The following is a 72,089-nucleotide window of genomic DNA, read 5'->3' on the forward strand; positions in this document are numbered from 1 at the left end:
GATTAGTTCTTGAAATTCTTTTTAGGATCTTTAAGACTCCCACTATCCTCTTGACATATAAGACTATCTTGCCAAATATTCAAGAGATAGTGCGGATTCTTTATCAAGACAAACACTTCACACAATTGGCCTTAGTTGGTCTTTGTTTTATCCAAAACATCACAACTTACCAATTTCAAATGTACAAGAGTAGGACACTTTTACTCTTACATTTGACAAGTGTTTTAAACCTTTCTTTAAGATATGTCACTCAAGTTACAATCTTGGAGTATGACTCTAAGAATTGTTTTGGAACGAAGTATGACTCATCTTCCTGATCTAACCATTTCGACAATTCATGACTCCTCTTCTTAGTCATAAGAATGCACTAAGATGACCTTTAGAGGACTAATTGTGATATGATTTCTAAATCATTAAGATGATCACAAACATGATACTAAAGTACTCTCCCATCTTTTCAGATTTGAGAAACTTTTATCTTTCTGCCTAATTTGATTCTTCCCATTCGTTCTGCCATACATTGAGACTTTTCCAATGTTTCAGAATTATACTTAAACTTGTAAGTATAACCATATTTACTAAACTTTAGTAAATCAAATAGTCTTAACAAGCTTTGTGGTGGACATGACCAGTGCACAAGAATGTGTACTTGATCCCTTTAGTCTTTCACTTGACTCACACATCCATGTGAACAAGTAATTAGTCTTGATTTTCCAATGCTTGAAAGTTCTCATTCATCATATTATTCAACTTGCATGATTCCAAGTTTCGGTCCAATTGAAACTTGGGCGATGAGGAACTTTCCTGATTTGGTAAATTTAGACACTGCCACAAATGAAAGAATCAAATCCATTTTCCAATATTGCTGTCAGTGGAATCATATAAGCAACAATTTTCCACAAATGCCATTGTAAGGATACTTCAAATAAATAAAATCAAAAATTTCCTTTTATTTTAAAAACTTTGCGGAAAAACTTATCCTTACAATCCATATGAAAACCTTGTTGTTATATATTCCTAAGCAATGTGTCATAACTCCTAAGTAACAGCTTCAAAATTCGGATGCGATCGAAGTCCATCTTCGCGATCAGAAGCAGCATATACTTCCTTTAAGCTTTCTCTCTTATCTTTGATTCTTATAACATCACCATGTGACTCAGTCACATTATGTAATAAGAATCTCCAAATAGGAGCTTAACAGAGTTAGACAATGGACTTTACCTGAAGTAGAGTCAAACTTATTGACTTTAACATCCTTAGGTAAATTTGGCAGCTTCGCAAATAGTGCCCCTTCCTTTGGCAATTTTAACAAATGGACCCTTTGGTAATGGTACTATCTCAGACTTAGCCTTTTTCTTTACCATTTGGTCAACCAGGTTGACTATGGCCAATCCCTTTCCATTGGGAAGAGAATGCTTTTTCTGGATTTCCAGTGTCACCATTGTCACTGTCCATAAAGTTTTTGGAAAGTCGATCTTCTAATCAAATTTGCTTTACTATCGTTCCAAATCATTGCTGATTCAGCAGCACCAAGCAAATAGATATGATCATTAAGGTTCATGTCATAGTCTGTTTCATAGTAGTCCCAAAGGAACTCACTATGTGACTTAGAAAGTGATTGAACATCCAACTTTCTCAAGACTTTGACACCCAACTCTCCCGGCTTGTCAATATGTGAGTTCATCTCTAAGATGTGATCACACATAGACCTTGCTTGCCATTAGGGCTTGAGTGACCTTGAACTTGTGGGTTAGGGAGAATAATTGGAGGTGGTGGAGGAAGAGAAGTATGACTTCCATGAGCCAAACTCGGGAAGTCATATTCATTAGGAAAGCTTGGTTTGGGAGGATCATTGTTGTCTAAACCAGACATCAACAATGGGAGAAATTCACGTAAAGTTGATTTAAGTCCTTAATATAACACCCAATATGATATATTAAGGTTAGGACCCAACAAACTATTTTATAACTTGGAAGAGGGATGTCGTAATCCAAGCTATAAAATATTTGAAGGTAGGTGAATGACGATTAACCAATTTCCACCAAGATAAACGAAATGTATTATTAGGTTTTAATTGGTTTTTGAAACTCCTAGATTCTTTTGAGATTCATTGAACTTTTCAATGGCATGTTTCAATCTCGAGTGTGCCCTTCAGGTTTTGTGACTGGGATGCCGAGGATCACAAAACAAGGTGTGAAGTAACCATGCAAATATACTTGGTACCCTTAATATTTACCCCTCAATCGATGTGCCGGTTAACCACACACGCTCCACCGATGCTATGATAAACATTAAGTTACCCTTTGCCTACCTTGTTAAATCAAGCTAGTGTGCCGGTTAACCACACATGCTCCACTAACTGACTTAAGAAAGTGCAAAGTGTAATTTCATGGGTTAGCACCAAATTCACATTTTCCTAAGTAACTAAGATTGGGAATTTATAAATGTTTAGTTACTTAGTATTTGTCATTAATACTTTTAATGAAGGGAGAATTATAGTCATTGTCCTACCCGTTCGGCTAACGACCCTCCAACGGTCAAGGAAGCGGTGGGTGAGAGTGGACACCCATTAAACTGCCATTTTATAGGCAGTAACCTTATACCCCCCTTATAGACCGGCTTCGTGAATGAGGCCTACTAACGGTAAGACTGACTTGCTCTTATACATATATTTATTATTAACTTATAATACTATAAAGTATAAGGGTTGAATTTTAACTTTTAAAATTCTAAGGGCTAACTTGGAATTAAAGTATTCATGGGGAAAACTTTACAAATTCCAAAACTTGAGGGCAAGTTTTGAAAATATTCAAAACTAATTAATTCCATAACTTATGTGTTTAAAGTAGTTTTAATTAAAAAAAACTCTTCAAGTTCCATAACTTGAGGACAAGTTATGGAAGACTTTAAACTAATAAAAGAATGTAACTTTTTCTTTATTTTTGTAACTTATGGAAGTAATTAAGGTTACACATTTTATCATTTAATGAAGTGACTCTTGAACCTCCATAACTTGAGGACAAGTTATGGAGTCATAAAACCATTTAATGAGGACAAGACTCTTCATTTTTGTAACCATTGCCAACTTTTTATGAGTTTTATGAAACTTAAATGTGACTTTTCATATAACTTGAGAACAAGTTACAAAAACACATTTTAGAATCAACTCTTAGATTAAAATGGATTGAAAACACATAATCAATTAATTTTTCTGTTAATCTAATAAACTCATATGAACAAAGATAATTCACATCAAAAAAAATTTCAAGTAATTAGCATAACTTTTAAACTAATACAATTCGATTTTTCAGCTAATTTTGCAAGTATAACAAGAAAACAAAACCTGGCTCTGATACCACTGATGAGTTTTGAGCATTCTAACACTCCTAAGTGTACATGCAACCCTAAATACCTTGGATCTATGTTTTCTCTATTATACATGCAATTATGAACTTTCTAAGGTATTACCCTATCTAGCATACAATACTTGATACTTGGGTAATCAAATGGATAGAATACATACCTTTGTTTGATGTAGCTTGTCTCCATGAAGCTTGAGTGCCTAGTGCCCCAAGTGTGACACCTCAAATGGTTCACACAACACCAAATGCACATGGAATGACTTGAGAGAAATGGAACACTCCTTGAAATCGTCTAGCCCTCATATTCACACATTAGTGCACGATTTCTTGAGCCATGAGATTCTTTTATATGGTGGCTATTAGGGTTATACCATGTAACTCATAACTTTACCCATTCCTTATGCTCCATGGATTTTAACCTCCATGGAGTATCCATGGGTCACCCCATGGACTTAGTCTAACATAAGGAATCTTGGATCACAAGCCCACATATATAAGAATGAATGATTTACACAATCAACCCATATATTTAATTAGTCTCCTTTTGATCACTTAATTAATTCCAAATTAATTCTTGATCAATACTAATTAAATAACCTTATTAATATATTAGAACTTATAATATATTAACCAACCTTAAGTGTTATTTCTCTCATTATAGTCTATCCAAATGCATGATGCCATGCAACCCAAATGGACCATGCCGGGTCGGGTCAAGTCTTACCAATTATAGTTATGGACTTAGACATTAATCCAACATTAAGGACCTAATCCATTAAGTCTATCAGTCTATTAGGTCAATCATATAATGTGACCGGGCTTTATACATAATTCCAATTTAGTAATCTAAAAATGCGGGTCCTGACAGTCGAAAGCCCATATATCCAAAATTAGGGTTTTCTAAACCCTAATTATGGTTTCCAACCCATCACAATCCACTTAGGCCCAAAAGCTAAGTCCTTAGGCCCATTAGGGTTTCATTAGGTCAATTAGGGTTTTCCTAAGTCGGGCACCACCCACTACCACCTCGGGTAGTGGTGGTTAACGGCGGCTCACAGCGGCGGCCACCACCTCACGGTGGTGGTTATGGTTCTAGTCCCATTATGTCCAAGCATCCAAAAGCAAGCTAAACACAAGTAAAAGCACACCTCCACCGAACACGGCGGCTGGTGGTGGCGGAAAGGCAGCAGCCACCACCTCACGGTGGTGGTTATGAGTTTTCTTGATTATACTAGTCACTAATTACATTTTACAACGCCAAAATCCGAAATAACACACACACGCTAAGATAAACACACACACACATACACAGCCACCCTTGTGGTGGCCGGCGGTGGTACAAGGTGGCAGCCACCACCTCTCGGTGGTGGTGATTATAATCTTCGGCCAATACAACACCAAAGGTACTCCAAATATCAATCCAAACGCACCCAAAAGCCCATAGACACCCAAGATGGTGGCTAACAGTGGCGGAGCGGCGGCAGCAGGCGGCAGAACGGAGGCAGTAGGTGGTGGTGATGAGTTTCCTTTTGTTTCCGGGAGGTTCTGGTCGTTCGCAACCCATTCTTTTTCGTTCACAGCTCGAACTCCGGTCTTGGCGATCTCCCAGCTGTCCTCAACGTCACTAGCGGTAGCGGGGGATGTAACGGTGCCGTTCATCGACGAGGCAGTAAGCAGAAACGGTGGTTGTCGGACTCGGTGATGCAAACGGCGGCTGAGGAGGGCTCCTATGGTGGTGGCGGCGACCGGAGGTGAAGAAGGAGGTGGCGGTTGTTTAAGACTCCTAGGGTTAGGGTTTCGGGAGGGTTATATACCCCGAGCCCCCCATAAGCATTATCCCATAATGACATAACTAGTCCCTCCGCCTCCCTTTTCTTTCAAGACAAATCCACAATTTACCTTTTTAACCCCAGTCATCTAAATCCGACGCTAAATCCGACGCAAAAAGGTGAATGCTACCAGAATAACTGTAGTCTTACCTCATACCTGGTCTCATTCGACCTACCGTTACCTGATTCCAATTATTTTGTGACCTACTCACAACCTTGCGAACTGGCCCACACTGGCCTAAGTCACCCGAACGAATCCGTGAATGCCACAGTTACCCTGCAATCTTTCTACACTTCTGTTGAATCATGAAAAGTGACCCTCTTAAACTTCAGCTACCGCAGTCAAGCTCCCTCTTCAGCATCCGAAGTCATCAAATCCAACCGCAGTCACTCTTTACTTAGTTTATTTTGTCTTTCTGTAATACTCTCTATTGTCCAGTATGCCTTGCATGGCTACTCTTAGAGAGTGAATCTAATGTAACTCCTTGAGTCTCTATAAATAGAGCTCATTCTCTTGTATTCATAACGGATCTATCATTCTGAATACACATCTCTGAAGTTATCTTTTCTATCTCTAATTACTCATCTCTTCTTACTCACAAATCTTACTAGAATATAACTGATTATAATCTCTCTTTGGAGCAAGTCTTGTGTGACTTAATCACTAATTTTGATCTCACTTATTAACTTGGCTTGAATGCATTCCTCGTTATGAATCAACTTATGTGTATACTTGATATAACAATTGTTGTCATTTCCATTTCTTTTCTATTCCGCAACTAACTCTCTAACTCTCTAATTCTAACTTATTAATATTATTGTTGAACTTTTAGATCCTTCGAGATTAACTATTCCGCAACTATACTTGTTCTAACGTTTGTTCAAGTGTGTCTCAAAGTTTTTCTCTCAACAACTTCCTGCACTATCTGACCACTTGTGAATGCTACGAGTCCCCCACAGTCTTACAACACTATCCACACTATCTGACTACTAGTGAATGCTACGGCTCCCCCGTAGTCTTACAACACTTTCACCCTACTGACCATGAGTAAATGTTACGGCTCCCCTGTAGTCTTACAACACTTTCATCCTAACTGACCATTATTGAATGCTACGGCTCCCCCGTAGTGTTACAACACTTTCAGCATACTGACCATGAGTGAATGCTACGGCTCCCCCGTAGTCTTACAACACTTTCATCCTAACTGACCATTAGTGAATGCTACGGCTCCCTCGTTGTCTTATAACACTTTCACCCCAACTGACCATTAGTGAATGCTACGGCTCCCCCGTAGTCTTACAACACTTTCATCCTAACACAACCACAGCCCAATGCCTTACCCCTAATCTATCAATTCGAAACGCATACAAAGTCGAGCACGCACTCGACCGAACACCCGAACTGAACTCAATTCATGACTGGAGCCCACACCTTTTTCCCCAAATTATGCTATCAAGCCCCAAGAGGACGCAATCCACACGCTGGGGAGTTTTACTGAAATCCAAACTCAAATAACCCTCAAACCAAATAGCCACTTGGGCCGCCATTTTCCTCGATGAGGACGAGAAACCCATCCCGGTCTCATACCTGCCCCTGTCCTGAATACCTGCGCGATTCTCCCCCACTTACATTCGACTAAGTCTTCGCAATACATGAGATTTGAAGTATTCCCAATCCTTTTTACTCTTTAATAATCAAACTGCTGACAATCTGTTGCTTACCCGTGGTAGTGCTCTATTACTGGCCCAAACCCCAAAAGGTCACACAACTCCTAAAGATCAGACGGACACTTCCCGAATCCTAGCGAAACTAATAATCTCAGACGCCTTAAAATGATGCCACCCTCATATCTTGAAGTCCAAATAACCGATGCCCAGACCAAAGCCTCTGCAGTAAACCACTTCTTCTGGCGCTTCCAAAAGCTGACCCAAGCATAATGGCTGAGTCACCAATCATGACCGTAGACCTTCCGCATCACGTCTCTGAACGATCTCGACCATAGACCCAGATAACATTGGATGCTCCAAACCATCAAAGAGGGATACGACTTTTCACTAACCACCCCGTAACTCACGATATGCAAATGAAATGTGACAATGTTTGAAGGTATAACCCAAACACAAGCAGGGAAACAAACCAAGAGATACACTTACTAAAACCCTTGAAACGAAAAAATCCCTCGTGCAGTTTCCCGTAAGTACTGCACTGAATCCGACCCTGCTGGCCTCTCAAAAGTTGACCCGAACTCTTGGGTCTCTTACCGAGATCCTCTACTAAATTTGCATGACCTGAACCTCTCTACTCGAGGTACTCCAAATCAATCTTCCGCCCTCGGGCTCTGGGACCCATATCATTCAGGGTCTCGCACCCTGACCCACTCACCAGCTCAATCGTCAACGGCTGAACTGCAATAGCTGGAGCAACCTCTGCTCTAAACCGGGCTACTAACTACCCCCAAGACATAGTCTCCAATCCCAAAAGTGTAATAGATCGCACCTTCGTTATTTTTCAAAGCTATTGGAGGTAAAAAGCTTGCATCTTTCCACTTAAATCTCTAGATCTAGCTAGGGTTTCCTACTTTGTCCCTTTTGGTTGATTTTGGACCTCCATTCGTAAGTTAAGCAACTCCAGAAGATGGGAATGATAGATCTGAGGTCCCTTGGTCCTTTAGTAACATAAAAATGGAGTCTTGGTGGAAGTTTTGGCCTCATGCATGGGTTAAAGACCTTGAAAAGGTCTTAATGGAGGTGTTGGGTGTATATGAGCCACGCAAAGGAATAAAGTTGCCAACTTTATGCCTTAGGACGTCTTAACAAACTTAGATCTGGCTTTTGGACGTAAATGAATCGGGTATTAAGCACGTAATGGAGAGAGTGCTTAGCCTGGTAGTACGATGGGCGTACCCAGTGTACGATGCGCGTAGTCCCAAGACCCCAGCTCGATGCGCGTACCAGGATGGTACGCCGAGCGTACACATCACGGTTGGCCTGAATCTGTTTTGGGCCTTTGAGCCATTGGGCCTCATTTGGTTATTGGACTCGGTTGCATTCTGTGAATTATGGGCCATTTCATCTGTTATGGGCCATGGTTATTGGTTGGGCCTTATTGGGCTAAGAGGCCCATTAATGATTTAGGACTTGGACTTTGGGTCCATTAGCAAGGGAAGGATAATTGGGCCTCATGGAGGGGTTTGGAGTTTGGGTTTCTTTTGATTAAGTAAGATCCTGACATTAATTAATATTATTATTCAGCACGGGAGGTTACAAACTGTTAGGAGAGCAGCTTTTGTATTCAGCAGACAGAGGTGAGTCTTCTCACCATACCCATGGATCTAAGGCACCAAGGCCGGCCCATTATGTGACTATGAAATATGTGTTAGTCATTCTGTGATTTGATATGCTATGTGATTGTATGATTTGCATGGAAGTTCCCAGGGGAGCCCGTGGCATTGGATGTAAGACCATGTGGGGTAGCCCATGGCATTCCTAGGTAAAGACCATGTGGGGTAGCCCATGGCATTGGATGTAATACCATGTGGGGTAGCCCATGGCAGTCCTAGGTAAAGACCATGTGGGGTAGCCCATGGCATTCTTACAGGTTTTATGGCTTATGTGATATGTATAGCTGTTATACCTAGTATGATATGTTGTATGTGGCTTGTGTGTGGTATGCTCTGGGGAACTCACTAAGCATTATCTTACAGTTTGTGGATTTGTTTCAGGTAACTCTGAGCCCAAGGGCAAGGACAAGGCTTGATGGCGCGACGTGCACTCTCACTTAGATATTTTATGGGACACTCTGATAGTTTTGGAAATAAAGTTGTAATTGATATATTTTTGGAAAGAGAAATTAAATATCCTCCTACTTTTGTTCCTACAAATCTTCCTACCAAATTAAATGATGACATGTGTCATATTAATGTATTAAAATATAATTAAATGAGCATTAAATGTTACACATGTTATTATTTAATTGGGTAGGATGATTTGTAGGAACAAAAAGTAGGAGGATATTTAATATCTCTTTTGGAAAACAATTGTAACTGGTTTTGTGGATGGTAAACATGCATTTTGGATAATTAAAAATGAAAATCTGTTTTGAAAAATTAGGTCGTTACAAGTTGGTATCGGAGCCTTGGTTTGAGGGATTCAGGCACACTCTCGGGTGTGTCAGGACTCAAACTAAGGAAATGATAAATTGTTTTCAAATAAGAGTTAAAAACTTTTAAGAAATGAAAAGAAGAGAGTGCAACGCGCGCGATCGGCCGAGCCAAGTAAGTAGTTCCCAATGTGTTAGCCACGTTATACTAATATTTGATTTTAATGATCGTACGAGACTTGCTATGTGAATGCTTTTAAAATTGTGTACAGTTAGGAGCTTATAGCCTCAGAATGATTGATTTGGCCTTATTTCATGTTCCTTTTCTGGTTGTGGTCCTAGGGTAGAATCTTTTATTCGAAAGTCTGTTTGATCCTTTTCTGTGTATAATTTGCATGCATAAAGGCAACCTGTCATGATTGGTTTGATTAATATGAGTAGAGTAAATCTTAGGACAACCTAAGATTTATGTATGCGGTAGTTGGGGAATATGGTTCAGTTTTGGGACGAATTGGAGTTATCAGGTAGAGCATTGGGGAAAGGTACATGTGACATCCCCAATTTCACGGCCAGAAAATACCGATTTCGTTTATGCTTTTTAAAATAAAATCAGAGTAATCATTTGATTAAAAGTGTTGCGGAATTGGTCCCCAAAACAAAACATGATAAAAGTTTGTTAAAACCTTTCTTTAAGAAATATATAATTTCCATTTATATCAAAACCTCGGGATGTCATGTTCTGATACAGATCAAAAGCATAAACAAGACATTATAAGCCTTACATCAGTTATTTACAACTACTGGCCTATAATCCAAAAATCACTCATTGTCATCATTCGACTATGCTCGGGGTCCACTACCTGTAATATAAAAAGTTGAGTGGGTCAGGCTTGGAAGCCTGGTGAGCATATAGGGTTTTCAACCCACAATAAATAATAAACTCTTTAAGTTTATCAATCAACAAATAATTTATTAATTTCATCAACCTAAAAACAACCCTAATTACCCGTTCCCGTTATCCTCACCTTACGTCCCTAAAACAACTATCACAAGGGACCTAGCCTAAGGATTTTCATTAGGGGTGACAACATTGTTTTCCTCAACAATTTATGTCAAACAAGACAACCAATAAGGTGACAACTTTGCTTTCCACAGCAAATTATGTCAAACAAGACAAACATCAGGGTGACAACATTGCTTTCCCTCAGCAATTTATGTCAAACAAAACAACCTAACATAAAACAACCAATAAGGTGACAACATTGCTTTCCTTCAGCAATTTATGTCAAATAAGACAACTAAAATGGTGACAACATTGCTTTCCTCAACAATTTATGTCAAACAAACATCGAAGTGACAACATTGTTGTTCTCTCAGCAATTTATGTCAAAAGGGTGACAACATTGCTTTTCCTCGGCAATTTATGTCAAATAAAACAACCACCAGGGTGACAACATTGCTTTCCCTCAACAATTTATGTCAAATAGGCACGAAGTCACATCGTCGCCAAGGTTTATACAACAGGCACTACATCACATAGTCGCCAGGGTTTATACAATAGGCACTACGTCTCATAGTCACCAGGGTTTATCTAATAGGCACGAAGTCACATCGTCGCCAAGGTTTATCTAATAGGCACGAAGTCACATCGTCGCCAAGGTTTATATAATAGGCACTAAGTCCATAGCTGTCAACATACTAAATCCGTAGCTACCAACGTACATCTATACTGTACTAAATTCATAGCTACCAACGTACATCTATACTGTACTAAATTCATAGCTACCAACGTACATCTATACTGTACTTCTATCCCTCATACTTTATCTACCCATGTTTTACCCAACATATTTGAAGATAAAATATATATACATTTTAAATCATTTTAAACATGTTTAAAACATTCATTCAACATCCATCTCAAATAAACAAACAACATATATACACATATCACGTATTTTATATAAAATAATATATACACATATCATGTATTTTATATAAAATACTTCATATCTATGTGTAAGATGAAAGTGACTACACACTCACCTGATTTAATGAAAATCGGGCAGCAATTCGTTTCCTAAAACGATCGTTTCTAATAAAACTGGGAGTTTTATTGAGAAACCGGGCTCTGCGAAAGGTCGGGCTTCGAAACCGAAAAGATAAATTTTCCGGGCTTCTCGGGCACTTCGGGGAGTATTCCGGGGGTTATAATTGATATCGGGGCTTCGAGGGAAGTTGAAATGAAAGAAATATTGAAAAAAGTTCTAAAAATGACAAATTTTCAAAGTATACCCGGGAGGTCTCGCACCCTCCTATTTATAGGCTGCGAGACCGAAGATCAATGGCTGAGGAAGCTCCACGCGGCAGTAGATGCGAGCCTCGGATCCGGAGGGAAGGCTGCTGGCTGCGAGGTTCGGACCAGGTGGCAGCTTTGGCGAGGCTCGGATGCGAGGAGGCTACGTGCAGGCTTCGGATTGGGCCAGCACCTCGGACACGGAGCATCAGCAGCGATGCGCGTCGGAAGCCTATTGGACCGCACCCTCGGTCGAATCAGCATGCGACACGCGAGTCGGGCACGAGCCAAGCATGCGAGGATCACGTGGCCTATGCGAATTTTCTCGGATTTTAAAATAATTTCTCGATTTTCGCGCCAAAACTTCTAAAATCCATAACTTTTGCATACAAGCTCCGTTTTTTACGTTCTTTATATGAATGCGTAGGTAAAATTACGCTCTACAACTTTCGTTTAGACTTCATCGGCTAATTTTGATTTTAAGTTTTATATTATTATTTTCTTTCGTTTAGACTTCATCCGACGTCCGTTTTCGTCAGACTTTTTACCATTGTGCTACTAATGACGAGACCTTCGATTCTCGTTTAGGTAGTGTTGGCTAAAAATCACTCGATCTAAAATTTGAGTTTTTAGCTGTCTACTACTAAGCTGAAACTTCGAAAAATCATAACTTCCTCATACGAAGTCAGATTTGGGCGTTCTTTTTATCGAACTTCTCGGTTTAACGAATACTACGAGTTTCGTTTAGATTACTAAGGCTAAAAAGTAGTTTATCAAAAACTCACTTTTTACGACATTCGGCACCGTGCCGGTTTGTCGCGAAACTCCGACATGTCATAACTTCTTCGTTATAACTCGGATTTCGGCATTCTTTATATATCCGGAAACCTTGAGACATATACTACACTTGGTTAAGATTAATCCTTCTAAATAATCTTCCATCAAAAAGTCATTTTTGATGCTTATCGTCTCTAAATTGACTAGCCCGGATCTACGGGCGTTACAGTACAGGTAGGTGTGGAAGGTAGTATTGGGCCCGTACTACTGAAAGCACAGGACCTGTACCCGAACCAAGGTTAGATCTGACAGATCTAAGGAGGACCGGTGTGAGAAGATCCCCTATATATATGTCCTGATTATTATGGTTTGTGATATTTTAGTTCAGCATGGTGATGAAACGATTTGGGACAGGGGGATCAGGATTAGGCTCAGGATCGGGATCGGGAAGTGGTACGGAGCCTATTGATGAGAGGTTGCGCGACATTATCGCAGCCAAGGTTACGAAGGGCATCCTTGACGCTACCCCCTTCATTTTTGGGATGGTCAAGGAGGGCATTATGGAGATCATGGAGGAGAGACTCAGATCATTCAGGGCCGAGATTTCTGCGGGCCAGATTGGGTACCGAAGTCCCTCGTTCTGGGAGTTCAAGGCGTGTGGGGAGCCAGAGTTTTTCGGGGTCAGGGACCCCGTTGTCAGCCGACGGTGGGTGGCGGATATCGAAAACGCCCAGCGCCCGAGTTCTTGCCCGGATGTGGCAAAGGTTGCGTTTGCTTCTTGCATGCTGAGAGACAGAGCCCGGGATTAGTGGGGCAAGGTTATTAGACAGGTGGGGCCAGTCGGGGTGGCTAAGATGACATGGGCTGAGTTTGTCCGGCGATTTGATTTGAAGTTTGCACCACCCATTGAGGTGCAACGACTAGTGCGAGAGTTTCATGATTTGCAGCAGACCATCGAGACTGTGGCGGAGATCACCGCCAAGTTTCGGGAACGAGCTTTGTTGATCCCACAGTATGCTACTGATGAGGAGATGAGACAGACCCGATATCATTCCATGCTGAGGGATGATATCCGAAAGTTTGTGAGCTTTACGGGGTACAAAACCCTGAATGAGGTGGTGGAGAAGGCCCGTGAAAGGGAGATGGAGTTGGATTCCCGCACGAAGCGGAAGACTGAGTAGGTGCAGGCAGCAGGGGGTCAGGCTAAGAAGCCTAAGACCTCTGATTCTTCGGGTAGAGGCCAGCAGGGCCGGGGTCGGTGTGCCAAGTGCGGGAGGTTTCATAGTGGGGCTTGTCGGACAGCTGGGATATCTGGATGTTACTCTTGTGGTCAGCAGGGCCACGTGAGCAGGGATTGCTCCAAGAAGGGCTTGATATGTTTCCACTGCAACCAGACTGGCCATAAAAAGGCCGATTGTCCGAGGTTGCAGGGAGGGGGAGGAGCAGTGGTGGCGCCCGCGCCCGCCACAATGAGGATCACAGATGGCCGCCCTGCTAAGGCGGATGTTCCAGCGGTGAGGAGCCGCGCCTTCCAGCTGACTACCGAGGAGGCTCGGGTAGAGCCAGATGTTGTGGATGGTATGTATTTATTCTCACTGCTCTCTATGGATTTGTATTGCTTATATGTGCATTGTGATTATGTATAGGGACCTTTTTGGTCAATGGTGTGTCAGCTCATGTTTTGTTTGATTCGGGAGCTACTCGATCATTTGTGTCTCTTGCGCTTAGCAAGAAGTTTCGGGACGCGTCGGGAACCTTGGATTCCCCGCTTGAGGTAGAGATTGCTGACGATCGCACCGTTAGTGTTGCGAGGGTATATCAGGGTTGTGTCCTGAACGTGTTGGGCGAGAGGTTCCGCTTTAATCTAGTTACGATACCGTTGCGAGGGTTGAAAGTAATTGTCGGTATGGAGTGGTTGGGGGCCAATGGGGCCATGATTGATTGTGAGCGCCAGTTGGTCATGGTTCGAACCCCAAGTGGTGGAGAACTCGTTATTCATGGTGAGAGGGCCTCACAGGGACCGACCCTCTGTTCGGCTGCGAGGGCTAGGAGGTTTTTACAGCAGGGTTGCATGGATTTCTGGCTTATGTCTCGGATACGAGAATAGAGACCGTGACGAATGTGGGCAGGATGCCAGTGGTACATGATTTTCGGGACATCTTCCCTGAGGGGTTACCAGGAGTGCCTCCGGAGAGGCAGGTGGAGTTTCGCATTGACTTGGTGCCGGGTGCCACTCCGATAGCAAAGGCACCATACCGGTTGGCACCACCGGAGATGCAGGAACTATCTACGCAGCTTCAAGAGCTACTAGACCGAGGGTTCATTCGTCCGAGCAGTTCCTCGTGGAGGGCACCGATCCTTTTCGTGAAAAAGAAGGACGGATCCCACAGGATGTGCATCAATTACAGGGAACTGAACAAATTAACGGTGAAGAACTGTTATCCGTTGCTGAGGATCGATCATTTGTTTGATCAACTTTAGGGTGCGTCTTGGTTTTCCAAGATTGATCTTCGGTCGGGGTATCATCAGATGAGGATTCGTGATGAGGATATATCGAAGACGGATTTCAGGACCCGGTATGGGCACTATGAGTTTGTGGTGATGTTGTTTGGGCTCACCAATGCCCCAGCAGCGTTCATGGTCCTCATGAATAGAGTGTGTAGACCGATGCTGGATAGGTCGGTAATCATTTTTATTGATGATATCCTGGTCTATTCTAAGACCAGGGAGCAGCATGAGCAGCATTTGAGGGAGGTACTGGAGACTCTGAGGGCAGAGAATTTTTATGCAAAGTTCTCCAAGTGTGATTTCTGGCTGCGGGAGGTGCAGTTTTTGGGGCATATCATCAATCAGGAGGGCATTTCGGTTGATCTAGCCAAGGTTGAGGCTGTAATGCAATGGGAAGTACCGAAAAACGCATCAGTTATTCGTAGCTTCTTGGGTTTAGCGGGCTATTATCGGATATTTATCCAGGATTTCTCCAATATTGTTGTGCCATTGACCCGCTTGACCAAGAAGAATGTGACCTTTCGATGGGGCACGTATCAGCAGATGGATTTTGAGACCCCGAGACGGAAGTTATGCGGGGCTCCGATTCTAGTACTACCTGAGGGGTTGGATGATCTGATGGTGTATTGTGACGTATCGAATTCAGGGTTGGGTGCGATACTGATGCAGAGGGGGCACGTGATAGCGTACGCCTCGAGGCAGTTGAAGCCTCACGAGGAGAATTACCCCACACATGACCTGGAGCTGGGGGGTGGTAGTGTTTTCCCTCCAGATTTGGAGGCACTATTTGTATGGAGTGCGGTTCACTTTCTATACCGATCACAAGAGTCTGAAGTATTTGATGGATCAGCAGAACCTGAACATGCGACAGAGGAGGTGGTTGGATGCGCTGAAGGATTATGATTGCGAGATCATATACCACCTAGGGAAGGCCAACGTGGTGGCCAATGCGCTGAGCCACAAGACGGCGGGGTCCCCGATTGGGAACATTTGTATGAGGATGACGATGATTTCTCCTTTGTTGGATATGATCAAGAAGGCTCAGGTCGAGGGGGTGAAGAAGGAGAATTATAAGATAGAGCGGATTCGGGGGCAGTATCCTTTGTTTGTTAAGGATAGCCACGGCCTTTTGACACAGTGTGGCCGAGTATGGGTACCAGTGACAGGTGGAGTAAGGCAGAGGCTACTAGAGGAGGCGCACAAGTCTAAGCACTCTATACACCCAGGGGCTACGAAAATGTATAGGGACTTGAGGATGAATTAATGGTGGCCCTGCATGAAGCGGGAGATCGCCTGGTTCATGGAGCGCTGCCTGACCTGCAGGAAGGTTAAGGCCGAGCATCAGCGGCCCCATGGAAAGGTACAGCCACTTCCCATTCCCATATGGAAGTGGGAAGAGATCAATATGGACTTCATCACGAAGTTACCTAGGACGGAGAGGGGTGTGGATTCCATATGGGTGATTGTAGACAGACTGACGAAGAGTGCCCACTTCATCCCGATTTCCGAGAGTATATCCACAGAAAAGTTAGCGGACATTTATGTACGAGAGGTGGTGGCTAGGCACGGAGTGCCAGTGTCGGTAGTCTCCGACAGGGATGTCCGGTTTACATCCAGGTTCTGGAAGAAGTTCCACGAGGAACTGGGTACTCAGCTACATTTTAGTACGGCGTATCACCCCCAGACTGACGGTCAGAGTGAGAGGACGATCCAGACGCTGGAGGACATGCTTATAGCATGCGTGTTGGACTTTGGAGGGAGTTGGGATACATACCTCCCACCGGCAGAGTTATCGTACAATAATAGTTATCATGCCAGTATTGACCAAGCTCCATTTGAGATGTTATATGGTCGGAGGTGCAGAACTCCGGTATGCTGGGACGAGGTCGGGCACCGAGTCATGGGGAGCACTGAAGTAGTGTTCAAGACTACCAGACTGATTCAGCAGGTGCGTGACCGGCTGCGAGTCGCGTAGAGCCGCCAGAAGAGTTATGTTGACCGACGGCGATCAGATCTTGAGTTCCAGGTGGGAGATTTCGTGTTGCTGAAGGTGTCACCTTGGAAAGGGATTATCAGGTTTCGAAAGAGGGGAAAGTTGGGGCCTCAGTATATAGGCTCGTTCAGGATCACGGCCCGGGTGTGCAAGGTGGCATATCGCTTGGATCTGCCAGAGGAGCTTAGCCAAATTCACAACAGCTCAACTTCGGAACTGTGTCACTGACGAGTCCGCAGTCGTTTCGTTGGACGAAATTCAGGTGGATGAGGGCCAGAACTACATCGAGAGGCCGGTTGTCATCTTAGATAGGAAGACGAAGGGTCTTCGGAACAAGGAGGTGAAACTGGTAAAGGTGCAATGGCCGCACCGAAGAGGCTTCGAATGGACTTGGGAGCCGGAGGAGGAGATGCGGGAGCATTATCCCGATCCATTCACAACTACGAACTTCGAGGATGAAGTCTAGTTCAAGTGGGGGAGAGTTGTAACACTCCAAATCAGGTAAACCTTAAAACCCTTGAAAATAGATTAATTGGAAAAAATGGTCCCTCTCGTACGTTGGGCGTACCTAAGGGTACGCTTAGCGTACTATGGGAGAATGATCGCAAAGAAGCCTTGCGTACGCGGGGTGTACGTAAGGATACGTCGGGCGTACGCAACAGAGGGCCAAAATCCTAAAACCCAGACTTGTGACCTATATAAACAGCTTTAACTCTTTTGAGCCACACCTTTAACAGCCTCCTTCACCTTCAAACGTTCCTAGAAGCCCCAATAACCTTTGTGAGTGCCTTTGAGCCTTAAGAGTGCATTGTGGTCCTTTTTAGTGTTCATTCCAAGAAGAGGAAGTGGTCAAGCAAGCTTGGGACGAGTTGGTGCTTCAAGGATCTGCACCTTGGTCATCTTTCAAAGCTTCTGGAGGTAAAAAGCTTGCATCTTTCCACTTAAATCTCTAGATCTAGCTAGGGTTTCCTACTTTGTCCCTTTTGGTTGATTTTGGACCTCCATTAGTGAGTTAAGCAACTCCAGAAGATGGGAATGACAGATCTGAGGTCCCTTGGTCCTTTAGTAACATAAAAATTGAGTCTTGGTGGAAGTTTTGGCCTCATGCATGGGTTAAAGACCTTGAAAAGGTCTTAATGTAGGTGTGGGGTGTATATGAGCCACGCAAAGGAATAAAGTTGCCAACTTTATGCCTTAGGACGTCTTAACAAACTTAGATCTGGCTTCTGGACGTAAATGAATCGGGTATTAAGCACGTAATGGAGAAAGTGCTTAGCCTGGTAGTACGATGGGCGTACCCAGTGTACGATGCGCGTAGTCCCAAGACCCCAGCTCGATGCGCGTACCAGGATGGTACGCCGAGCGTACACATCACGGTTGGGCCGAATCTGTTTTGGGCCTTTGAGCCATTGTGCCTCATTTGGTTATTGGACGCAGTTGCATTCTGTGAATTATGGGCCATTTCATCTGTTATGGGTCATGGTTATTGGTTGGGCCTTATTGGGCCAAGAGGCCCATTAATGATTTTGGACTTTGACTTTGGGTCCATTAGCAAGGGAAGGATAATTGGGCCTCATGGAGGGGTTTGGAGTTTGGGTTTCTTTTGATTAAGTTAGGTCCTGACATTAATTAATATTATTTTTTAGCACGGGAGGTTACGGACTGTTAGGAGAGCAGCTTTTGTATTCAGCAGACAGAGGTGAGTCTTCTCACCATACCCATGGGTCTAAGGCACCTAGGTCGGCCCATTATGTGAGTCTGATATATGTGTTAGTCATTCTGTGATTTGATATGCTATGTGATTGTATGATTTGCATGGAAGACCCCGGGGGGAACCCGTGGCTTTGGATGTAAGACCATGTGGGGTAGCCCATATGTCACACCCCGATCCTTGTCGGAATCGATCGAGGCGTGATATATTGTTCAAAGTCTCATGACAACTATGTTATAATATGATTAGATTCAATTAAGTACTAAGTATGCAAACAAGATCCACAACATACAAATACAAATCCAAATACGAACAACATTTATTACATCAAATTTAAATAGTCTTGTGGATTTCTAAGGCACAACCTATTTTTCATCAACTTCATTCTTCAAATCTGCATCATGAGTAAAAACAGGTCAACTACGAGAGTTGGTGAGTAATCTAATTTTAGTAGAGAAAATTGTGAAGTTGAAACCTTTATAATTGGAAATTTGTTTTCTTTTGAAGTCGGCAAACAATTGTATTTGAGATAACGGTTTATAAATCAAAAATTGATTAACAAATGATAATAACAACAATAAGTCCTCACCCTATATATACATATGTATATATATATATATATATATATATATATATATATATATAAATATATATAGGATGGAGCATCTAATCATCATACACACTCAACCACGTGCGATCAATCACCTTAGCGTCCCAAGGCGGGTTGACCCAATAGCGCTATTATTGTCCATAACGTACCTCAAGAATACGGGCATAGTCATGGAGATTAGACTAAAAATGATAATGCACTACAAGTACATGTAGCGTAAACGAACAATAGTTATACAATTAATGACTCACGTATAAATGTCCCAACAATGTCTCAATTGTGATAAAACAATAAAATGAAGTTGGAACATATTAGAACCACATGATACACCCCAAAATTATTGAAAATTATAAAATATGGGGTAGATTACTCACATTAGTCCCAAAACGAAATGCGTGTGTCGTACGATAGACGGTTCGGGTCAAAATGGCGTAGAACCTAATATAATTAATAGTTTTTGTTTAGGAACTGCTAAACGAGAATAGAGTACTAATACAAATAATTAGACACATATTCTTATATTAGATGAATTAACAATAATTCATTTTGATTATAATATTAAGGTATTCATTTGTTAAATGAATTTTAAATTGAATTAATTACTTTGCATAATTAATTTATATTTTCAATTTAGGCCAGATTTTAATAATTTCTTATTAAAATAATAATTTGCCCAATTATAATTATTTACAGATTTTAACAATTATTTATATGAAATAATCATTAAAATGCATTTTTACATGCTTAAATACTTAGGAAAATGGTTTTAAATAGTACACAGTATTGAAAAATTATGAAATTATTAGGAAATCATTATTTCATACAATATTAATTACTGTAAAATTTTTATATTTTTCTGAACTGTTTTAGTATTTATTTAATACTTTAATGATTAAACAACAATAAAATTCAGGAAAAATAATAAATGGTTCCCAAAAATTCTGTAAAATTAACCATAGTTTTATAACATGATATAGAGCTCAGTGTATAAGTTTCGGATATTTGTGACTATGGGAAGTATTTTGTATATATTTCATTATTAATTAATCAATAAAATCATAAATAATATTAAACAGTAATATAAATGCATGAAACTTCATAAATTATGTTTAATCAATATATTGGTCATCCCAGAATTTTCTCAGAATTTATTGAATGCAAAAAGTATTTTATGTGAATTATTGCCCTACTTTATTGCAATAATTATAGTAATTCAATAAAAATAAGTTATTTTCTGAAAATTTCCAGAACTTCTTATTTTATTGATGGGATTCTGAGAAAAATCAGGTTTATGCATAAAATGAGTTTTAGATATTTTGGTGGATTTAATTTGTTTCTTGTATGAATTTGAAACTTTTAACAACATACCTTGATGAATGCTTCAAGAGGGATGAAGATTTGAGTATAATAGATTGTTCTTGGCTGGAATATGAGTATTTCTTGGATGAATTTCGAGATTGAGAGTGAGAGAAAGAATAGAGAAGGTTTAAGTGGTGAAGAGAATAATGTGTTGGGAGAAAAAGGAAAGGAAAGTGGATGGGAGGTGTGAGTGGGAGACCATGGGAATAATCTTTTTGCTTTTGGTGATCTTCATAATTTCCCACTAACACAAGCATCTTTTACATAACTAATATAAGGGTTTTATAAAATTTAATGTAAAGTTTATAAAAATAGAGTTTTATAAAATTTAATGTAAAGTTTATAAAAATGGAGTTTTATAAAAGATGAGTTATTATTTGATTATAACAATCTACTTTGATTTGAAGTTTAATTATAGCATTCAAGTTTGATTCTTTTAAATTTAATTAGAGCATTATACTTTGATTTGATTTTAATATGGTATCATAATTTAATTTGATTATAGTTATAACGTTGTACTATACTATGTTGCTATTAACGTCAATTTATAGCGCAGTGTATGAGTTTTGATCCTATTAGCGTCAAGTAATCTTGAGTAGGGTTTGAATGAGATTGAGAGAGGTTTCGTTTGTGATCTTTTTGAGTGTCCGGCTTCGCAATGCAAGGTCCATAGACCCCGTTAAGCCATGATTTAGTGTCCTACACAATCCCGATGATTGTGCAATAGTGTTTTATCGCTTTGGTTCATTGTTTAGCACTGTTAAGGCTAAGGAAAATCAAACACATGAACTTTCCAAATGATGTTTTCTCATTAAAATAGCGAATTGTACAGTGATTACATAACGTAAACCCTATCATACAAGGGTTAATGGAGTTGACCGGTTTGACTAGTTGACTTTGTTTGACTTTGACTTGACCGAAATTTGATGGTTGTCACACCATATATCAAAAAATGCGGGTCCTGACAGTTTTCTAAACCCTAATTAGGGTTTCCAACCCATCACAATCCAATTAGGCCCAAAAGATAAGTCCTTAGGTCCATTAGGGTTTCATTAGGTCAATTAGGGTTTTCCTAAGTCGGGCACCACCCACTACCACCTCGGGTAGTGGTGGTCAACGGCGGCTCACAGTGGTGGTTATGGTTCTAGTCCCATTATGTCCAAGCATCCAAAAGCAAGCTAAACACAAGTAAAAGCACACCGCCACCCAACACGGCGGTTGGTGGTGGTGGAAAGGCGGCAGCCACCACCTCATGGTGGTGGTTATGAGTTTTCTTGATTATACTAGTCACTAATTACAATTTACAATGCCAAAATCCCAAATAACACACACACGCTAAGATAAACACGCACACACAGCCACCCTTGTGGTGTCTGGCGGTGGTACAAGGTGGCAGCCACCACCTCACGGTGGTGGTAATTATGATCTTCGGCCAATACAACACCAAAGGTACTCCAAAGCTCTTGTTCCATCTTCTGAATTTCGCCCCTTGGATAGTATTCAGCCAACATCATTTCCTTAAGCTCTTCCCATGGCATCGCGTTCGCCACTGGGAGTGTCATGGTCTCTACGTGGCCATTCCACCAGGAGAGAGCTTGATCAATGAATGTGCGGGCCGCAAACTTGACCTTGCACCCATCCAGACACCCGCAGATTTCGAAAACTGATTCCACCTTCTCAATCCATCGCTTTAGGGCTATTACGCCTCTTGTTCCATTGAAGGTTCGAGGTTTGGCGTTGGTGAAGTCCTTGTAGGTGCAGGTTCGTGTGGTTCCGTGGTTTGTTCCTTGATTTGTGCTTCCGGTTCCCTGTCTGTTGCCTTCTCCGTTGTTCCCGTTGCGAATTTACGGAAGTGCTGCAGTAACCGCAGCGGACACTGCTGCTTGGAATGCCACTGAGTTTATTTCAGGTGGGGTTGGTGTTGTGTTGTTTCCATGATTGGGTCTTTGAGGCATCTTCTGTCAAAGAATGGAAAGATGTTGAGTACGTATCGTATTCCGAGTTTAGAATTCCAAAGACTCGGCGAATCGATTTGTGCATCTAAGTGATTCCATGTATTAACATAAACAGGGAAATACAACACATAGTAGATAACAACATTACGATAAAACATAGAACATTTCCATTAATAACAATCGTTTTTAATACATGAAAATTTTCCAAAAGGCATACAGTACACGGGGAAACATATAATCCGGCAGCATGACAACCCTATGAGTAGTATAATCACTTAAACATATGGTCGATAGTACATAGAGAAAAACATAAAAAGAATATCATAAGGATAGTACAGAAATAGGTGCTAGTCGCGACGGGGTGGGTCTGGTGGTACTGATGATGAGGTGGATACGCCCCGAAGTTTAGCCAGGTGGCGCTCGGCATCCCGAAGTCGGACTTCCAAAGCTGCCTGACGCATCTGGTAGTCCCTGACTACCTCATGCGTAATCCTCTCTGTGCGCTTCATTGCGGCTCTCATGGCCACCATTTGGCCAGCGGTCGCCTGCACCTGCTCGCCGATGTCGCGAGTCCTACTCACTATCACCGGCAAGGCTCGATCGACGGGTCCCCCGTGACTCAGATCGTAGTAGATTCGGTCCATACCAAATGGGGGCCGCACCCCCTACTGACGACTCCATCTCCAGATTTCATGTGCCCATGAGGGTGTAGGTCCATTGGTACCCATCCGGTATGGGGGCACCCTGGCCATGTACGGAGGATTGATGACTTCGGTCCCCATGTCCGAGTCATCTGTGTCGCTGCCCTCTGCCTCCTCCTCGTCCGAGTCAGCTACCGGTTCTGCCGGTCCTTCCATGGGCTCCTCTTCCGGTTCTTCCTCGGGTTCTAACCATCCACCATTTCCCTGGTTGGGGAAATAGGGATCTCTAGGATGATGAAAGTCGGCCATAGTGTCTGCACGAGGGGGGTAAGACGTTGTAAGAAAATATATGCCTATAGTATTTCCAAAATACTCCTATAGTATTTTTAATTATTTGTGTTTGAATCCCTGAGAAGTTTTGGATATGAGGTAAGTTTCTAGGGCAATTTCCCGCTATGATTACCCCCAAACACATGTTGGTCATATTTTGAATAAATATAGTTGATCAGGCTATATTTACCCCCAATATGACTACATAACTGGCCGGGTTTAATCACAGTGTTACATCTCCTCTAGAGACTTTTAATGTTATTGTTTTAATGTATGCTCTTTATTCGGAGTGTTTTAGTCCCATTGTATTTATAGTTGCATATCAAGTATGATTAGATATGCCAGTTCACTATAAACAATGCTCTGATACCAATCTGTCACACCCCCAAACCAGACGGCGGAAACATCTCAAGGCTTGCGCGTGACTTCATCTTGAAATATCATTACAATGAATATAAATGAAACATAACATCATCATCACCATGCATAATATAATACAACTGTCATTGTTCACATCAAGTACAATATTTTAAATTACATGACCATAACATTCAACGTACGATGTTTAACAGGACACAAGACAAAATCCCATATTCTTGTTGATTCTTCCGCTTAACGAGTTCCTGAGAATACAAGTTATTTTGAAAACGGTCAACATAACAATGTTGGTGAGTTCATAAGTGTATTTTATTGAAAAGTTTTGTATCGATAGTAAAACACCAGAAAATCCGATATTTTTTGCAAAAGGAGTTTGATAATGATGTATCAAATCAAGTTTTAATGCATGTGTGGTTTCCATTGTAGAAAATATGTAAAAATAAGTTCCCAAAAATCCTGTTTGTTTCTGTTGTAAAATTGAAGGTAGTGTACAAATGTATATTTTTCCCCAGAAAATCTGATATTTTCTTATTATAATAGTAATGTAGTCTTAAAACCCTAAGACCAGGTATTAGTGTGTGTACGTTTTGTGTCGCCACGATTTGTATTTGTATTCCGTAATATTCTGATGGTATTGATATCTATGTGAGTCGTTACAACCATGCTTAATAATGATTAATTCGCCTGTCATGGCGTATCAGACGCCGGTTTGTCGAAGGTAAGGTTTATCACCCTAGACTGGCCTAGTCTAGCTGTAGCGAACAGCTCAGGTGTGGGGTGGCACCCCGTATAGATCTATACACAAACTCTCGCTCTCCCTCCAGGAGACTCTGGTTATAACTACAAGCTACGATCATACACTCAAGGGTGTCAACCGACAAGTCTCACTAGATCCTTATCTTGTTCACGAGTAATGTACTACACCGAGTATAACGTTTACGGGTATGTTTTAAGTTTTCAAATCCAAAAGTATGTATATGAGTACATGAAGTTCAGCAAATATATAGTGGGACAGTTAAGGTCCACCAAGCATGTGATCTTTAGTCCAGGCCCAATTAACGTGTAAACGGACCCATAAGGCCCAATAAACATGTAAAAGGGGTAATCCAGGTCCAATAGGCATGTAAATGGACCACTAAAGCCCAATAAACATGTCTTCCATAATTCATGCCCAAATTAACGTGGAAATGGATCATAAAGGTCCAATAAACATGTCCTGGAAAATATTAGGCCCAATATACATTTAAATGGGCCCTAAGGCCCATTAGCCATGTAACGAGGGTATTAGGCCCAATAAAATGTTATCAAGGTATTTAGTCCAATCGTTATTATTTCGTTGTTTGTTTTTGTGTGTAAGAGTTTAACTGAATGACATAAAAAGGTTTAATTTTTGTAATAGTGACATTTTTGGCCCATTAGACCGAAAATATACAGTTTAGTCACATTTTTGGAAAATTTGACACTTTAGGTCCCTTAAGGCTAAGAGTTTTCTTTTTATGGGCTTAATTCTAATAAAATAGCTTTTATGGCCCATTTTGGTAAAAACTTCATTTTTGGCCCAAAATCATAAATATTAACATTTTTGGCCCAAATATATTTAAATTGCTATTTTCGGCCCCTTTATTATGAGAATTTACATTTTCAGCCCATTTTTGATAAAAATGACAATTTCGGCCCAAATTTTATAAAAATAATATTTTTGGCCCAAATTCGAGGAAAGTGACATTTTCAGCCCCTAAATCCGTAAATTCACATTTTCGACTCAGTTTTGTATAGAATGCCATTTTAGTCCACAAAACCAAAAGTTTTACACTTTAAGCCCAAGAAAACCGTAAGGCCCATTTTATGGCCCATTATGCGAAAAATTTCACTTTTAGCCCCTTGGAAACTATGAATATTATAAAAACTCATTTTTATGTAAATGAGACCATTTTAGCCCTTGTAGAACCGAAAGTGTCATAAAATCTCATATTTTTGTTTATTTGTTCAAAAATGGCCCTTTTTCAAGATTTTGTTCAACTTCTTATGGATCTTCTCATGTTAAACCCATCTAACTTCATAGTATGTTGTTTGAAGTGTTTTAATTACTCATATCACAACTTTTGGTTATAATTTTCGAGATCTATAGTATTTCATCAATTAATCACAACTTAAACCAAGATAAACACACATAACATGCACAAATACATAGATCTAACACATAATGACTTGTATCCTCCCCCAAAAACAAGATAAAACCGAAAACAAGGGGGTATGAACTCACTTTGGGGTTTGGATTCGGTTTTGATGAAGAATGAAGGAGATCTCGACTTTAGCAAGCCTCTTGAAGAGCTTTTCGAACTTGGATGTTTCTAAGAATCAAGATCCACGAAAATATGGTGTAAGAGAAGTGATTTGAGTTTAAAGATGTAGTAAATCAACTTAGGCTGTGAGATCTTACCAAGGATGATGATCTTTGATGAAAACTCCTCTTGAAACACATCCAAAAATCTCGAAATTTTGATGGAAGAAAGAGGAGTTCTAGAGAGTGTTTTGAAGTAGCTTGAAATGAGAAAATGGAGGTGGGTGGTGGGTGTCTCGGCCGTGAGTAGAAGAAGGGGGGGAGAGGAGAGAGATTTGAGGTGATGTTGCATGGAAATCCATCATGCAACAATGAGGTGTCAAGGGAGGATAATCCCTCTTTTTCCTTTTTTTTTTGTTTAAATAACTATATGGGCCGAGAATGGGCTAAGAGGAAAGAGGATGAGATGGTCTTGGGCTCCTTTTTCTTGGCTTGCTCGAATTTTATGAAGCTTAACAATATTTTTCGGCCCATTGGGCTCTTGAGGTGGTTCACAGCCCAATATAGTATAAAGGAGTGAGTTTATGGCCCATTAGGGTTAATTAAATCATTTATGGCCCAAATTGGCCCATTAGGAATAAAATGAACCATTTTAGGCCCACATGGCCCAAATTGTCGGACTAGGTGACGCAAACGGCGGCTGAGGAGGGCTCCTATGGTGGTGGTGGCGGCCGGAGATGAAGAAGGAAGTGGCGGCTGTTTAAGACTCCTTGGGTTAGAGTTTCGGGAGGGTTATATACCCCGAGCCCCCCATAAGCATTATCCCATAATGACATAATTAGTCCCTCCGCCTCCCTTTTCTTTTTACACAAATCCACAATTTACCTTTTTAACCCCAGCCATCTAAAATCCCTTCAAATTAAGTCCAACATTTTACCAAGCAGCCCCTCCCTCTACAAATTATTTTCAATTGAAGTCCTTATGTTACCAAATGGCCCCTTAGCCTCCACAATCTCTTCAAATTAAGTCCCCATAATTTACCAAGTGGTCCCTGCCTTTATAAATATTTACGAAACCAATCTGAAACTTACACTTTTAACCCCCGACTTCTAAAATTGTTACAGTTAGCTCCTCGAGACCAACACATTGTTATATAATTATTGGTTTTAGGGCTACTATTCATTCATTAATTTGTTTATTTATTTATTAAATAAATGGGGTGTTACAATGTGTAACGTTTATTCATATTGGAAATGGAGGTGATTGAGCCGGGGATCCACCGCCTCCGGTAGGCTTTGGTCGTGGACAACACGAACAGAATGGTAAGTATTATTATGATATATTTATTAGCTATTTTTATCCATTGATTATAAGCTATCATGACTAATATTTTTAATTATATTTTTTAGCTGAGCTTCCTAAAAAAAAAGAGGCCTAGCAAAAAACATTCAGTTGTCAAAGCTGATACGGGCAAACAAGGGAAAGCCCGTGGATTTAGATTTCGACAGAGAGCTCACATATTCCCATGTCGGGAATCGTGGTAATTGGTTTACTCGTGAGATTGGGAGATATATGTGGATGAACATCCCTTTGAACGTATCTGGTTGGGACAATGTTTCCCCCGCTTTAAGGAATGCTACAATGGTGCATCTAAAGGTAACTTGGATAATATTTTAAGTTTAGTTGTGATTGGTATTTAATTAACTAACTTTTTGTATTTGTAGAATAAGTTTGATTTGGATAAGGTTAACTTGGATCCCAAGCATGCTCAGTTGTTGCAGAGTATTCATGCGACTTTACAAAGAGTTTATAGAGGCCGGAAAAATAAAGCGCATACTTATTTTCAGAATGTCGGGGGCTTACAAATATCCCAAGGGCATTAGCCAACCCCCTCCCCCGATGGTATGTCACGTGAAAATTGGGCGTAAGCAGTAGAAAATTTTCAAACGCCTGAATTTTCAAAGCGTTCAGCATCCAACAAAGGAGTCCGTGCACAACAACAAGTTGTAGACAGAGGGGGATCGTGCTCGTATAGCAATGCATGTTTCAAAGAAGTAAGTTATGATATATTTAAATGTTTATTTAAATTATAATTAATTTAAGTTTTAATGTTAAATAGTACATCACTCGAATCGAAGCACTCTGTAAGGATAATACTGATCGTCAAGGGGTATTTAGTAGTTCTGCAGTCGAGCAACAATACGTAAGTGCTTAATTTGTCTTTTCATATAAGTGTTTATATCATGACGGGATATTTGGTAATCTAATTTTTATGATGTTTATCATTTTTTGAAAATACAGAATGCTTTACTCCATGAGATCAGTCAACAAACTTAAGCTTCTTCTAAATCCAGCAGTCTAACACCAAAGGATACACAAAATTGTTTTAAAAGAATATTGGGTGTTCGACGAGGCCATATCAGAGGCATCGAGCGTAAACCTTCTACGGTTGTGTCGATCTATGATCAGGAACAACCACTGACACAGCCACCGCCACAATCACAGATGACAAGACTATTTAATTTTGGTAATTGTTTCAAATGTTGGTAATTGTTGGTTTAGTAATAGTTTCAAATGTTGGGAATTGTTAGTTTGATAATATTTTATATGTTGGTAATTGTTAGTTTGGTTATTGTTTGATATATTGGTAGTTTGTAGCTTGGTAATTGTTAGTTTATGAAAGTAAACTGTTATAATGGAAAAAATGAAAAGAGGTACAATGTTGTAATGTGTTATATGCAATGTGTATTTTGGTAATTGTTAGTTATAGTACAATGCTATAATGTGTTATATGCAATATGTGTAATTTGGTAATTGTTAGTTTATGAAAGTACAATGCTATAATTGTATTTTGTAGTTTGGTAATTGTTAGTTATTGTACAATGCTATATTTTGTACTTTGCTTGTATGTGGAATGTATATTTTGTATATAGAATTTTATAATGTTGGTTTAACATATAAGACTACGTTGTTTTCTTTGTAGTTGGAAATGCTTCAAACAATGTTAAAAGATCCGGCATGTAGTGTCGCACTTGAAGATTGGTTTTGTTCGTTGCCACAACGAAATGAAACTGGAGGGAACGAGGAGAGCGATGATGACGAGTAGTTAGTTGTAGGATTTTTGTAGGTTTTGTTTGTGTAAGTATTTTAGACTAATATTTTCGATATTTTGTATTATGTTAAATTGGATGAGTATTTTAAATGGATGTTGGATTAATATTTTGGAATGGAAGGATGTAGGATTAGATTAATTAATATCATAGCAGTTTTTATACTTTTTATACAGTTTTTATCAAGTTTAATGTGAAACTAAAAAAAATACAAATACCGACGACGCCTTTAGTGGCGACAGTAGGTTATTAGCGGCGACATCTCTTTAGCGGCGACATCTCTTTAGCGGCGACACCTGCTTATTAGCGGCGACATGTCGCATTAGCGCGACACTTTGATTATTAGCGACAAAGCATCAGCGACGGACTTTTAGCGGCGACAAACACTACTTTTAGTGGCGACGTCTGTCGCCGGTAATACTCTAATTTCTTGTAGTGTGAACAACATTAACACAACAGCCACAATCAATTTTTAGAGCTATGTATCGAAATCAAATGCCAAAGACCAAAAGAATTGGTCTCATTAACAAAATGAAGGAGACTTACAACTTCGATGTTGATTTTGTAGACGAGAAGCATGTGTCGTTCTCAGCAACTTCGGTGAAGTGGAGGTGGTGACGATTTGGGAAGGATAAGAAAAGAAAGAATAATCGAAGTAAACACAAATGCAATAGTAGAATCTCCAAAAGATTCTAGTTATGTTTCACGTTGTTCTAAAGTAATTGAAGTCTTCATGCAATTCTTTTTAATACTTGTGATGGTGGGCAGGAGAATTTAAAATCTTTATTTAATACATAAACATCGGAATGTTTTCTTTAAATTCCAGGGCATCTAAAGTCAATTGTTCATAATACCATTCATTACCATCAAATTTCTTTCTCATTCTCAAGTTATGAGGTGCAACGCATTAGAGAAGACAAAGTTGAAGCATAAGAAAGGATTATGGTCTCCCGATGAGTATCAAAAGCTAAGAGAATACATAGTGAACTATGGTCTTGGTAGCTGGAGTACCATACCTATCAATGCTGGTAATTTTCTATGAATGTAGTAAAAAAAGACTACATAGTTTTGTTTATTTGTTTGTTATAGCATTATACTTTCATTTCTTTATATTACACCGGTGTACATTCAACTTTTTCTAATTAACATATTCGACTTTGAAAATCTAACCCAATTGTAGCGTATGACTTTCATTTTTTTAAAATTATGAAAAATCTATTTAGTAGTAGCAATGAAATGTTTTGTATATGAATGACATTGATTCAACCGAGTAGAGTTTTTAAAGTATGAGGTTGTAAGCCTTTAATAGGAAAAAAAATTACAAGTAGGATGCGACAATATAGAAATAAATGAAAGTTCGATATTATTTCTTTTATTCGACCATAATAAGGATACTAGAACCGACCAATTAATAGTTTACACCGACACATTCCAGGTCTGGAAAGGAATGGGAAGAGTTGTAGATTAAGGTGGGTTAATTATCTACGACCAGGTTTAAAGAGAGGCGCATTTTCAATGCAAGAAGAAGAAACTATGCTCACCCTTCATGGCCTTTTAGGCAACAAGTAAGCAATAGTTATAATTAATCTTCTCTCATTTTAAATCATTTTTGGTAAAAAAAAAAAATTGTTTCAACAATTATGAATTCAGTGATAAAAGACGGACATTATTATTATTTAATCAGGTGGTCTCTAATATCGCAACATTTGCCTGGCCGGACTGATAACGAGATCAAGAATCACTGGCATTCCTATTTAAAAAAACGAGTAGCAAAATCGGAAAGTCTTGAAGCTCAGAATACAAACACAGGAAATACTGAATCATCATCATCCTCTATGAATTCAATGTTAAGAAACCTAAGCATTGATTCATTAGATACTGCAAACCGTTCATATGTTGAAGCGGATCAACAGATCCCAGAAGCTCAGATCAATAAATTACCAAAGATTTTATTTGAAGACTGGCTTAGCCTAGACGAGTTTCATGGACATAATGTTTTGGCATTCAATGGTGGGGCTAGCAACAGCTCAAATTACCAAGATACCCTTGTGGATGAACTACTATCAAATGAAGCACCCACAGACAGCACTGAGCCTGCTAACCGTGAAAGCAATTATCAGAATGAAGATATGTTTCATAGTACCCAAATGATAATTGATGAATTTTTCAACTTCAATGGTGGAGATATTAATATTGAAGACTTCTTGTATATGTAAGGACAACTGCCGTGGTACCCAAAGCAATTATCAAATTGATGACTTCTTGTATATGTAAGGACTACGTGATTTATATTGTCACAACGATGACATCATAGGTTAATTGGTAATACTGTATGTGTTTATGCACACTACTCTTGATGTATGCAAGTCGATGGAGGGTTGTGATGACATCATAAACACTCTCTTTTAATAATAAAAAAATACTCATAGTCAAAAGTAACTTTGTTTTAACGTAGTGTTTTGTATAATCGGTGCTAAAACCTATTGTTCAAGGTTTTATGACCATCTAAATATTTACCTATAATCGATCAGGATCATTTACGTAAATTCTAAAACTTTTAAATAGTCATATACTTAGTAATTGTCACTTCACCTAATTTCTAGAAACCTGCAAATTATATTTGATATTTATTTAAATCTAATCAATAGCTCTCCTTTAAGATTGATACCCACCACCAAAAACACATAAACCCTACCACCCACCTTAAGACCACACCATATTCTGCGATAAACCCTTACATCACCTTAAGACCAGCCACCTTATGCCTCTTGTGATCAACTCTTACATCATCTTCTTCATCTTGATTGAAGTTCTTTTACTAGAAAATCATGCGTCGAAGGACCACCAGCCTTTATCGCGGTAGGAACCCTAACCCGCCACTGTAAGTCTGTAACCCACGTCAGCAACATCTATTCATCAAATTTATCATAAACATAAAAATAGTACCAGCTTTTCTAGGCGCCATATTCTTTTTGCTGTATTTTGACACTGTAACCTCGCTACCACGTATGCCACCTCTAATATCCCTTTATGTACATAACTGATGTGCTTTAATCTTTTACGATTACGAATAATATTGAATTTATTATTCATATATAGCTATAAGTGTATAAAGATATAATTGTATTCTTAAAACTGTAGTATCACTACAAGAAACGCGAGCATTATTAGCGGCGACAGGCGTCACCGCTAAAAGCTAAGTATGTCGCCGCCAAAAAATCACCGATGTTGCTTCGCTGCAAATGTTCCATATGTCGCCGCTAATGCTCACTGTCGTCGCAAATGTATGTCGCCACAAAAGACATGTCGTCACTAATACATGTTCGTCGCTGCTAATTGTATTTTCCTTTTTTTAGTATTCAACATTAATTAAATTATAAAAAAACAATATAAATGTATAAAAAACTGCTACGAAACTTTATTTTGCAGAAAAATAGTCCGAAACATTAACCACACTAAATACTATATCCAATCCAAAGTATTAATACATATACATCCGGTCCAAAATATTCATCCAAACATAGTGCAATATATCCAAAATACTAACGCAAATAAAAATTACCAAACTACAAAGTACCAATATATCAAATTATAAGCAAACTACATCCTACACAATATTGCATATACATTATAGCATTGTACTTCTTTTCATTTTTCCATTATAACATTGTACTATAGTAAACTAACAATTACTTGTTAGGTTTTGAGCATTCTAACACTCCTAAGGTGTTCATGCAACCCTAAATACCTTGGATCTATGTTTTCACTAATTATACATGCAGGTATTAAACCTATAACTAGCATACTATTATCATATACCTCACAAGAATCTAGTTAGGATAACATACCTTATGGTGGAGATTGAAGTCTTGATGTATCTAGCCTTAAGAGCTTAACCCCAATAGTGTGGAAGCCTCAAGTGGAATCACAACACATCATGGACAAAGGAGGAACTTAAGAGAGAATCTCCATGCACCCAAAACCACCATGAACTCCAAGAATTACACAAATGTCGATTTTGGGCAATGAAGTATGTATTTATATGTGGGATTTCTAGGGTTATGGATATAACCCAAATCCATACTCATGGGTCTTATGATCCATGGTTCATGTGGCCCAACTCTTTATGTATCTATACATAAACTTGGTCCAACATGGATCATAAGACCAACACACATAAATATAACTAATTAACATAATTAGTCCCCAATAGATTTAATTAGTCTCTTTTTGATCACTAAATCAATTCTAAATTAATTCTTGATCAATACTAATTAAAACCATATGATTTCATATTAATATATTAGTACTTATAATATATTAATAAATCATATATAACCTTCTCTCAAGAGTCCATCCTAACAAATTGTCCTGATGATATGCAACCCAAATGGACCATGCTACTCTCGGGTCAAGTACATACCAATAATAGTTATGGGCTTAGACATCTAATCCAACAGTCTCCTACTTGGATAAGTCTAAAACTATTATTGCAAGTATGACTTCATAACCCGACTAGCAATCGTAGCTCTTAAAGCCGCTGTCGAACTCTGAACAAATCAATGACACGTCCATTAGATAAGTGATCATATATTCCTCCATTCTAGATATCATATGGACTGAGACATGGATTATAATCATTCTCTATGTCCATTTGTTGTTTCCCGATTTTCGATTTATGACAACTGACTAATTGAACAAATCAAATCAGTCCAGGCTTGGCCAAGCACTTAGGGGTGTCATCACTAAACCATCGAGGGGCCCACAGATATCGCTTTTATCCTTATGAGGTAAAAGGAATGGATAAACTTTGACTCATATGCTTGTACTAACTACTTGTTGAATCATACACAAAGGCACGTTTTATAACATCAAGTTACTGATGCGTTTTCGTACAATCAATGTATAACCAAATCATAGTCAACACCTCATATCTCTAGGTTTGAAGAATATAAGATATTATCGTCTCATGATTCACTCATGATAAAATCCATGAAGTGATTCAAATGAGCGTGGGTTTAATCCAATACTCTAATCTTATTCCAGGAGCACTCATGAATACTGCAGCTAAGTCTAGCCACCTAGACAAACTACAGACCCATTCATGACAGTCTTGCCTTAATCCTATATGGCCCCAACACTTTGAGAGTAGATAAAAACACCTTTTATCTAAGCACCATATTGATTACTCATTATTCATGTAATGTTTCGAATTATCAACTTAATACTTGAATTAAAACAATAGTCATGCCATGCTCCAAGCATGCACACTATGTTTACCTATGGTCATTCTTTTTGTGAAATAGATCAATTGAACACGACTCCAATGATGCTCATTTCACAATCCCAATCCCTTTTCGTAAATGTAAGAATGCCAAACTCTTGCCATATACTGTAATCTGTTAGATTCTAAACTTATATGCAATGATTCTCTTGTAATGACTATGCATAAAAGTTACAAAGACTTGGCAACAGACATTACAAAGTATTCCAATGGAGATCAATTCCATGAAAACGAAGTCTCATATTAAAAGTACTGTAACACCCGTTTATTTATTAGATAAATAAATAAATTAATAAACGAGTAGTTGCCCTAAAATAAATAATTACATGTAAAAGGATGTCTCCCATGAGCTAATTGTCATAATCTGGAAGTTGAGGGTTAAAAGTGTAGTTCCGGACTGATTTTGTAAGTATTTATGAAGGCGGGGACTAAATGGTAAATTCTGAACCTTAATTGAAAAGAATTTGTCAAGTAAGGGGCTGTTTTGTAAATCTCGGACTTAATTAGTAAAGATTTTCAGGGTCAGGGTTTAAAAGGTAAATATAGGATTTATTTTGTAATAATCTATGGGAATAGGGGCTAAAGGGGTAAATGTCGGACTTGAGTTGAAGAAGATTCTATGGGGAGGGGCCGATTATGTCATTATGGCAAAAAGTTTAAGAGGCATTGGGTATTTAAGGCACATGAAACCCTAACCCTAGGGACGGTTCCAGCCGCCATCTTCACCCTTCCCTCTCCGGCGCCGCACTCCCCTTATGCCTCCCATCGCATCCGGTCGTCGCCACCATGGAAACCGCATCTGTCACCGATATTTCGCCATCGTAGCAACACCACCGAGCCGCCGCTGCCATCGCAAACTTCCACCGCTGCCCACTATCTCGCGCCTCCGCCGCCCCAACAGCTATTCTTTTCTGTTGCCAACCTCCGACTGCCGCATGCCGCCAGATGGGGGGGTGTTCGTTCAATGTATCGTGCGATGTTGTTGTTGTTCATGTTTTGTGTGTGCATGTTAGCCTAGCCGGAGATCGAGAGAAAAACCCACCATGGCGGCTGACCATGGTGGTTGTAGCCCTGAAACCGTGTTCTACCACCATAAGTCGCCGTGAGGTGGTGGATGTGGGATTGGATCCGTAGATGAGGGTGTTTCTGAAGTCGTTTGCTCATTATATGGCTGGAGTTTATGAGAAAAGCCACCACAGCCACCACCGTGAGGTGGTGGCTGCCGCCATGTGCCGCCGGTGTGTGTATGTTTATTTTAGTATATTGTGTGTGTGTGTGTGTTATTTCGTGATTTCATTGTAATTGTAAAAATTGGAATAATGAAAGGAAAATCAAACCACCACCGTAGGGTGGTGGCTGCTGCCTCCTGCCGCCACCGGCCGCCGTGTCGGGTGGCGGTGTGCCTCGTTGATGTTGTGATTTGGTTTGGATGTTTGGACAAGGGACTAAAACCCTAATGGGCCCAAAGAAGCCTTAATGGGCTTAGTGAAACCCTATTGGGCCTAATGAAGCCCTAATTGACATTAAAGCCCAAACATGTGTCTAATGGGTCTAATGGACCCTAATTGACCTTAGGAAACCCTAATGGGCTTAAGGACCTAGCTATTGGGCCTATTGGGCTAAGATGGGGATTGGAAACCCTAATTAGGGTTTAGAAAACCCTAATATTGGATTTATGGGCTTGGACCTATCGGGACCCACATTTGGGCCACTGGAATGGAATTGTATGTTAAGCCCAATCACACCATATGATTTATTTAGAAGAGTGATGGACTTAAAGGATTAAGTCCTCAATGGGTTAAGTGAGAAACACTTAACCCTAATCGTCATTTTATGTGAAACCCTAATTTCACTTGGGTTTATTGTTGGGCCTTTTATTGGGCCTTGATGATTGGATAATTAATGGGCTATGAGGTCAGGCCCATCTGAGGAGTTGGGCCCAATTTGGAAAATTGGGCCATAGATGGGCCATAGTTTGGGCCTTTGTGATTATGTGATATTGGGCCAGTAGAATGTTGAATGTTGGACTGGACTTTTGGTTGGGCCTTAGAATAAGACCATATGGGGGTATGAGCCAAATTTGGAAAATTGGGCCATATGTTGGGCTTTGATACCTAGTTGACTTTGGGCCTATGGATTGGGCATTGGGCTTGTATAAAGCCAAGCTTGGGGTAATGTAGTAATTATACAAAGTATGTACTCATGGTTATGTAGTGGAACCCAATTATTAATTGAGTGTTATTTTGGTATTGACAGTTCGGGAATCTGTCATCCAGCAGCTGGGGTTGAGTCTGCGGGACTTCAGCAGCGAGGGATTGAGTCTTCGGGACTTCAGCAGTGCGAGGTGAGTTACCTTCCAGTAGGGGTGGGTCTAAGGCCACAATGCCGACCCACCAACAGGGGTAGTTGGTAGATAATTATCTTTGTGATAATTATCCTGGTATGATATGTTTGTGAGATATGCTTATGTGATATGCTTATGTAGTATGCTATGTGTGTTAATGGTAGTAGCAGGGAATAGTTTTTCCCTGACTCGGTCACTAGGACCGAAGGGTAGGTCAGTACCCCAGATATGCCTGACTGTATGGTTATATCATGTTATTGTATGATAGTGGTAGGGGTGAAATAGTCCTTGGTTACCGGTTGAAAGATACTGATGGCAGATACCGGTTGAAAGATATCGATGGCAGATACCGGTTGAAAGATACCGATGACAGTTACCGGTTGGAAGATACCGAAGGGGTATACAGAACCCATGCAATGCTCTGTCTGTTTATGATACGTTAGTATGTGATCAGTATGTTATGATACGTTAGTATGTGATCAATATGTTATGATACGTTAGTATGTGATCAGTATGTTATGATGTTAGTATGTGATCAGTATATTATGATGTTAGTATGTGATCAATATGTTTATGATGTTAGTATGTGATATGTATGGTTATGGTACATTATTATGTGATAGTGGTAGGGGTGAAATAGTCCCCGGTTACCGGTTGGAAGATATCGATGGTATTATGTGGTATGTGGTATGATGGGGGAACTCACTAAGCTTTGTGCTTACAGTTTATAGTATTGGTTTCAGGTACTCGTTTTCAAAGGAAAGGAGTCGGCTTGATCGCAGCGCATCACACTATGTTTTCTGTGACAACCCGAAATTTCTATTTTGTACAACCATTCACTTCAATAGGAGTCGAAACTGTTTCTGCTAATTTTCAAGCTTTTTGGAATAAGTTTGAGTATTTTAAGATTACTACTTCAGGAGATAACAAGAGAGAGGATGCCCTAGGGTTTATTGTGCAACAATATTATTCCAAAACTCCAAGAGTTTGGAGTTTACGGCCTAAACAAAGGTGTTTACGGCCGTAAACCCTAAAAGGGGGTATAAATATGACACTTAGTCATATTTTACCATTTTTCACATTTTCAAGATCCAAATCTCAATTCTCTCTCAAGTATCATCCAACATTTCTTCAAGATCTTCAACTTGTAAGTGTTTCTTACCCTAATAAGTTGATATATACCTTAATCTAGTGATCTAACATGATTCCATCCGTGAAATCATTCCAAAAGTGTAGATCTTCAAGTTTCACCAAGAACACACACTAGTGTTCTTGGACTTTTAGCACCTTTTCAAGCTTCTACCTAGTAAGTACTTCTATCCTAGAGTATTATAGAGCTTGTTACACTTCTAAACACCAAGAAAACACCCAAGAAACCAAGGATCAAAGGTGTTTACGGTCCAAGATGTTCTTGGACTGTAAGCCCCAAAAAGGGTGCCAAAGTGTGCCCTAGTCCCTTCTAAGCCTTGGAAACTAGCCTAGATCCCTTTCTTGATGTGCTTAGTACTTGAAAACATCATAAGATCATAAACCATTTGGGTTTACGGCCGTAAAACCAAAGGGAAATGGTCCAAGGACCGTAAACTCCTAAAAGGAGTGAAATGGTGCCCTAATATCTTCCTAAGGCTTATACATGAATTAGGAATGCTTCTTGTGATCTTTAAGGCTTCAAAACACAAAATGGTCAAAGAAACATGAGTTTACGGCCGTAAACTCATGGGTTTACGACCGTAAACTCAATGAGTTAAGGTCACAAAACCGTAAACTCCAATAAAGGGTCCCTTTGAACCCTAAACTCAATAGCAATGTCCTACAACACTTAGATGCAATCTTTAGGACTTATAGCACTTAAATAAGGTGTTTTACATGTCCTAGGATGTCTTAACTTTGTTAATTAGTTGTTTAAAGACTAATTGGATACATATATGTGATATTATATGTTAACTAGGATCATCGTGTGTGTACAAGTCTTCACTTGACACCTAGCATCCTATACTTTCCGTTCATCCAAACCACTCACTACAGGTGAGTTCATACCCCTTAATTAACCTTTTAAATATTTTTAAATGCTTTTATGGGGGGGAATACAAGTTGAACAATTATAGTTATTATATCAATCACATGTGATTAATAACTACCAAACAAGTGGATTTCTTACTTTTCAAATTGTGTTACCAAACTGTTTTACTTCAAACTGTCTTACAAACTCTTTTACATACCAAATGCTTTTATCAAACTCTTTTACATGTTAAATACTTTTACTTAAACTCTTTTAACTTATATTCTGTGTATCTATATAGATATAGTTATATAAGTAGGATTGAAAGGACTTAGGACTGATAGCTCACCTTACTTCATGTTCCTTGTTTGGTTGTGGACTTAGGGTATTCAGGTTATTTGTCCGAAGGTCGTTTGAATCCTAGTTATATATCATGTATATGTGTGTAGATATAAAAGGTTACTTCTTTCATTCAGTTCAATGCCTTTGGGTAGCAAAGGTATACAAACATGTTCATATACACAAACAACATTACTAGTAAACTATAATAGGTATAGTTTAGGAAGATACTATTACTAGAACAATGAGACATACAATGAGTCAGTTCATTCATGAGTAATACATAGTGATGAGAAACAAACATAATACATAGTGATGAGAAACAAACATAATACATAGTGATGAGAAACAAACATAATACATAGTAAAGAGAAACAAACATAATACATAGTGATGAGAAACAAACATAATACACAGTGATGAGAAACAAAACATACAGGCTAGACAGAGAAAGAACACACAATACAGCTAGCACATACATATACATATACATATACATTACTTACAGTTATGTGAGCCACTTAACGGGGGCATGGCACTACCTGTCATGACCCGTTTTGTATCCAGAATCTCCTTAAGTGGAGAGCGTATGAGTTTGTGTATAGATCTATACTGGATTGACTATCCTACACCTTGCTGCTCGCTACAGTGGGACTTGCAAGTCTACAGGTGCCAAACGTCATTTCTTACGACGTCTTACATCGTCGTTTTTCTAGAGTCGGTAGCAGGATACAGGCCGATCACATGGTACTTTAATTAACAATTAGTTTAAAGTAATTAGTACAGCAGTAGTTACTTAATACAACACTACAGTACTATTTCATTTTCCCTTTACATTTACTTTGTGATATTCACACAATAAACAATAATGTAAAAACTATATTTTTGGTTAATGATAGTCAGATTTGGGAAAATACACACTCTTATAAGAGACACACACATAGATACTAGATGCCTTGGTAGAAGGCTACTTTTAGTAGGAAACATAGGGTTTTCTAGGAGAGTTCAAACAATTACAAACTTTTACAAAACTTATACATTACAGACTTACAAACACTTTCATACAAACACAGACATTAATATACTTATGATCTCACCAGCTTTAAAGCTGATAAACTCTTTCAAAATAACTTGTATTCTCAAGTTACCAGTAGACAGGTACCGGTGCCAGGTTTTGAGAAGATGGAGCTCGTTCAAGACTCATCTTTTATTTTGATGTATATTTTTGGTGTCTATATAACTTGACATAACACACTTGTATGAAATTATATTATTAATGCAATGGATGATGTTGTTACTTGTTTACTACTTTGCATTGTTGTGATACTGAACATCACGTCCTCCACCCCCGAACGTTTCCGCCGTTCCGGTTTTGGGGTGTGACAGTTTCCGCACATGAGATCCTTGGGATTACACTCTGATATTATTTTATGATAATATGTTTTGATTACTGACACTTTGGTTTGACACGAGATATTATTATGAATGTTTTTATACTGATGGTTTTATGTAATAACTTATTTAAAAATGAAATTTTTGGCCTTGAATTTTGGGATGTTACAAGTACATTCCTTTGAACATCCTTCTTTGCATTAAGTTTTCTAATCTTACACAGATTCGGAGACTAACTTCCACCTATGGAAACAATTCCATATTACCATTTTGACTATCACTTCTGAACAAGAGTTGCCTCTTTTCAGAATATGTCAATATGGTCCTTTCCAAAGTTTACACTATACTTCCAATTGTCCATGAGCAACCAATCTTTGGTAAACCTCATATTGTCCTCGACAACTGCTTAATCATTTTAGTCATATCCGGTTCTATTCCTTTTTCCCTCTTAATGCCCTAAGCCTTTGAAAAATTTAGAATGGATGTAATCGATCCTATACCAGAAGCATATGGGACACGATTCATGCTATAAAAATTTTATTTGCCATGTTCTCACAATCCGAACTATGAAGAGGGATGCCGTAATCATAATCGAATTTTGAGAACGCCACATATATAGAATTTCCTTATGTTGAACCATTCCAACATAACATTCATATATATCCTTGACTAAAGTTTATTAAAATCTCAATGTAAGCTTGTAGAATTGGAATGAAGTATAAAATCCTCTCCCTTAATTATAGCAAAACAACTTTTCAAAACGAATTGAAACTTTTTTTTTCTATAATTAACATTGCTAACTTGCAACACTTATCATAACTATCATGCTCCCACTAACATGATGATTATTAGCATAACACCCACTAGCTTTGACATGTTCCCAGAAATCAACTGGACTTCTAGAAATCAATACTTTATTGACTTTCTTACCAAAGTTCAGATTTCTGATACGAGATTGCTTTGATAAGACTTTATCAAAATCATACACCTTTCCTTAGATAGCTCACATGTCTGTCTAAAAACATTTAGAACTATGAAAAGGGATGTCGTAATCATAGTCTCAATTGTTTAGACCTTTGCCATTTCTCACAAGTCTGTGTGCCGGTTAACCACACGCGCTCCACTAACGACTTTGAAAATGCAAATATCACACTTGCTATCTTCCTAAAATCTACTTAGTGAAAGCGTTTCCTCACCATCTTGTTCATGAATCGGAGAGAAACCTTATGACACTTAGATTTTATGGTGTATGTGTTCCTATCCATGTGAATTTGTCATAACCATAATCATGAGACAAGGTTAGTGACAAATCCAAACTCATATGGACTGAACTTGCCCAATATCATTTTCTTGCCACCCGGCAGCACAAGTGCCTACCAATGCTTCCAGGTTGTTATGAAAACAATTGAGAACTTACAGGACTCACAAGCATAGTCAACTTAAACTGGAATAGACACAGAAATAAGAATATGTCAACACGATAGGTTACAAACCTCAAGTCGTGGGCTAGTGATTAACAATACTCTTGATTAGTTCTTGAAACTATCTCAAGATCTTTTAAGACTCCCACTGACCTCTTGGCATATAAGATTATCTTGTCAAGAACCATTCCTTGACAAAATAAATATTCAAGAGTTAGTGTGGATTCTTATCAAGATAAACACTTCGCACAATTGGTCTTAGTTGGTCTCTGTTTTATCCAAAACATCACAACTTACCAACTTCAAATATACAAGAGTAAGAAACATGTTACTCTACATTTGATAAGTGTTATAAACCTTTCTTAAAATTATGTCACTCAAGTTACAATCTTAGATTATGACTCTAAGACTTGTTTTGGAATGAAGTATGATTTATCTTTTGATATGACTATTTCCACAGTTCATGATTCCTCTCCTTAGCCAAACAAATGCACTAAGGTGTCTTTATAGGATCAATTGTGATATGGTTTTATAATCACTAAGTTAATCATAAAACAAGATACTCAAGTACTCTCCCATCTCTTTAGATTGGAGAAACTTTTACCTTTCTGCCTTATTCGATTCTTCTTATTCGTCCTGCCATACATTGAAACTTTTCCAATGTTTCAAAATTACACTTAAACTTGTAAGTATAACCATATTTACTAAACTTTAGTAAATCATAACGAATAATATTATCGATCTTTGTGGTGGACTTGACCAACGCACAACCAAGTGTACCCAATCTTTTAGTCCTTTATTTGACTCACATATGCATGTGAGCAAGGACGTAGTCTTAATTTCCCAAAGATGAAAAATTCTCATTCATCATACAACACAAGTTGCATGATTCCAAGTTTCTATCTAACTTAACCTTGGGTGATGAGAATCTTTCCTTATTTGGAAAATTGTGACACTACCACAAACGAAAGAATCAAATCCATTTCATAATATTGCTATCAATGAAATCATATAAACAACAAATTTTCACAAATGTCATCGTAAGGATACTTAAAATAAATAAAACCAAAACTTTTCTTTTATTTTAAAACTTGCGGAAAAACTTGTCCTTACGATGTAAATACATATGAAAACATGTTGTCATCTATTCCTAAGCAATCTATCACAACTCTTTAAGCAACAGCTCAAAATTCTGATCATCGAATCATGCGATCGAAATCCATCTTCGCGATTACAATCAGCTTACTCTTCTTTAAGCTTCCTCTCTTTTCTTTGATTCTTAAAACTTCAAAATGTAATTACTACATCATGTATTAAGAATCTCCAAATTAGAACTTAATAGAGTTAGATAGTGGACTTTACCTGAAGTAGAGTCAAACCTCTTTTTGACTTTACCATCCTTATGATCTTTCAGGTAAAATGGGCAGCTTCGCAACCAATGTCCCTTCTTTTGGCAAAAGAAACATATGGACTCTTTGGAAATGGTACACTTGATTGTCCAGACTTAGCCTTTCTATGTACCATTGATTCAACGACTTGACCATGGCCGATCCCTTTCCATTGGGAAGAGAAAGTTTTTTTGGACTTTCAATGTTACCATTACCAATGTCCATGGAAGCATGGGAAGTAGATCTTCCAATCAAATTTTCTTTACCATTGCTCCAAATCATTGCTGATTTAGTAGCATCGAGCAAATATATAAGATCATTAAGGGTCATGTCATGGTATGTCACATAGCAGTCCTTAAAGAACTCGCTATATGACTTGGGAAGTAATTGAAGAACCCAGTCAACAGTCAACTTCCTAAAGACTTTGACACCCAACTCTCCCGGCTTGTCAATATGTGACTTAATCTCCAAGATGTAAGCACATATAGACTTTGCTTGCCAAATGGGGATTGACTGACCTTGAACTTATGGGTCAGGGAGAATTATTGGAGGAGGTGGAGGAAGTGAAGCTCTATCCAAAAGGATGAGGAAGACCATAGTTGTCTGAACTTAGACATCTATGAGGGAGAAATTCAAATTTTAGTTGATTTAAGTCCTTAACATAACACCCAATATGAAATATTAAGGCTAGGACCCAACAAACTATTTTATAACTTGGAAGAGGGATGCCGTAATCCAAGCTACAAAATATTTGAAGGTAGGTAAATGACGATTTACCAATTTCCACCATGAAAAACAAAATAAATTATTAAGTTTTAATTGGATTGAAACTCCTAGATCTTTTGAGATTCATTGAACTTTCAATGGCATGTTTAAATCTCGATTGTGCCCTCTCAAGTTTGTGACTGGGATGTCGAGGATCACAAACAAGGTGTGAATAACCATGCAAATTGACTTGGTACCCTTAATTTTATCACCCAATCGATGTGCCGGTTAACCACACGCGCTCCACCGATCTATGATAAAACTTAAGTCACCCTTTGCCACACATTGTCAGTCCCATGTTAGTGTGCCGGTTAACCACACACGCTCCACTAACGACCTAACAAGGGTGAAAAGTGTAATTCTCATGGGTTAACATCAAATTCACATTTTCCTAAGTAACTAAGATTGGGAATTTATAAGTGTTTAGTTACTTAGTATTTCTCATTATACTTTTAATGAAGGGAGAATTATAGTCCTTTCCTACCCGTTCGGCTAACGACCCTCCACCAGTCAAGGAAGCGGTGGGTGAGAGTGGACACCCATTAAACTGCCATTTTATAGGCAGTAACCTTATACCCCCCTTAGAGACTGGCTTCGTGAATGAGGCCTACTAACGGTAAGATTGACTTTACTTTTATACATATATATAAGTATTAACTTTTAATATTATAATAGTATAATGGTGTATTTTACACATTTAAAATACTTGGTGGTTTAATCTTATTAATTAAACTATACTCTTAATTTAATTAAACTTAAACCATGTCATTATGGAACTATTAACTCTTTTAATTAAACACTTTAATTAATTTAATGAAGTCCATTAAGTTTGAATTTTAACTTTTAAAATTATAGGGTTTGGAATTAAAGCATTAATGTGTGTGAGACTTTACAAATTCCAAAACTTGAGGGCAAGTTTTGAAACTATTCAAAACCTTTCATATTCATAACATATGAGTTTAATGTAGGTTTTTAGAACTTTTAATGAAGAGACTCTTAACATCCATAACTTGAGGACAAGTTATGGAGTTCATAAAACTAGTTATGAGGAAAAGACTCTTCAAGTTTCTTAGCCTATGGTTTTAATAATCTTTTTTAATGTGACTTTTCATATAACTTGAGGACATGTTACAAAAAAAACATATTATGAATAACTTTTAGATTAATTTGGATTGAAAACAACTATCACAAACATGTCTAGCAATATTCATAATCTTGATTAAACTCATATGAACAAGACAATTCAAATCAAACAATTTTTCATGTAATTAGCCTAATCATTAAACTAATACAAAACATGAAAATTTTGACAATTATCTTTTGAATTGGATTAGAATGATCATTAACACATCAAAAACAGGTTTTATAACCAAAACAGTTTAAGGTAATGATTCTAGACCAATTCTAGCCTTAAAAGTCGAAAATATGCTGTCAGGGGCTTCTACTCGTCGAGTGTATGAACCTACTCGACGAGTAGGATGAATTTCTTCATGGACTCGACGAGTCCATCAGTGGACTCGGCGAGTCCAGTGCCCAGGAAGCCAGAATTTTCAATTTTTAAGCTATTTCAGCATGTATAACTTGAAAACAAGCCTAGGCTCTGATACCACTGTTGGGTTTTGAGCATTCTAACACTCCTAAGGTGTTAATGCAACCCTAAATACCTTGGATCTATGTTTTCACTAATTATACATGCAATGGTGTTTCCAAGGTATTAAACCTATAACTAGCATACTATTATCATATACCTCACAAGAATCTAGTTAGGATAACATACCTTATGGTGGAGATTGAAGTCTTGATGTATCTAGCCTTAAGAGCTTAGCCCCAATAGTATGGAAGCCTCAAGTGGAATCACAACACATCATGGACAAAGGAGGAACTTAAGAGAGAATCTTCATGCACCCAAAACCACCATGAACTCCAAGAATTACATAAGTGTCGATTTTGGGCAATGAAGTATGTATTTATATGTGGGATTTCTAGGGTTATGGATATAACCCAAATCCATACTCATGGGTCTTAAGATCCATGGTTCATGTGGCCCAACTCTTTATGTATCCATACATAAACTTGGTCCAACATGGATCATAAGACCAACACACATAAATATAACTAATTAACATAATTAGTCCCCAATAGATTTAATTAGTCTCTTTTTGATCACTAAATCAATTCTAAATTAATTCTTGATCAATACTAATTAAAACCATATGATTTCATATTAATATATTAGTACTTATAATATATTAATAAATCATATATAACCTTCTCTCAAGAGTCCATCCTAACAAATTGTCCTGATGATATGCAACTCAAATGGACCCTGCTACTCTCGGATCAATTACATAGCAATAATAGTTATGGGCTTAGACGTCTAATCCAACATTACCAACATATCATTGTAGCATTCTTCTTTTCAAATTTAGGTAATGATGATTATAGCATCCGAATTTTTATCGTTGGTCCATTATAGGATTGTACTTTTCAAATACGCATAAACTAACAATTACATGTGATTGTTGTGATGACTGTGTCGGTGGTTGTTTCTTGTTAGGAACCGGACCGGGTACACGCAGCGAAAACACTATCAGACACACAAACACATGAAGGAAATAAAGCAAGAAGGAACACAAGGATTTTACGTGGTTCGGATTCGGTGTAAATCCTACGTCCACGGGCGCAACTAGATTTTATATTAACTCACTATAAGATTACAAATGGTAATATCACTCGGCACAAATACAAAGAGTTACATCGCACATATATATACTGAGAGAGGAGTCGTTTTGTTTGACCAGCCACCATTTGAATTTTCTTCCATTCACATGTTACGGCCGAAACAAAATTGCACATGGATTCCATTAAACAATTAATACTTTTGCCGTCCACTCACCGTCCAATAAACAAATATTAAACAATTCAATTGTTTAATTTGTCAAGTTACATTTATGGCCCTTGAACTCTTAGGAACTTGTCAATTTGTTCATGACTCCATAAATCTTAACAATCTCCCACTTGGAGGCTTGAACAACTTTAGCTTTTCTCCGCCATTCAACTCTCAATTATTCCAGTAATCTTAAAAAACAACCAAGTCCTTCAAGCTTCCAGTTCCAAAGAACAAGCTAAAACTTAGTCTGATTTCTCTAGTTGCAGCCGCCCCTCATCCTCAATTACTAGAAGGGCCAGTTGAAGCTCCCACTAGCTCCAACTCAGCCGTGGCTAATCCCACCACCGACTCATCCTCTGTCTCAACTGGTTTGGACACTCCACCGCATCCAGAGATGCACCGAGGACCACTAACACTCTCCAAACATAGCAAACATCCAACATGAGAGAAATTTCCAGTCTTAGTCTTCAAAACCCAACGGCTCTTTGTAACTGTACCCGAAACACGTCCCGTGCTCCCACTGTCATAGAATCCCCTGAATGGTTTAGACTTTCGAACTCGTTCAGCTAACATCTCTTTGGCTCCAGAATTCATGTTTGCAAAATGAAGTCTCTTAGCACTAGATTTAGCGAACCAGATTTTGTCTTGCTTAACAGGGACGGTCATACTTCCCTCAGCAGGTACCTCAACCATATACAATGACCCACACTTCATACCACGAGCAATCACCAGATCACCATTGACCACCATCCATTTACCACCACCAAACCTTACTTCCAGTCCTTGTTTATCCAACTGACCAACAGAAATCAATTTCTTCTTCAACTCCGGAATCACCTTGACATTTTTCAGGTTCCATGTAGTTCCCAATGAAGTAACCAGATCAATATCTCCCATGCCCGTTACCTGAAGCATCTCGTCATTTGCCAACCGTACCTTTCCAAAATCTCCTTCTTTTAGATTCACCATCGTTTCCCCGTTGTCCATGGCGTGAAACGAAGCCCCTGAATCCATGACCCAAGAGTCTACAGAACTTTCCATACTGAGTATCAATGCATCATCCTCAGACACACTCTCAGCACTAGCAATGTTCAATTCTTTCTTGGGACATTGACTCTTAACATGTCCCACTTCTTGACAGTTCCAGCATTTCACATTCTTCAAAGATCTAGAAGAACTTTTTCCCCGACTCCCACTGCTCCTGCTATTCCCTCTACCTCTTCCGACATTTAATAAATCAGAAGAGGAAGATCCACCTTGATTCTTGTGTCTGATATCCTCGCCTAGAACCAAATCTCTAACCCCTTCAAAAGTCATACCACTGGTCCCCACGGAACTCGTAACAGCAGTAACTGTTCCGGACCAGCTATCAGGTAGAGAAGCTAGTAGCAGCGAAGCTTGAGTCTCATTATCAAATTTAATTCCCACAGATGATAATCTGGACAGAATTGAATTTAGATTGTTAATGTGAACCGTAACTGAGCCTTCCTCATTCATCCTTGTAGTGAACAGCTCCTTCATCAAGAACACCTTGTTAGCCGCCGATGGTTTCTCATACATATTTGACAGAGCCTCCATCATACCACGTGTCGTGGTTTCATTCATGATGTTGAAAGCAACGCTCTTCGTCAACGACAATGTAATAACTGCCTTGGCTTTCTTGTCCTTTGAGTTCCACGCATCTTCAGCAGCTTTTTCAATTTTCTCCGGTTTGTCTCCGAGTACCATGTCCAAGTCTTTCTGACATAGCAATGCTTCTAATTGCATTTTCCACCAGCTAAAATCAGAACCATTGAACATTTCAATTATAATCTTGTCTTCAGCCATTATGACAAACAAGATACAAATCAGGTACACTCGTGCGTGATAAAAAAACGATCGTACCCTCCAAACCTCGCTAACCTGGCTCTGATACCAGTTGTTAGGAACCGGATCGGGTACACGCAGCGGAAACACTATCACACACACAAACACATGAAGGAAATAAAGCAAGAAGGAACACAAGGATTTTACGTGGTTCGGATTCGGTGTAAATCCTACGTCCACGGGCGCAACTAGATTTTATATTAACTCACTATAAGATTACAAATGGTAATATCACTCGGCACAAATACAAAGAGTTACATCGCACATATATATACTGAGAGAGGAGCCGTTTTGTTTGACCAGCCACCATTTGAATTTTCTTTCATTCACATGTTATGGCCGAAACAAAATTGCACATGGATTCCATTAAACAATTAATACTTTTTCCGTCCACTCACCGTCCAATAAACAAATATTAAACAATTCAATTGTTTAATTTGTCAAGTTACATTTATGGCCCTTGAACTCTTAGGAACTTGTCAATTTGTTCATGACTCCATAAATCTTAACATTTCTGATCGTACATAGAAACAACCGTAGAAGGTTTACGCTCGATCCCTCTGATATGGCCTCGTCGAATACATAATATTCTTTCAAAACAATTTTGTATATCCTTTGGTGTTAGACTGCTTGCTTCATAAGAAGATTGAGTTTGTTGACTGATCTCTTAGAGTAAAACATTCTATATTTTCAAAAAATGATAAACATCATAAAAATTAGATTACTAAATACCCCTTGACGATATAAACACTTATATGAAAATACAAATTAACCACTTGCATATTGTTGCTCGACTGCAGGACTACTAAATACCCCTTGACGATCGGTATTAGCCTTACGAAATGTTTCGATTCGAAAGATGTCCTATTTGACATTAAAAATTAGATTAATTATACTTTAAATAAACAGTTAAATATATCATAACTTACTTCTTTAAAACAGGCATTACTATACGAGCACGATCCCCCTTTGTTTACAACTTGTTGTTGTGCATGGACTCCTTTTTTTGACGCCAAACGCTTTATAAATTTGGGCGTTTGATAATGTTCGACTTCCTACACCCAATTTTCACGTGACTTAACGTCAGGGGGTGCCTAATGCCCTTGTGATATCTGCAAGCCCCCGGCATTCGGAAAATAAGTATGCGCTTTACTTTTCTGGCATATGTAGTTTTTTTGTAGAGGCGCATCAATGCTCCGCAAGAACTGAGCATGCTCGGGATCAAAGTTAACCTTATCCAAATCAAACTTATTATACAAATACAAAAAAGTTAGTTAATTAAATACCAATCACTACTAAACTTAAAATATGATCTAAGTTGCCTTTAGATGTACGACTGTGGCATTCCTTAAAGCGGGGAAAATAGTGTCCCAACCAGATACACTTAAAGAGATGTTCATCCACATATACCTCCCAATCTCATGGGTAAACCAATTACCACGATTCCCGGCAGGGGAATATGTGAGCACCCTGTTAAAATCCAAATCCATGGGCTTTCCCTTGTTTGCCCGTATCAGCTTTCATAGTTGGATGTTTTTTGATAGCGTCCTACCTTTTTTCATTTTTTCCATTATAGCATTGTACTTTCCAAAAACAACCCTTGATACATATATACACACATCACATACATAAATACACACATTATACATACAAATACACTTAAACATGCTTCCTACACATATTGCATATTCAATATAGCATCATATTTTTTTTTCATTTTTTCCATTATAGCATCCTACTTTTTTTCATTTTTTACATGCATATATACACACATTACATACCAATATACACACATTGCATACATTTATGCATTCTATTTCATATACTTACATCATACATATTACAATATAGACAAATACACATAAGCATGCATCCTATACATATTACATATTCATTATAGCATCCTGCTTTTTTTTTCATTTTTTCCATTATAGCATTGTACTTTCCAAAAAAGCCCTTGATACATATATACACACATTACATACATAAATACACACATTATACTTACAAATACAATTAAACATTCTTCCTACACATATTACATATTCATTATAACATCATCCGTTTTTTTTATATTTTTTCCATTGTAGCATCCTACTTTTTTCATTTTTGTCAATACATATATACACACATTACATACCAATATACACACATTGCACACATTTATGCATTCTATATGATATACTTACGTCATACACATTACATACATACATAATGCATACAATATGAAGAACTAGATTAGAATACTTCATGAGATGGAATAGAACCTGTGGTGGAACGAAATCAGAATGGTGGCAATGCTATGGGGGTGTTGTGGTGGTGTTGTGATTGCAAAAAATCCAGCAACTGTGGTGGTGGTGATGACAACCCGAAATTAGAGGCCAACAAAACTTAATACACAAAATCAAACACCAAAATCAGTAGATAATCACTTAGATAGTCACTAGAGATGAAAGAAATCGAAAAAATGCAAAGAAAATCTTGTGTCCCGGCTGAAAATCTGGAAGCTAAATGTTGTCGCCGATGTTGCTGATCCTGTCGCCGTTGATGGCGCCCTTTCGTCGGTATTGATAGAGGCTACGAAGGTTTGGATCAATTTCAGTATCGTCAGAACGATTAACGTCGATGAGAGGGCGAAATGATGACAGAATACAGAAAGCGATAGAGGAAGGGGGGATATATGCGCTCACCTATAGTGGCGACGGCTATTAGCGGCGACACTAGGGTTTTAGCAGTGACACCGTCTAAAGGAAAATATACCGCGTTTTTTGGGGAAATAGCAGTGACGCTATCGCCACCATTGACGTCACCGCTAATAGTTTAAGTGATCTTCTTTGCCATCCGTTCGATTAGGTCCAGATCAACGAATAGGGCTAACCAATTTCTTTTGACCCAATCGTGGTTTTCTACCTTTATTGGCGAAGACATTAACGACAACACACACTTTTAGCGGCGACAGGTAACGCGAAAATTACATGTCGCCGCTAAAAGTGTGCATCGCCGCTATTGCGTTGATTTCTTATAGTGTATGTTTTATTCATTTATAAATATAAGGGTATGAAGATATGATTAAAAAACTAATTCAACAAAATTATAAATCTCTATTGTCTATTATTTATTTACCAACGAATGCGTATTTATCAAATGATATAGGAAAAAATGTATTTCTTTATTTTAATAGATAATTTAATAAAAAATTATATTATTACCAAGAGAATAAAACAAAAATTAGTTAATTCGTTTATTTTAAATAACTATAATCATTATTGCTAGATTTTGGAAAATTATCATTTAATGCTAATGTGTTACAATTTAATTTAAACATAAAATGACATATCTACCCTTATAAAATGATTGGTGTACAATTGTTCTCGAATTATCAACCTTTTTTCGTTCTCTATTTAACCTCTCCCAATATTGTCCCTACATTTGTAAATCATAATAGATTAAAGCTGCAAAGATTCAGATTATGTATTTGTAACGTCCCAAAAATCACAAATAAATTTTTCATTTTTAATTACAGAAAAATCATTGTTTCGAATCAAAACCCAAGTCATAAGAAACCAATATCAAGTATAAATATTCCAAAATCAATGTATCATAACATCTCCAAAACATGTCACCGAAGGATGTGTACGATCACACATTCGTTTTGCCCTAATCATCCAAAGTACGTGAAACATAACACTTAAACTTTAAGCCAAAGCTTAGTGACTTCCCCCAAAATACCACCACACAAACATATAATAACATGCATATTGGGTCCACAACCATAAGGCTAGATTACCCCTGACCCACAACATGAGTCTGGCTTGCCTTTCTCGCCCAAAGCTCATGTCTGGATTGCTCCCAAGCCTACAGCATAAGTCTGGCTGGCCTTTCTAGCCCACATCTTATGTCTGGCTTGCTCCCAGGTTTGTTGGATTCCACACGGATCAGTATTGCCTCAACCCAACTGCACTATGTCGGCGTACCCAATAGTTAAACATATAACAACAAACAAATAAACATGCAGATCTTAACAAATCACTACATCATAGCAACATCCTAAACCAGGATACATAATCTACTAGGTCGGCCTTGGTGCCTTCGAACCACAAGTATAGTGAGGAAACTCACCTCACAATCTGAAATGTTGTTGAACAGATCACAGCTCGAACTGCAGACTCTACAGGTCACATATACAAAAACCAATTACCTAATCTCAAACTACTGTTCAAAATACCCAAATACCCCTAAGTCAAACTTGATCAAAATCCTCGTCAAATTCAGGGTCAAAAAGTCAAAGATTCCATCTACGCTAAGTACATCTTACGTACTCGCCTCTACGCCCAGCGTAGAGGGTGCCTCTCAAGTCACGGGTTCCAAACCTGGTACGCGTAGCACACCTCCAGGTATGCTCAACGTACCAGAGCTAAATCTCAAATTCACCATTAAGTCCTTATTTTATTAATCCAACGCACCAAACTTCATATCCAAGTAAAAAACGGATGTCTTAATGGATAAAGTGACTTTATCCATTTACATGCATACAAGAGGGTAAAAACTCAAACCCTTGGTCTAAAAGTCATCCAAAGTATGAAAACTCTTACATGGCTTAATGAGAATTTCCTAGCTATCATTTTTATGAGTCCATGAGTTCAAAACTACAGAAAATTACATTTTAAGGACCTGGAGTAGCTCATAATCCACTATAACAAACTATGGGACCAAAAGTGTACACAAACTCTAGACTAGCAAGATCAAGCAAATAAATCATCAAGATCCGAACTTTATACCTCCAAAGGATGTTTAAGGGTGACATACTTCTGGATCTAGGTGGTCTTAACCTTCTAAGATGATTCCACTATCTTCTCCTTCCTTCAAGAACACAAAATACACACTCTCAAGCTCAAATTGCTCATACAATGGATTAGGGTTTGCAAGGGACGATTCGGGAGATGGATGATGATGATAAGAAAGGTATTGAGGAGATGATGAGGTTTAAATATGGCCCAAACCCTAAAAATTAGGGTTTGACCCCAGCCACGTACGCCCTATGTATGCATGGGTGCGCCCAGCATACTAACATAACGCACGCCTCACATAAAGTGAGCTATGGGACAAATTTCACAACAAATCAAATACTTAGGGTCAAAAATAAAACTACCTGAACAAAAGGCATTATAATATTACTATACAACTATACTCATGAACGATTTAAACACATTAGATAATAAAATGATTTACATACATGATTATATATCTCATTTACAATAGTTATATATATATATATATATATATATATATATATATATATATATATATATACTTTCAGATCCAAAAACCAAGTATCAATGTCGTTTTCCTTATCCATCATAGCAAAACAATTCTCAAACTTTTGCACCTTGCAACTTAGGACAATGTTTTCTATGAGTATTGTCATTTACACACAATACAAGGAAGACAACGACACTGCCACTAGCTTTGACATGTACTCAAGACTAATCTGAACTTCTAGAAAGACAACATTATTTTGACCTCCTCATGGAAGAACAGATTCCTACTACGCGGTGCTTGCTTAAATCTACGAATAAATTTCTCAATCCTACACACCTTATTTAGATACTTTGTATGTTTAAATCATTTCAGAATATATCATATACCCATTGAAAGTTTCCTACTGAGGAAAGTTGTTTAAACATCCACTTTACCATATCCTGTATCAAAGAAGGCAACAATGGTAACAAATAACCAAATAGACCTTTCTCAACTACTGGTGAGAATATTTCCTCATAATTAAGTTCTTTAGTCTGAGCAAAACTTATTTCCACCACACTAACTTCGAATGTGTGTACATTCCTATCCATGTTAGTCTTCAGATTGAAGATCCAATCGCAACCCATTGTCATAAGACTAGGATTTAGATAAACCAAATTCAAAAGTAGTTATCCTTCATGGATAGAATTTTGTTGTCCTTAGACTTTTCTAATGGTAGCCATAGGGCCCACCATTGCTTCCTAGTTGCTACTAGACTTATCCAAATTGATCAATGTTTTATCATTAATCAACGGATCTCCTTCCATAATTAGATGAAACTCATTAAACCTAGGAGGTGCTCTAACTCTACTAGATCTGCTAAGAGACAAGTCAATGTCATTTGACTCAACTGGTTTATTAACCTCAGGTTGAGAGCTAGTGCTAACTATAGGTTCATTGTCGGTCATATCTCGAATTTCTTCAAGTTCAATATGACTCCCACTGACTTCTTGATATATATATATATATATATATATATATATATATATATATATATATATATATATATATATGTTTGTTCTCTCAACTAACATTCCTTTCGAGCTATAAGCACAAATATCAAAAATTTGTAGTGAATACTCGACAATGTAACAATTCATAAATATCGATTAAAGTTTTTCATTAGTTTCTCGTTTAATAAAAGACCTCACAACACCATATCAAAATGTGATAGAACTTTCCAACTCCACATTTCATGAGGTGTCATCAACACCTACTTAGTTGGATACAAGGTTCAAGAATGCTCTACTAATTCAAGTGTATATTCCCAGAAATTTGTGAATGGTAGCGAAGAAAGACTCTTCATATATCAAACCATATAGCATTCGATTCTCCTTTTAGTAACATCATTACATTATGATATCCTTGGAGAGGCCAATTATGGAAACCATTCCATAATCTATATGATGATTGTAGAACCCAATACTAAGGCATTCTCCTTTCCTTTCATATTATAGAATGTTAATCTTCTTGCCCAATTGATTCCCTACTTTGTTCTGATACTCTTTGAAACTTTTCAAAGTGTAAGAATTCTGCTTAATCATATAAACATAACCACATCTACTGAACCTATCAATAAATATGACATAGTAGTATAGGTCGTCCCTTGTGGTGGATCTGATGGGTCCACACACATTAATGTGTACAAGATCCAATAATCCTTTGTCTCCGTTACATGTCCATGTGCACGGTGAGTGAGTCATCTTGCCAACATACAAGGCTCGCATACATCATCCAACTCAAAGTCGAATGATTCCAAGTCCTGTCCAAGTGGAGTTTGGGGATGTGATTCTCACTTATGTGGCCAATGAGATCATGCCACAAGCACGATCATATCTAAATTATTTAGAGGAATCAATAATCAAGTCATCGCTATTATTATTAGAAACACAAACTAAAATTTCATGAATGCCAATTGCAAGAAGATGTTTTACAAATAAAATCATCATCTTTATAAACTAGAGTTGTCACCTTTCCATTATGAAATGAAAACTGAAATTCATGTTTATACAACACATAATATGAAATTCATGTACTCAAGACTAATCTGAACTTCTAGAAAGACAACATTATTTTGACCTCCTCATGGAAGAACAGATTCCTACTACGCGGTGCTTGCTTAAATCTACGAATAAATTTCTCAATCCTACACACCTTATTTAGATACTTTGTATGTTTAAATCATTTCAGAATATATCATATACCCATTGAAAGTTTCCTACTGAGGAAAGTTGTTTAAACATCCACTTTACCATATCCTGTATCAAAGAAGGCAACAATGGTAACAAATAACCAAATAGACCTTTCTCAACTACTGGTGAGAATATTTCCTCATAATTAAGTTCTTTAGTCTGAGCAAAACTTATTTCCACCACACTAACTTCGAATGTGTGTACATTCCTATCCATGTTAGTCTTCAGATTGAAGATCCAATCGCAACCCATTGTCATAAGACTAGGATTTAGATAAACCAAATTCAAAAGTAGTTATCCTTCATGGATAGAATTTTGTTGTCCTTAGACTTTTCTAATGGTAGCCATAGGGCCCACCATTGCTTCCTAGTTGCTACTAGACTTATCCAAATTGATCAATGTTTTATCATTAATCAACGGATCTCCTTCCATAATTAGATGAAACTCATTAAACCTAGGAGGTGCTCTAACTCTACTAGATCTGCTAAGAGACAAGTCAATGTCATTTGACTCAACTGGTTTATTAACCTCAGGTTGAGAGCTAGTGCTAACTATAGGTTCATTGTCGGTCATATCTCGAATTTCTTCAAGTTCAATATGACTCCCACTGACTTCTTGATATATATATATATATATATATATATATATATGTTTGTTCTCTCAACTAACATTCCTTTCGAGCTATAAGCACAAATATCAAAAATCTGTAGTGAATACTCGACAATGTAACAATTCATAAATATCGATTAAAGTTTTTCATTAGTTTCTCGTTTAATAAAAGACCTCACAACACCATATCAAAATGTGATAGAACTTTCCAACTCCACATTTCATGAGGTGTCATCAACACCTACTTAGTTGGATACAAGGTTCAAGAATGCTCTACTAATTCAAGTGTATATTCCCAGAAATTTGTGAATGGTAGCGAAGAAAGACTCTTCATATATCAAACCATATAGCATTCGATTCTCCTTTTAGTAACATCATTACATTATGATATCCTTGGAGAGGCCAATTATGGAAACCATTCCATAATCTATATGATGATTGTAGAACCCAATACTAAGGCATTCTCCTTTCCTTTCATATTATAGAATGTTAATCTTCTTGCCCAATTGATTCCCTACTTTGTTCTGATACTCTTTGAAACTTTTCAAAGTGTAAGAATTCTGCTTAATCATATAAACATAACCACATCTACTGAACCTATCAATAAATATGACATAGTAGTATAGGTCGTCCCTTGTGGTGGATCTGATGGGTCCACACACATTAATGTGTACAAGATCCAATAATCCTTTGTCTCCGTTACATGTCCATGTGCACGGTGAGTGAGTCATCTTGCCAACATACAAGGCTCGCATACATCATCCAACTCAAAGTCGAATGATTCCAAGTCCTGTCCAAGTGGAGTTTGGGGATGTGATTCTCACTTATGTGGCCAATGAGATCATGCCACAAGCACGATCATATCTAAATTATTTAGAGGAATCAATAATCAAGTCATCGCTATTATTATTAGAAACACAAACTAAAATTTCATGAATGCCAATTGCAAGAAGATGTTTTACAAATAAAATCATCATCTTTATAAACTAGAGTTGTCACCTTTCCATTATGAAATGAAAACTGAAATTCATGTTTATACAACACATAATATGAAATTTTGATTTCTAGACATCTCCGAAGAGTAATAGCAAGTGACTAGATTTATCCTAACTCCATTACTAAACATAAGCTCAAAATCCTCAATCATTGATACATACGACATTTGTCCATTCTAATGATCAGGTTTAGCTTTTTACGCTTAACTTCCTTCTTCCTATAGATCCTACAATGCCATCCAAATGCGATTACCACATCATGCATCAAAGAACCATGAATTGGAAGTAATTGAAGTTTGATCATTCAAGTACTTGATGTAGAGTCAAGCGTTTGACTTTACCATCCTAAAATACTTAGGGCAATCTTTGTTTCCTATGATCCTTGTCATTGCATTAATTGCAACTTGCTTTTTTTGAATCATGGTTGTGTGGAATAGAGGACACCAATTCCTTTCCTTCATAATGGGAAGTTTCGGCCGAAACCATTCCTTTCCATTTAGGATTTGAATGTTTCCTATTCATTCCACCAATATTCAAAAGTGATAACTGGAATTGGATAAGAATTCTAATTTCTTTCCAGTTTTCTCAGTTTGGAGAAGGTTTAAGAATCTCATCAATGTTTTCCTCCATAATATTAATATGAAATTATCATAAGAACTAATGAAAGATCCAAACACAAGACCTATAACAAGACTCTTGTTAAGGGAAACATTGTGATTCTCGATTTTGTCTATGTAGCTCTCACTGATTACACACAAAACTCTTTTCTTCAATTCGAATGAAATTAGGAAACTTTTTGATCATTTTCAAATTGCTCTTGTCTTGCCTTTTGGTGAAGCATTTCACTCAAATGCAAATTTATTTCATATGTTCACATGTTCACTAGAGGTCATTTTGGAACATCGAGGACATACACATAACGATGCAAGAGAACTTATTTGACAAATTTAAATTTTATGGGAATAACAACTTATCTAAAGTTGACGCATTATTGATTTAGAGATATGATCATTATGGATATCTTTCCCAATATCAGAATAAAGGAATATCCAATAATAAATGAGTCGTTCTCGAGGGAGAACAAACAAAAGTTAAAATTTAGAAAGTAAGTGAGGAGGTGGGAGGGGATTCCAATTAACCTAAAGGAGATCGTTTAATTAAGTCGGTGTAAATTAAGGCTAGGATCCATAAATACGGTTCGTAATATGATGAGGGATGCCGTAATCACATCACGAAACTATTTTAGGTAGGTAACTCTTTTTACCAATTTCAGTCAAAATGAAACTCCTAGATCTTTTGAGATCATAGAACAATCAAGGGCCTGTTAATCTCGGATTATGCTCTTAGATTTGTGATTGGGATGCCGAGGATCACAAATAAGATGTGAATAACCATGCAATTAATGATAATTTTTGAGTTGTGCCATCATAACATCTTTATAGTCCCAAATTAGTGTGTTGGTTAACCACATATGCTTCACTAATGACTCATAAAGATTGATGTGCGTTTTCATAGATTAGCATACATTTTAACATTTTCCTAAAGTAACTAGAGTAGGATTTTAAAAGGTTCTATTACTTTATAGCATTATACTTTTAATGAGTTTATGTCTTAGAGAACCCATTTTGCTAACGACCTCCACCACACAAGAGAGTGGTGGGTGAAAAGGACACTCATTCAATGGTCACTTTATAGGACGTTCCTTATTTCCTCTTTATAGCATGGCTTCGTGAATGAGGCATACTAGCGATTCGACTGACTTATGTTATACATATAGTATTAAACTTCTAATATATAAGTATAAGGGTGTATTTTAAACATTTTAAAATAATGTTCAGAAACTAATTATTAAATATTTTAATTAATTAAATGAATTATTGATCTCAAAATGAACCTTTAATTAATCAATTAATTAAATATAATTAAATCATGAGGATAATTCAAAATTCAAGATATTTAAGAGATCAGATTATCAAGTTAAATATTCATATTTTATCCAATTAAAACAATATTTACTAATGTAATTATCCTAATCAAATTTTTTTTAATTATCCACAGTTAGTTTTGTTGAACAGGAGGTTCTCACGGCCTGACATATAATCTCCACGTCGTGACGAAAGCAAAAAGAAATGCGGATTAGGAATTTGCCAGGACGTGGCAGATGATTCCCACGTCATGGCACTGTGACAAAATGACAATTCTATTTTCTCTAATTTGTTCAAGTTCAACTAATGCACATTCAATTGTTAGACAGTCTAATGAATCTGATACCAATGATGGGTATTACATGTAATAATGCGGAAAAATATTTATACTCTTAAGGGTACATGAAACCTATCTTGATCTATGTCATAACACTATTGAAGCAACATACTACTGAAGTACAAAACTTATAAACTCTAGATGAAACCGTAATTCAAATTAAATGGATGGTTGCATAATTTTTGTTGATCCCAATCAAGTTAATCAAAGTCTTCTTGTAGTCTCCTTGGAAAACCTAGCTCCAATAGTGTACGAGCCTCTAATGGTTCACACCAAAAACGCAAGAAACCCTAGGATTGAAAGAGAGAGGGTAGAGAGGAGAAGAATTTCGTTATCCCCTTAAGGTATGTGAGAGTCACAAAAATTAGATGCCCAAGGGCCATATTTCTATTCTAGGTTACTTAGGGACATAACAAGATTTGAAGGATTAACTAATGGCTATAATCCGAATCCAAATCATTTCCGTATATACCATCAGGAGGCTTCTGGAAACCCTAAAAAAGGATCCAAAATCGTCCATGCCATGGACTATTTTAGAATTGCCTCTTTTGTTCAACTTTTGAACAATTACAATTCACCCTTTCCATGTTTAATTAATTCCAATTAATCTCGAATTAATTCCAGATTAATTCTAATTAATAATTAATCAATTTTACCATTTCTAATTAATTAATTATTCATATAATAAATTAACAAATCATTAATTAACAATTTCTAATTAATATATTAATCACATAATATATTAACAAAACATTTTATATATATATATATATATATATATATATATATATATATATATATATATATATATCACACACATTTGATCAATGCAAGCCATTTCCTAGTTATGAGGGAAACCCAAAAAGGATTTTACTTTTATTCATCAACATTATACCAATTTAGTTAGGACCTTAGACACTTAATCCAACATTTAAATCATTGGGACAATGTCTATCTTTTTAATAGAGTTCATATCATCTAGGAATGAGGGTGTTACAAGTTAACAAATTTCGTGATCGATTTTGGGTTGATTTGGGATCGACATTCATTAGGCGCCTAACACCCTTAACTGGCGCCTGCAAACTAATCGTTTTTTTTTAATCTGAACTGATGGGTATTATCTAGTTGTTCTGAACAATTGTTAAGATGTAGTTTTTTAGACTTTTAGGATGTCCCGATTCAAAATGTGTAGTACAGCAAGGCGTATGGAAACAGAAAACTAGATTCGTGCTAATTCTTGAAATTGTTTGGTTTACTTTTTGTTTTTTTCAGGATCCATTGCGCCTAGAGTTTGTAGACAGTAGCCTGAGTAGTTTCCATACAACTGGCCGACACATCCAAATCTTCAGTTTCTGAAGGTGATTCCATCCAGCGACTGAAATCGATATAATACACAAATGGCTGATTATTATCCAAAAAAATCAGTGTGGCTCGGGTATTACACAGTGAAGCTTAGCTAAGGATCTTGGGTTGGCAAAGTGATTAGTGCCTTACCTTTCATGGATATATCATGGCGAGGCCGGGGTGGAGTTATTTACCTGTCATGGGTGGCATCGTGTCATTGGATTTCAAGAGACTATTTTCATAGGAACTTTGTTGGGAATTCTACTCTACTGTTCACTATGGTGGCACATCTCAAGTTTGAGGTGACCAGTCTGCATTTAGTTTTAGACTACGTGGAGTACCACACACTTGCAACATCATTGAGTTGGGACTCCGACACGATATTTACATTGGCACCTATCTGAGAGTGACAAAGTGTCGATCGACGATATGTTCTACATTGGTTCCTGATCAGTCCTGAGGTTTACCTCAATGTTCTATATACTCTTGCCGTATTTCTAGAACGTATTACTAGAGGGTCGTCTGTAGGGAGAAAGATATACGGAGGACATTTTTTTAGCAGGTTGGTCAATTCATAAGATATTAATACTTGGGGAATGTTTCAGTTCGCTCCTCGACATTTGGATTTTAGAGCTTTGGAGCAGATGTATGTGATTAGGCGAGGCCCAGATGATATTTAGCGGGTTCCAATTGATGATCATATTGAGCCACTTCATCAGTTAGTGCTAGAGCCTGCGCCACAGAGCCAATAGGAACGTAAACATGCTCCAGCAGCCACACAACAGGGCCCAGAGGCAAATATCGACATGTGATTTCTGTCATAACAGGTGTCGCAGTTTAGTAGCAAGGTACAATGGATAAGGAGTGTTACTTATGTGTTCTTTCGAGTTTATAGATTTGATTTTCCACCATTCCCCCGGCTTGGTGATGTAGTTGGTACATCGCGGACGCGTGCTGCTGAAGATGATGATGAGTGGCCAATGTTATCCATTTTAGTTTATTTTTGCATTTATTTTGTTAGACTAGTATGTTTGTACTTTTATTTTTGTGTGTTTTTAGTTTGTTTAAATTATTTAGTTTGGGTTGTTTTTATTTTATTTTCCATGTTGAAGACCTTGATGTTTTAGATCATTGCAAAATTTTTACCCTTAAGATGCTGGAAGTAAGTTCAACGATTAGGACCGAGTGCAATTTCGTCATGAGAGATATTATACGACACGCGTCACATCAAATAAGTATGGGGTCACTTACCCACACGAGAGAGGGATCGAGACTTTATTAAAAGCCATTACTGGAAGGAAGAACATATACGAGAGACAAGACGAGTGTTAGGCCGACACAACTCGAGTTGATTTTTATTCACAAAAAATTGTACTTTTCAGTTACGGCGTCGTGGGCCATGCACAACCTCATTGCGACATAACATTTTTACGTGAAAAGAATTCTCGATATTCGAAAAGCACACCACGCCCTCACAGTTCCCAAATTTTACGCATTATCTGTTATACAATGTTTTCGCCAATCATTTCGTGCACAAATTCCATAAATGAGCAGATTCATTTTTTAGTTTCTGGCAAAATCAGAAGTAACATCTTTTCAACACACATTTTAAAGTAACCCACCTATATCTGGATTCGATGTCATCACTACTATCCTAAGGGAGTCTGTTCCTTTTTCTCCCTTTTAGCTTTTATGTTCTTTACTTTTATTATGCATTCAATGAGGACCTTTTATGAAATTAGTGTGGGGTAGGGGTCGAATAAAGAAAACCGAGCATGCTGGATTTTAAAAATGAGGCATATGCTAGATTGAAAAAAAATAAAGATTTGAAAAATGGTCTAAAATAGAAAATCTAGAAAAATTTAAAATTTTGTTTTGATATTATTTCATTGGAATTGAGTTTGTTAGTGTTATGTGTGATATTGTAAGGGAATTCTAAGGTTTTGTTGGACTTAAATGAAAAAATATATTTGTGGTTTCCCGGATCTACTGATATCATGAGACAAAAATGCGAACTTTTCACTAGTACAAAACTACGTTTTTGCCACTTAAAAACCCGTCACTATAGACATTTTATGATGTTTTTCTCATTCAATGTGTGAGGAAAGGTCATGTCATTCATGACAATTTATTGCGACGTTTAAGTGTAGTGACTATAATCCATAAAAACCGATAGTAGAGGTAAAAACTATTACTATATGGTAGCACTTTTTGTAGTTTTCTCAATCAATTTTTGATAAAGGTCACGATAAACTACTTTTCGTCACATGTTATTTAGTTTTAATGACTATTGCAGACTTTAAATGACATATTTTTTTTGTTTGTTATGACTATTATTAGCTATTAATCACAAATGTTTTTGTTTTCATGACTATTGCCAACTTTTAGTCACTAATTTTTTTTATTTTCATTACTATTGGTGACTTTTAATGACATGTTTTGTCTTTAATCATGACCATTGGTTACTTTCGGTCACACAAAAGAAAGACGACACACAGTTTGTGTGTCATAATTTTAAGTGTTATAAAAAATTATACATTTATTAATTTTCAAATTGAATGACAGTTACTGTTTCATAATACAAAAATATATAAATACATATATAACAAAACCATCCATTTCATCCAATAACATAATGTGAAACAAGTTATCAAATATATTGTACACTACATGTCAAATGCTAGTTAACAAACATTTCAAAGTTAACAAAGTATTGTTTGTCGATACAAAATATCACACGAAGATAAAGCCTACAACATAAGACGACCATTCTTCATGAATTCCATCAATATCAGAATCCGTGTAATCAACTTTGTAGACCCAACCTGAGAAAAAAATTGCATATAACATTTCAATTATAATAGTGAGAACATTATGTTATATTATCGAACAAATAAACATAAAATCATCCTTTTTCAATTCCTTTCTCATTAGAGCATTGTACTTTATAATAAATGAAAATACATTGCAATTTCTTGCATATAATCTACAATTTCAATTATGAATACGAGAATATAATTCTATATTATTCAACAAATAAACATAAAGTGATCATTGTTTTCAATTCATTTTTTATTAGAGCATTGTACTTCCAAATAAATGAAAGTACATTGTTATTTCTTGCATATAACCTGTTGTTTCTCCTATAAGACTTCGAATAGGATGCTATATTATTCAACAAATAAACTTAAAATGATCGTTAGAATAAGATACATGTAAGTTACTTCCAACTTCCCATTATCTGTAGCAACCCACACCTACATACAACTAAGCATAATAAGTAATTATAGGTGAAAAATCATAAACCTCTTCTTCATAGATCATGTTATAAAGAAACGGTGTCAAAACCTTTATTGTTTTGTCAAGTGAACGTGATAAAAGAAACTGATACCAACAAAGAACCAACATCACTATAGAAGTATGATCTGCCAAGGTCTGTAAACACTCTAAATTTTCAAGATTCCAAACATGAAAACAAGTAATAAGCAGGAAAAAAAGGTCAAAAACAAACAACAAGAAAGGAAACTAAAGGACCATAATACCATCAAATAATGTTTTCCTTGCACATCTTGGGAAAATTAATATCTTAACATTAAAGGTTTTTAGTGTAACACCCATAGATTCGGGCTAGTCAATTTAGAGATAATAAGCATTAAAAATGAATTTTTGATGGAAGATTATTTAGGACAAATAATCTTAAAAAACGTTATAGTATATGTAACAAAGATTCTGTACATATAAAGAACGTTAAAATCCGACTTATAACAAAGAAGTTATGACCCGTTGAAATTTCGCGATTAAACCGACACGACTCTACGTAACATAAAAAGTAATTTTTTAATAAAATACTTTTTAGCCTTAGTGATCTAAATGAAAGTCGAAGTAGTCGTTAACTCGAGAGTGTGCATATAAAGAATGTCTAAATCTGACTTCGTTAAAGGAAGTTATGATTTTTCTAAGATTCAGCATAGTAGTATACAACTCAGAAATCGAATTTTAGATCGGTCGATTTTTAGCCGAAACAAGCTAAACGAGAATTGAAGATCTCGTTAATAGGAGTTCAACAATAAAAAGACAGTCGAAAATGGACGTCAGATGAAAAAGTTATGAATTTTTAACGGACTTTAATAGTCTAAGCCTATTGAAATATAACTTTAAAAATAAAGTCAAAATTAATCGACGGGGTCTAAATGAAAGTTGTAGATCTCTTCGGTAGCTACGTGTGGATATAAAGAAAGTAAAAAACGGAGTTCGTATAAACAAGTTATAATTTATAATAGCATGTTTACGTATTAAAATAAAGTATATATATATATATATATATATATATATATATATATATATATATATATGTACATATTCATATATCATTAGAAAGGTATCGACGATCCGGTCGTTATAAAATTAATATTGAATACTTTTGGCAGTAGTTTAGTACAAATATCATTAAATATATTTAAAATAGTATTATAAAGGGGCGTTTGGTCGTTTAAATAACTATTAGGTCGTTTAAGTAACTATAAAGGATGGTTCTTAAAAATTCAATTACTATAACTATGAGGCTCTATGCTCTCATATTTCTTGCACCATTCTCTTGATTCAATAGTCTTTTTCTTCTTATTCCCGAGCATGGCGATCCGTCGTGATTCGACTTCTCTTTTTGTAGTTTTAGTATAGTAAGATGAGCACTGAAACGCTACAAGAATCTTTTTAGAAGAAAATTTTTGTGACGAAGTTCCGACCATGGAGTTCTAAGCTTTCGCTAGAAACCTTGTAAGTTGAGCTACACTTATTATGCTTTAAGTGTAACATATATTTAAATTCATTATGATTATTATGAACCTATAAACAATATTTATCAATGATTCCAAGTCATTATACTGATTGATCTATTTACGGAGATTATGACAATGCTAGATTTAGTGAGGTGTTTAAATTATCATTTCCAAACATTATACTCCATATAGCAAACGGACCCTACCTCTGATATGATCTTACCAGGCTGTCCCATATAAGCTATATATCATTAGACTTTTGAACTAATGATGAATCTAGACTAATAATTAGTCACAAGAAATATTAGACTAAAACTTAGTGATAATGATACTAGGTTACGTCCAAGGAAAAGACAGTTGCTAGAAGCGAAGCATTGTCCGAGTTTTGAGTTATCACTTTAACAAGTGAGTGCGTAGTTGCTTTCATCTTATAGATAGATATGAAATATTTAATATAAACACATGTTATATACGCATGTTATCTGTGTTCCTGATATCTATGCTAGATGAATGATTTATACATGTTTTACTCGATTTAAACTTTATATGTATTTTATACCTACAAATATATTGGGTAAAGATGGGTAGATGAAAGATGATATAGATAATTAGAGATAAAATATGCCATAGTATGATGAAAGATAGGATGTCATAGTATGACAAAAGAAGTAGGCAATGGTAGAATGCCATGACTTTGGAATTGTTATTTTACCAACGATGTAGTCACATAGCATAGTATAGGGGACAACTACCAGACTAATTGATGATAGTCACGTAGAACACTGGCAGCTTTGGACTTAGTGCCCTTTTAGATATATACTTGCAGTTATGGACTTAGTGCCTATTAGATATATACTGGTAGTTATGGACTTAATGCATATTAGATAAACACTGGCAGCAATGAACTTCATTCCTAAACACCGGCAGCGATGGACTTTGTGCCTAAACACTGGCAACAATGGAGTTCCTGCCTATTCCTTAGGAAAAATCCTTAGGAATAAAAATAGAAAGAAACCTACTGACATGTATTGCGTAGAAATCCATGTAACATAATTGTCAGCAACGATGATTATGATGACCATTAGGATAAATCGTTAAGGAAGAATAAATAGTAAGATGGGGATGAAAAATTAGATTAATTGTTTGATGATTTAAAATATTAATTATATTATTTTGGGTTGAAAACTCTATGTACTCACCAGGTTTTTCCAACCTAACCCACTCAGTTTATTTATATCATAGGTATCGATGCGAAGATACATTACACTGAGAGATTAAAAGAGATGTAAATCATTACTGTAAATTAATATACGGTCTGTTTATGCTTATGTTTTGTATCAATTATGACATCCCAAGTTTTGAAAAGATATCAATATCAAACATTTCTTCGGAAATGTTTAATGTTAATATTATCTCAAACAGAAATAATATTTTTTGGACCAATTCCACAAACAAAAGAAATACTCTATTTCATAGATAAACATAAATAAAAGTTTTAAAATGGCCGTAAATTTGGAGATGTTACAGTTGGTATCAGAGCATTAGTTTAGGCGAACTAGGAATTTGTAGGAGTTCTAGACTTAAAACTTGAATGATAATCGATGATTGTGAGATGAGTGTTTGCTGTATTTAGGAAATATGTCTGAATAGACACGAGCACCAGCTTATTTTAGGAAAGATGCATAAATTGATTTTATGTGCTAAATGATTTATGTTATAGCTATAAATACCTTATAATGGATTTATAAGTATCAAATAATAGATCCCATATTATTTTATTTAAAGTTGCATCATCTCAATAATCGCTACTCGTGAAAATAAAAATAAACTCAATTTAGATAGACATATTTTATGTGATATCAGTTCAGTGAAATATATCTAGAGGGTGTGTGTGAATTTGGAATTATGATGTGGGTTTTATATTTAACATTTTATTTAAACCTTTATTATTTTTAATGATTTTTAAAACTATCTTTTGATACATGTTTTATATTTAATATTATATTTAAACTTTTAATTTTTTTAATTTATTTTAAACTATCTATTTTGAGGAAAAAATTATTATTAAATAAAGTAAATTTTAATCAACTTTTTTTTTGTTAATTTGATATTTTTATTTAGATCTTATATTTAAACTTTTTAACTATTTAGAAAAAAATAGGTTTTGAATATATAATAAAAATTATGTTTTAAATTTAACATCATATTTAGATTAACGAACTAACTATATTATAGTGAGAATAAATAATTAATATTAAAATTACAATAACATTGGATGTAATGTATTAATTTAAAAAGAACTTGAAAAGTTTGGGTTTTTAAATGAATGTGGTTGAAGAAAAAATGACGATATTTTGCGCGTTACGCAGTTATAATTAAAAAAATTGATAAATATATGTTATTAAAATGAATATATACTTGTTAGTACGTTTAATTAATAATTCTTAAACTAATTTATTATGATATATTCTAAGTATTTTAAATAAATGATAAACATTATCAAAACTGAGTGTACGAAATTACTTTCATAATGGATTTATGAGTATCAAATAATAGATATCATATTATTCTATTTAAAATCGTATCATCTTAATAACCGCTATCCGTGAAAATAAAAATAAACTCAATTTAGTTAGACATATTTTATTTTTAATGAATTTTAAAACTATTTTTTGAAACATGTTTTATATTTAGTATTAAATTTAAACTTTTAATATTTTTAATTTATTTTAGACTATCTATTTTGAGGAAAATACCATTATTATAAAAAGTAATTTTTAACTAATTATTTTTGTTAATTTGACATTTTGATTTAGATATATCTTATCTACTCTAATAAATGAATGTTTTTTTTGCCACTTGTTATACTTTCATTCAATTTGTCAAATGTCATTTTGTGGTTATTTTGAATTAATTTATTCTACATGTGATTTTATGGTTTTTCAATTTTATTAAATTCCATATACTATTTAAATGCAATAATAAATGCATATTAAATTTAGAGAAAAAAACACTTTAATTTTTATAATTTAATATTTTTCTCATTTTTTTATAAATTCAAACTTCTCAAATGTTTAGAATTTTATATTTAGTTTTTTCTTTTAAATAAACTTATATGATACATGGGTCTCATACCTAATAAAGACAATATATATGTAATTTTAATATCCTACTATACTATGTAAGTACACCAGATTATAATCTCATGAATCACATAAGAAATACTAAGATAGTAAATTTGAAGATATTTTATAGTGCATAGTTGCACATATGAGTTCAAATAATTTGATAGAGTAAACATGAATATAAAAAACCTTTAAATTTGGATTTTCAAGCCAAACATACTAATCAAGAAATCAAGAAGGTATCAACAATAACTGCTTTGTTAAGCGACAACTCAAATGTAATGTATATTTATTGTTGGTGATTTTAATTTTATGGAGTATTTTAGATAGTTGAAATTTATACCATTATCAAATGAGACTATAAACTATACTCACGGATATTGAATGAGGTGTTGTATTGTCCTTACAACCAATAGAGCAGAAAGTACAATTATTCGATACAAAGATTATAAATTTGAAGCCATTTTATATCATCAAAATCGAGTTTGTTTTGTTCGATCAGAAGAAGAAGGAAACTGAAGAGTCATTCTTTTTTTTCAAAATGTGATCTTGACTTTTACCCAGAAAGAGAAACACACGCATGGTACAAAATATAGATTATATAATTATTTAAAAAAACAATACGGGCATTCGGGTATACCCAAAATTTTATACTCATACCCTATACCCGACCTAATGTAATATCGGGTAAACAAATATCCGTATTTTTTAAACTCGAAACCCGATTTATCCGACCCGAAATATCCGAATTTAGAACGGGTCGGATCGGGTTTTCGGGTATCAGTTATTTTCGACAGGCCTAAGGTTAAGGTGGTGTTTCGTATTCTTCTAAAACTTGACTTTGTAAGAGTTAAGTTTTAAAAAAATGTTTGGATATTTAATAAGGACTTTTAAAATATTTCTTTTTTATTTTGCAAAATGAGTTTTTGAAAAATAAACTTTTTGAAATGACTTATAACTTATTGATTTATTAACTTTTATATATATATATATATATATATATATATATATATATATATATATATATATATATATATATATTTGGCTTATAAATAATCCATGTTTTGAGCCGACTTCATTCCAGCGATTCTTAAGATAAAAAACAAACATTTTTTTAACTTATTGACTTTTGCCACTAAAAAACTAATCCAAACATTTTTTAGAAACAAAAACTCATTTTCCCACTTTCATAAGTTTTATTGACTTATTGACTTTTGCCACTAAAAAACTAATCCAAATATTTTTTAAAAAAAACTCATTTTCCCACTTTCATAAGTTAATAAATTGTTTTTTAGCAAAAGTCTTTTCTAACTTCAAAATGAAATCTCAGATACTCTCTTAACTTGAATTGTTAATTATTAATTTATAAGTCGATAGTGAAAATGATAAGATATGAAGTATAATATAATAATTTTTATACTAAATTGATATATAAATTTATAATTATTTTGAACCATATTATCAAATATATTTATATTAAAATCATATTATTTGATATCATGAACCAAAAGATTCTAAGACCCCAAACTCAAAATCAAAATCAAAAATTTTTTTAACCCACAAGTTAAAGTCAAAGGTTTATAACATATATATTTAAAATCAAGTTCAAATTCAAAAGATAATAACAGTGGTTAGTTTAAATATGATCAAAAGAAATCAAACAACAATATTAATAATGCAACATGCATTTATCCCATATCTCAAGTCCATCTCAAGAGTCCAAACTCATAAGGGTGGTTTAAATTCGACCTAATGTAGTTTATAGGTTATCGAGGCATCTTCTGAACCACCACACCAAACTCATACAAGGGGTGGTGAGCCTCACTTGTGCATAATGAGGATTATTGATAAACCTATTCACTCCAACTTGTCCAAATCTTGCATGGATATCATGAATGGCATACATAAACTCATTGATAAATCTACTCACTGCAAATTGTCCAAATCTTGCATGGATATCATGAGTGGCACACATAGACTCATATCCTAAATGTATGCACATAAAGGATACCAAAAAGTATTCCTATAAAAAAAAGTTACACAAAGGAGTAACATACTTTCCCAAATATGTTTCATGAAATGCATATATAATACATGTAGTAAGCACTTAGCACATAAGGAAAGTGATATAAAGCAAATCAATAAAAAAACAAAAACAAAAACAAAATATACACATATAAGGACATGTACTCTTAATATCTCACCTTAATAGTGTGACATCCCCATTTTTACGGCCGAAAAAGACCGATTTGTTTATGATTATTAAATCAGAGCATTCTTTTAAAAAGACTAATTTTGCGGAATTTATCCCAAAAACATGATAATAATATTATCAAATCATTTTTGAAGAAATGTGTTTTGTTTATATTTTTAAAACTCGGGATGTCATAACTAATATAAAACATAAGCATAAACGGATACTTACTGTAACACCCGGTTTTTCGGATCGGGTCGATTTAGGGTTTCAAGGAGTCAAGACTTGGATTTTGGGTAAAACCAATACGCACGACGTGAGCCATAGATAGGTCACAACGTGAGAAGCGATCAATTAAGATTCTGATT

The 72,089-nt window shown here is 36.7% G+C and overlaps 1 protein-coding gene across 1 annotated transcript; it reads left to right on the top strand.

Annotated features, from left to right (window-relative positions):
- The first annotated feature begins 30,131 nt into the window (after positions 1-30,131).
- LOC145139667 (transcription factor MYB58-like) lies at positions 30,132-31,455 on the top strand. The gene is made up of 3 exons (XM_079073409.1): positions 30,132-30,267; positions 30,675-30,804; positions 30,924-31,455. The coding sequence occupies exons 1-3, from the start codon at positions 30,132-30,134 to the stop codon at positions 31,453-31,455; spliced, it is 798 nt and encodes a 265-aa protein (XP_078929535.1).
- Positions 31,456-72,089: the final 40,634 nt, after the last annotated feature.

Source organism: Lactuca virosa, chromosome 9, assembly GCF_052849685.1.
Source record: "Lactuca virosa cultivar CGN04683 chromosome 9, Lactuca_virosa_CGN04683_v6, whole genome shotgun sequence".
In the NCBI taxonomy this organism is placed as follows: domain Eukaryota; kingdom Viridiplantae; phylum Streptophyta; class Magnoliopsida; order Asterales; family Asteraceae; genus Lactuca; species Lactuca virosa.

Bases quoted from the DNA above. Each gene is read 5' to 3' on its own strand.
- LOC145139667 (XM_079073409.1), top strand. From the start codon at position 30,132: ATGAGGTGCAACGCATTAGAGAAGACAAAGTTGAAGCATAAGAAAGGA. The intron at 30,268-30,674 runs GTAATTTTCTAT...GACACATTCCAG, and splicing joins TACCATACCTATCAATGCTG to GTCTGGAAAGGAATGGGAAG. The intron at 30,805-30,923 runs GTAAGCAATAGT...TTATTTAATCAG, and splicing joins CATGGCCTTTTAGGCAACAA to GTGGTCTCTAATATCGCAAC.